At 41.6% G+C, this 72,089-nt stretch overlaps 1 protein-coding gene across 1 annotated transcript; it reads left to right on the top strand.

Moving 5' to 3' along the window:
- The first annotated feature begins 28,383 nt into the window (after positions 1 to 28,383).
- LOC147441202 (uncharacterized) lies at positions 28,384 to 39,596 on the top strand. The gene is made up of 12 exons (XM_086483403.1): positions 28,384 to 28,421; positions 29,903 to 30,002; positions 30,268 to 30,487; positions 32,623 to 32,771; positions 33,409 to 33,469; positions 33,663 to 33,822; positions 33,940 to 34,045; positions 37,023 to 37,130; positions 37,217 to 37,357; positions 37,426 to 37,517; positions 38,018 to 38,184; positions 38,329 to 39,596. The coding sequence occupies exons 1-12, from the start codon at positions 28,384 to 28,386 to the stop codon at positions 39,018 to 39,020; spliced, it is 2,034 nt and encodes a 677-aa protein (XP_086339529.1). The 3' UTR covers positions 39,021 to 39,596.
- Positions 39,597 to 72,089: the final 32,493 nt, after the last annotated feature.

The raw sequence follows: 72,089 nt of genomic DNA, 5'->3' as shown, positions 1-72,089 counted from the left end.
GTGGGATGTAGATCTCGAGCAATGTAAATTCGGGTGCCCAAGTTTACTTACCCCCCCTCCCCCCCCCCAAAAAAAAAACCCTTCATTTGCAGCTCCACCAAATGTCCACTATTTTGTGCTTCAATGATATCCCCATTAACGCATGGCCTTGCCGGGATTAACTTATACATCTTCCATTTGCCCTTCCATCACTTGGCAACTAGTTTGTTGTTATACCTCTTCTCCACAATTATCAAGCTGGTCTTTGTTTGACCAAGAACTTCATCCTTATTGGAGGGTGAAAGCATGTTATTTACACAAAAAAGTTCTCTTTGGACAATGCTAATTAGCACAATTTTGAAGTATGCTAGCTTGCACAATAACACGAGTTAGATCTCCCAGATCTATGTTGTATTGAAACTTGAAACAAGGAATCCAAATGTACAAACTTAGATATTTTTAAGAAAAAATTTATGAGAAGCCCAAGTTTTTCAAATCATGCTAAGTTGAATATGATGAATTGCCAAAAAAGTGTGCCACGTTAACATGCTTTCACCATAGAGTATACATTTCTCCTAAACTTTAAGGAGTGTTTTCTCATCAAATGGTTCAAAAGCAACAAACAGAAGATCCTCATTCCAAAATGAACTAGATGAGTGTGTGCAAAAAACCATGTGTCAAAAATCCACGCCTCACAGAGAGCTTTATAGCTTGTGTCCTCTTCCAAATAGAGTATACATTTTTCCTAAACTTTATGGAGTGTTTTCTCATCAAATGGTTCAAATGAAACACAAAAAAGGTCCTCATTTCAAAATGGACTAGATGAGTGTGTGCAAAAAACCATGTTTATGCCTCACAGAGAGCCTTATAGCTTGTGTTCTACTCCAAATAGAGAGCATAGTCCTTGTAATTTGTCTCAACCTCAAACCTCTTCTATTTGATACCATTGAGGGTCAAGAGGACTATCACAAGGAGCACTTTCTAATGACCAATCAAACCGCATCCCAGAAACCGTTCTCTTGGCAAGGTCTTGATCTTAGATTGTGATCTTGAGGACAAAGCCATGCAAAACATCTTTGCCAAATCCAAAAACCAAAATAAGTTTTGAATTAAGAATCTTTGGAAGAATGGGTGCTAGAATACTTGCTTCCAATCATGAGCTTGACTTTTGGTTCAAAGCTTCGTGTCGTCACATCCTTTACTACTAGTTTCCTTGCCTAAATCACCATCACATACAAGTACTACATTTTCTCCACCAAACCCTACTTTTTGTGCTTTTGTGAAGATGCCTCATTTGGAATAGATATTGACCAATGTGTTCTTTAAGTAAATGAGCTGACAACTATGCCAAATCTTAGCATGTATCCTATTGACTTTGTACAACTCCTTCTTTGGTTGAGCTCATGATTTTACTTAGTCATAAAAGAAAAGCTCGTTGCTTATGACTCATTTTTAGTTTGAACATACTCCTAAAGCAAGACAACATCGTCTAAAAATTGTTCAAATGCAATAAAAGATCCATGAGCTAGCAAGTTTGCATCTTGATTCTCCTTCATAGGGATGTGATAGAGCTACACTTCGGCCAAAATTTTTATAAAAGTTAGAAAATTTGGTCTTTAGCCTTTTATTCTTGCAAGCCCAAATACTTATTTCCCAATGAGAAGAGCATCACCTTTTACCATAAGTCGTTGTATCTTTTGGGCTGGGCACATCTTCAACCCACTAAGTAGAACATCGTACTTTGCTTCGTTGTTGCTTGTCGATCCTTTTAGAGTCACTTGTTCCTCCACTACTTCTCCTTTTGGGCTCACCAAAACACGTGCCCCCCCCCCTTCCTTCTCGCTTTACCTGTAATATTCTGAAAAGCACCATCAAAGAATAGTGTATGCATTTTAAAGAACTTTGGGTGTTGGTGGAGGAAATGAATTATCATTGGGGACTTTATTGATCTTCTCAAGCATTTGACAGGTAAGAATGTCTGCCAACTGGGCTCTCACACTCTCTTCTACCTTAAAGGTGTACTCATATCCTAGCAGTGTCCTTAACCACTTTGTAATCCTTGGACTTAGTGTCATTTGTGATGACACCCACCAAGGCAACAAGTTCTCTATACTAATGATAACAAATGGCTTAGGCAAGAGATAATATCTAAATTTTCTCACTGCAAAAATGAGTGCAAGCATCATTATCTCATCATCATTATACTCTTTTTTGGTGATGTTTGTTATCCTACTAACAAAGTACACTGACCACATTCTACTACTATGTGAAGATCCTATTGTTTCCATGCCAACACTTGGATTTAAAATGGTTTGTAAGAGTGAAAGGCTAAAATCCAATTTTTCTATCATTTGGAACCTCTCTCACTTCAATGTAACCTTTGACAAATAAACTAGAATATTTCTATAACATTTGTTTGTACTCTCTGCTTTTGTCCTGTGTGAGTGTTTTGGATAGCATATTCTCTATCATCTCATCATTATGTCCTTGCGATTGATTTTGTGGCTGCACTCCTTCCATCATTTGATTAAGAGGTTTGAGTTTAACTCCCATCACTTCTATAGAGGACTCTTCTTCAATGGTGAGGGTCACTCTCTTCTTCTTCTAAGGTTGTGGTTGTGAGTTCCTCTTCAATCTTAGTTGGCATTGACTCCCCTTGTAGGTCTTCTTGGAGTTTCTCCTTCATGTTGTGATTCTTCTATGGTTGTCATTTTTGCATATGAGTCTCCCTGTTTTCAATCCTACAAGGTTCACATGTGCAATAGCCATGGCCGACCAAGGAAAATGGGATATCCATTACCCTTGACTGTTAGGACTGGGTCCTACAAATGTCTCAGACAAGAGAGCATGGTTTGAAGGTCAGTGGCATGCTGAACAACCCATGGTCTCTCATTGGTATCAGAGTTGTTAGGTTAGAAATCTCTTTTTGGGAGTTTTACATGCATGCAAGTTGTGGAGCAAGCATCAGTGGAGAAGAGGGAAAACCTTCAAGCTCTCACGTATGCAGGCATCTTAGGACACACACAATGGTATATTGTTGACCTGCATCGTTTGGAGCAATGTAGAGCTTGTTGGATGTGCGCTACCGTGGGTGTAACTTTTTGTTTCTACATTGCGGTGGGACGAGCTTTTCATGTGGTTCTCCCTTCTCCACTGTGAGCATGCATGTTGTCGCACCATTGCCAATTTTGGGAGAGCCTTGTGTTCACCCCCAAAGCCCCCCCCCCCCAAAAGGGCAACCAAAAAAAAAATCGAGAGTTGATTTTGGGTGGCCAAGGGCCTGTTGCCCCATACTAGGCAAAACAAGATTCACTACTGGTGATCAACTTCATCACCCTCATGTTCAAAAACAAATCTTCGCCTTGGTGGTAGTTGATTTCATAACTTGATGATCAAAAGGCAATCAAGGCAAAGAATGATGATTCTTTCCATGAGAAGGAAAGAAAGGCAAGGAACCACTATTCTTCTCACGATTGATTGTGATATACACAATCATATCTTGAAATTTGGCATGAAGTTTGGCTTTGGGAACATGCTTATGGCTTTCATCTCAGATTCGTCTCTTTGTGTCAAGCACGTTAAGAATGTTGAAGCTAATATAGCGTCTCATTGCTTTCGCAAGGTATTAAGTCAAGCACACTCATCAAGCAAGGTCTTGATCTTGGCATCAACAATATTTGGACGAACATCGACAAAGAAGTTTGGCATCGTATTTTCCGTCGACGATCCTAGAATTTGACCCTGACAAAGTAGTCGGCATAGGAATTTGATTTGGAAAGGCCAATCAAATTCCATAACTTGTCTTTTCTCAGCTCTAAAGATTTGCAAGCGAGTCTTTATAAGGTATGCATCTTAGTTTATGCGAGTTTCTGGATTTTGAAGCCTATTTTCGTAAGTTGGTAGTATGTGTCTATTTTTACTATCGACAAATCAAGTGGATGCACTTATAGAATTGTTAACCTCGTTTATGACAAAGGAGGCACCAAACACTATGCTCTTAGTTACCCAAGGGGCACCATTATTATACATTCAACAAGTCCAAATGTGAGATACCTAGGACAATAGATAGTCCATCAGGAAAGTGCAACCCTCATGGACATTTTGATCTTATTCCCAATCTTGTTACTTTGTAATTTGTGGGGCTTTTATGCCAATCTTCCTTTAAGTATTTTTCTCTGAGGCTTCCTTCGACACCTCTAAATTCATACATTTTATGTGCAAGCACATGCATAAACTTAGGAAAATTTCATTTTTCAAATGATCTACCTTATTCAATCTCTAACATGAACCATTTGACATACCTGTAAGGCTCTTAAATACAAGTTTTTCTTTCAAGAAGGTCATTTTCTTGATAGTTATTTCATGTTTGTTTTGCTTAAGCAATAATGCAAGCCATAATAAACCGTTGAGAAGTCTCACAAAAAGATGGGTAGTTGTGATGATCATGCAACTTTTGCAATCTCCACTTTGAATCTTATAGCTCTTGTTTGATCCAAACCTCGGAGAGACAAAAAACAAGTTGAGGGCATTGTTTTTAAAACCCTTCTTGCCATCTTTTTCGTGGAATACCATTTGTGAAAAGTGTGTACCATGTTTGACAAATCTTTGCTACTTTTAGCCTCAACAAGGAAATGCCTTGGCCCATTTCATACTTCAAGGAGATCCATTGCAATAGTGCTTCTTCTTCTTTCTTTGTCATCATTGTTGCTGGTCCCCTCTTGCTCCTTTGTGAATGCCCCTCCTTCCAATGCACTATTGTACATTTGCTCATGCAAAATTGCATAGAGCATTTGTGTAAAAGCAGGACTTGTTCTCGGGCAAGAAGAGCCTTAACCATGTCCACTTAGTCCAAAAGAGTGTTGCACACTTTTTTAGTTTTGTTGATCGTGCAAGTGCGTCTTCAAACTATGGAGGGGGCTGTTGCCATTGCACTTGATTGATTGGTTTGGGAAATGTGGGCTTTGCTCGAACAACAAGAGGAGGGTTGTGTCTTGTCTACTAGGCAAAAATTCTTCAGTCCTTGCCACAATGAGGTTGCCTAGAAGAAAGGAAAATAGCTCTACATTGGTATATTGATGAATACTTACCTTTAGTTTTTCTAGAATAAGGGAAAATAGCTCTATATTGGTCTATTGCTGCATACTTACCTTTGGTTTTTCTACTTGTTCTTGTATTACTTACCATTTCTTAGATTCAAACAAGTTTGTGTGAGCTTATTTGCTAATGACACATCCAGACCTAGATACATAAAGCTTTTTAGACTAAAACAATGCTCTTTGGAAAAGTTGAGAAGATGATGGTTGTCAAGTTTCAAACTATAAAAGTAAGTTACTTTGGATGTTAAAAATTTAGCCTTCTATGCTTTCAAGTGAGCGTACTCCTTAGCTTTTTTTTTTTTTGGAGGCGGGGGAGAGTCCTTTTGTGGGCTTGCACTTTGCTAGAGACCCTATGGGTGATGACATTATCTCGAGGGTTGCAACAAAGAACCTTTTTTGCAATGAATAGATGGCAGTATGTGCACTCATCCACCATAGCATGCATGCACATCCATCATGTTTGAACATGAGTTGAGAGGTACACAAGAAATCGGCGAGTTGAGGGTGTCTTTCCAACAAACACGCTTTATACTCCCAAGGTGCCACAATACCAATAGCTAATAGCATGCATTGCTTATTGACCAAAGGGTTGGACTCATACACTATTTGGAATACCTGTCTACATTGCGTGTTGACCATAACCTTGAGAACTGGATAATAAACTATTATGAACAAACAAGGTTCATGCGCTTTTGCAGGTTCTTGTGATTGTGTTTGTTGCTATTATATGGCTAGCTATGGGAGTACTAAAACAATTATAAGTAGGTATTGTATGAGAGAGATGACATAAACTTCTGTGTTGATGACATAAACTTCTGAAGTTTTGATTAGTGAAGGGCGTGGCATGTGCCTGTGCGTGCATACATGAAGGGGAAGAAGAAGAGGAGAAGCAATTGGGAGAAACAACACACAGTGATAAGTCACTATGTGTTTCCTTTATTGAATATACAATTGAAGAGTAAATCAAGTTAGTGAATTAGCGTGTAAAGGGTGTTTGTCCACGAGTAGGCGAACACTTGCCTTTACCCCAACAATCTCCCACTTAAAGGCCACTGTGGCCATAAGTGGCTATAACTAAAGCTAGTAGTGTGTACAATCATGAAGCACCATAGCTTCACCATTGTACAATTGTGCTCACCCTATACCCATTAAATTGATGCAATGTGAAAACCACTCTATAACCGAGCTTCACCCTTGTACAATTATGCTCACCCTATACCCATTAAATTGATGCAATGTGAAAACCACTCCATAACCAAGATCATCTACTAAGTTGTCATCATTGTGGACCTTGACAAGCTCCAATCGCTTATCCGCCAATGCATCCTTAATGAGATTATATCTCACCTCAATGTATTTTGACTTGGAGTGAAACACAAGATTTATTACCAAAGCAATAGCACTCTGGCTATCACAATGAAAATTTAAACCCTACTAAATATCTAGATCTCCCACTAAACACAACCATATGGCTCCCTTGCTTGCATCTTACACTGCAACGCACTCAGCCTATGTAGCGGAAGAAGACATCTAATCTCTTTGAGAAATGGCTTGTTGTGGAAATATTAAAACGTAGCCACATGTAGATCTCCTATTGTCTTTGCAACCCGCAAAATTTACATTTCTGTAGCCAATAATAGATGCATTGTTGTTATCAAAGCGTAAACACTTTGTTGTTGTACCCTTCAAGTAGATGAGGATGTGTTTCAATGCTATTTGATGTTGCTTGCTAGGATTATCCATATACCAACTACCACTCCCACTATAAATGGAATGTTTGGCCTCGTAGCTACCATAGCATAAATAAGACTAATTACAGTTGAAGGATATGGAATGCTTTCCATTTCTACTCTCATAGCAATTGACTTGCGAGAATCTTCCTTGATTAATTTCAAATATGATGGAAGTGGGGTACTCACTGCCTTTCCCCTTGCATATTAAAATGATGCAAGAACTTGTGGATATAATTTTTTTGAGATAAACCAAGTGAAGGGGATCGGGGAGCACCACAGACGGAGAGTGAGAGAGAGAGAAGGAGACACACACACACAGATATGGGTGGGGAGACTCAATGAGTGGCAGCCCCCTATACACTTATGCTATGTATAAGGTATACAAGTCAGTGGGCGCCCAGACTCTGGGCGGCCGGGCAAGGCACAGACGCCTATACCCCAACAACCTCCCACTTAAAGACGACTGTGCCTTTAAGCAAGAGAACCTAGTCTAAAGACTACAAAAGGCGAGAGAAAACCGCTCTCAACCGATGCCCACTGGCTGGCTGTGATCGTGTGCATCCGGCTGTCCTGCTCCCGTGTAAGTCCATACACCACCAGACGTACCGCACACGTACTGCAAGTATGTACGCAATACCTGCATATCTCCCTCGTGCACTATGCCATCATCACTCAACAAACGATTGAAAACCCCAACTGCAAATGCTCCCACTGCAGCTGCGATATCCGGTCTCAAGATCAACATCTCATACATGAGACCACCGAATGCCGATGCAATGCTAGCGGGCCTTGCTAGCTCTACGGAGCATGCATCAACATATATATCCCTGGCAATAGGCATCTCTGACTGACAAGGCGTGTCAGCCACATGCATCTCCTGACTGTCCGCAAAAGACGCATCAGCCTGTCGTGCAACCTCAGAGCAAACCAACTGCTCTAGGTGTCTGCTGGAAGACATATCCTACACAACTATATCCCCATGCTCACTGTCGAGCATAGAAAGTAATGACTGCATAATCGCTGACATCTCAGCCTCCTCTGCAATCATCCACTGTAAACATGACCACTCAATCTGCTGTGACTCACTAGAGCTCTCATGCTCTAACTCCGTATGCATAGACTCTTACACAACGTCCTCCTGTCGTGACTCACTAGAGCAAGACCACTCTACCTGTCTATCTTGCATAGAAGTATCTCGCACAACTGACTCTCTGCTTTGCTCAGTCACTAGCAAAGCATGCATGTCTAACTCTGTCACCTCTCTGTGTGACTGCTCAAGTCGTGTCCCAACTGTGTGCACAACGAGCTCACTACTCTGCACTCCATGCAAAGTACCCTGCAACCCATGAGCAAAAGAGACTCGCCTGCTCTCTCGCTCTCTACCTGGCTGCGTGATCACAGAGACAACATCGTCTCTCCCATGATCCACATGCAATGGGTAACCTGTACCACTCCTGGCACCTCTCGCAATCACTAGCGAACCCAAATGCATCACAAAATCTCGCTCTCGTAGCAAAATCTAACATCCACAATCTCTAAGCTGACCAATCGAGATCAAACTCACTGTCAAATCTGGTAAATAGCGCACATGTCGTAACAAGTAAGATGCACCACTTGGTAATGATAGTCTCACATCTCCTGCACCTGCTATCGCATGCACCGATCCATCGGTCAAACGTACACTGCCAAGCATCCCGCTAGAATAGCTACAAAACCATTCACGATGCGACGTGACATGAAACATAGCATCTGCGTCTAGCAACCACTGCAAAGGGAGTGCACTATCCACATGTATAACATCTCGTGCATAGCTCGAGGTAAAAGTGACATCCCCGTCACTAGTATACTCCGACACTACATCTGCCTCAACTGTCAAAGCAACTGAGTCCATGGCATCACTACATACATCTCTGAGACTGCCGTGTCTGCTACGATGTAGCATCTGACGAAAACAGCGCCGTCTAACGTGTCCAGAATGACCACAATACCAACATGTCACCTGTCGGCGTGCTCGTGAATGTACATGTCTCACACGAGTCCGTGATGACTCAGATCTATCATACATATCATGTAATCTGCGCGCAAAGTGCTCTCAAAGTAGTCTCATACATAACAAGAGCATATACAGATTCCGCAAGGTGCAAAGAGAGCGTAGATAGTGCCATCTCCTCTAACTCCTGCCACCGATCGTCAGACATGTTTGAAGGTCTACCTGCATCACCACTCAATGGTCGATGCAACCCTCGTTGTGTCAATGCATCAAGCATACACTCTCTCCATGTTGCAAAGTCTGACCCATCAAACATGCACATTTCGGAGAGATCATAATCTGAGCAATCACCTGTCTCTGCCATGAGCACAATGTAGCAAATTAGAAAGCAAAACCACCTCACCAACAACACCTGGAAACTGTCTACAAATATGGCCAAAAACACAATGTAAAACCTGTGAGACACACTCCAAAATAGAGCTCCCGCAATGTCAATACAAGCCTCGCCTGCTCTAGTATCACACTGCAATCAAACGCACTACTTACAAGACGCATTCATGACGACCATAACCTTGTGCATAATCTTCACCGAATCAGCCCTGAAATTCAGCCCAAAATTACAAAATTCTCAACCCTCTTGCATGGCCAAAAACAGTCCGTAATTCAGCCCCACACTACCAACCGTAGCGCATAAAGAATTAGCCCAAAACTTCTCCAAGAAGTTATGACTTGTTCGGTCTGAAGATCACCTGCACACACGCCGTCATAGAGCATACATCTGTGAGCTAATCACCAAGCCCACACTGTGCGGTATCGATGCATACACACGCACAAATCTCCCACCTGCAGAGAACACCACACGCAAATGCTTAGTGCAACCCGCAATCTCTACCTAGATCGCATAAATGATACGCATAAAACTCCTGGGAAAATTTCGCCAGAGTCTCGTCAATAAAACGGCCACAAAATCAGTAACCAAACTGACTGCATGCTCAAAACCATGAGCAACCAAAGCGCATCAAACCGCACTCCAAATGCATGCACCAATCTCCACACTTTGCATACATCATTGTAAACACCTGCAAAGCTAGTACACAAATATCTGCTCTACCTGTGACTGCCAAAAAACATGCTCGAGGCATACATTGCCGAGCTCAAAATGCAATCACATTAGTCTCCCTGAGCATCAAACCACATAAGGCATACATCGTATCCTCCCACCTGTGAGGAAACTTGCAGCAAATATCACTCTCACATCTGAGAGCAAACCATGTGTGGAATCCTCGACACACAATAAACAACTGCTGCAGCAAAAAAATTCAGCATTCAGAATTTTAAAATTCTGATATGACGAGTGCGTCCGGAGCGTGCCAAAACCCCAAGGTAGACTCCTGGATCACATGTATCCGAGTCCGGGTGTGAAAGCTATGCCAAAAACCTCCGTTTCGACCCAAAAACGCAACATCAACTGCCAAAAGAGGGCTGAAAATGCAGCTCCTCAACCGTAGCTCGAATGAGGTTTCTGATGGCTCGAATGACTTCGAAAGGGGGGTAAAACGTCAAGACATCTGAAGGAAACGCTCTCGGAAAGCTGAATTTGCCGATGCCGAAGTCAAAACCCTGTTTGCACCCTTGAAAGTGCGCGCGCGCGGACGCGATTTCGGGAATGAAACTGGCTCTCCGCTGTTGTCGTGACTGTGCATACACGCGCTCCCTCCGCACCTACGCTCCGATACCAATTGAAGAGGATCGGGGAGCACCACAGACGGAGAGTGTGAGAGAGAGAAGGAGACACACACACGCAGATATGGGTGGGGAGACTCAATGAGTGGCAGCCCCCTATACACTTATGCTATGTATAAGGTATACAAGTCAGTGGGCACCCAGACTCTGGGCGGCCGGGCAAGGCACAGACGCCTATACCCCAACATCAAGAATTCCCTTTTCGTTGTCATTGTCAGACTTCTTGCTGTCTTGAGACTATTTCTTGTCTCTTTGCCATGCATGCCAATCTTTTTTTAGATGTGCTTTCTTAATAGCACTCAACATTGCATAAAGAACCTCTAGATTTGCTTTGATAATTCTCACGATCCTTACTTTTGACACAATTATGAGTGTGACCTCTTTGAACTTTGCCATTGGCAATATATGCATAAAATTGCTTTGAAAACTCCATAGACTTCCTGTGTATCTCTCCACACTGAGTAGATTATAAACTACAAAATCTTAGGTCAACTTGCCCTCAGATGTAGAGTTGCTAATTGCTATCAAAAATATGTCCCATGAAGAGGGTAGAGAGAACAATAAGAAGAAAGATTGCACTCTGTTGTCAAACTCTAGTCCTTGTGATTTCAATTGACTAAAAAGAACATTGAACGCATTAAAGAACCACAATGAGAAGTACATCACCCTCACGCTTTACATACAATGTTCTTTTTGTTGGACTATTACGAAAGCCTCGTTTAACCAAATGAGTGTCAGCTTTCTCATACCAAGCACGAGGATATTGCTTCAACCCATACAAAGCCTTCTTACATTTGCACACTTTGTCCTCTTGTCCTTTTATGACAAAACCGCGAGGCTGCGTTACATAAACTTCCTCAAATATGTCACCATTCAAGAAAGCAATAACAATGTTTGATTGATGTACATCCCAACCAAAATGAGATGCCAATGCACATAGAAAAAGCACAGTAGTCATACAACAAGTGGGAGCAAAAGTCTCTTCATAATCTATGCCTTTTTGTTGTGCATAACCCTTTGCAACAAGTCGAGCCTTATGGCGATCGATCTCACCATCCGGCTTGCATTTCAACTTGTAAACCCACTTCGTACCAATGGCCTTTTTTCCAGGAGGCAAATCACATAAAGTCCATGTGTCATTTTCTATAAATGCATCATATTCTGATTGTATGGCAGCCATCTAATTTTTTGAATTTTGTGCTTCAGCAAAAGACAGAGGCTCCTCAACATCATGTAAGCTAGACACAGCCAAAGCATAACAATCTGATGCATAAGATGCATGGCGAGAGCCTGAACAAGTACGACTAGACAAAGGTGCATCCAATTTACTGTCACGCAAAGTGTGCACCAGCCATTTTGGCATACCTCTAGCCTGCTCATTTTCAGTCCTTTCCTCATCAAGTACATCATGTACATCTGCATCAGTAATAGGCTGATCTATAACATTTTCAGAAACCCCCATAGGCTGTACATTTGCCTCATGAGTAATAGGCTATACATTTGCCTCAAGTACATGACAGCAAGGGCTGAACAGAATCTTCCACAAACACTACATCCTGTGAAACTAGAATACGCTTTGTTTGCGGATGATATAACTTGTAACCTTTGCTTTCATCACTATAACCAACAAAAATACATTTGACAGCCTTATCATCCAATTTTTTGCGCTGTGTTTGTGGCACCAAAGCATATGCCAAACAGCCAAAAACACGCATGTGCTCAATAGAAGGCTTTCTATCATGCCATGCTTCACATGGAGTAATAGACTGCACACATGATGGCCTCAAGCCAAAAAGAATGCGGCAAAGCTTGACTTTTGACCATACATCGTGCCATTTCCATCAGTGACTTGTTTTTCCTCTCAGCAACATCATTTTGCTGAGGTGTATACGGCACTGTACTCTGGTGTTTTATCCCATGACTAGCCAGAAATGCATTAAATTCATATGACATATACTCCCCCCCTCGATCGGAACGCAGGGTGCCCATAATACATTTTGAGACCTTTTCAGCCATGGCCAAAAATTGTTTGAAGCACATAAGAACTTCGGACTTTGCTTTAAGCGGAAATACCCATGTATGCCTCGAGTAATCATCAATGAAAGTCACGAAGTAAAGGTAATTGCCCAAGGACGGAGTTTGCATGGGCCCAGAAACACCACTATGCACAAGCTGCAACCTGCATGTGGACCGAACTGAACTATCCTTTGGAAACTTAGATCGCTGCATCTTACCCAAAATACAGCCTTCACAAACACGTTTGACAGGTGCTTCAAGAGGTGGCAAAGAAGCAACCATATCAGATTTCTGCAAATGCAGCAAAATAGCAAAATACAGATCACCAAAACGTGCATGCCAAAAATTTGCATCTGAAATAGCCCTTGAATATGTAGCAGCATTTGCAAAATTTTGTCCACACTTGTCATACAAAGTGAGCTTATACAGCCCACGACACAAAAGGCCAGATGCAACAATTTCATCACCAAAAGTGAGATCATGAACTGTACATCTGTCATCCACAAATTTGACTACAAGTCCAAGTCTAGCAAGTGCGGATACAAACAAGAGATTCTTCTTGATCCCAGGTACATAAACTGCATCAACAAGTGTGAAGGAATTGCCATTTGCAGCAGTAAGCACAATCTTTCCAACTCCCTGAACCGGATAAGAGGCATTGTTGGCACAAGTGACTGAATTCCCATGAGGAATAGACTCAAGAGAGGTAAACAATTCACTATGTGAGGTAATGTGCTTTGTAGCACCACTGTCGAAATACCACACATGTGAATCTGTAGCAACAACTGACAACCATACATCATGTGAAGGAGTACGAGTGGAAGTGCGACGCGAGAGAGTGCGAGAAGAAGAGCACGACGATATGGTGAACTCGCTCTACTGTAATGTGTAGAGCATGGTGAGTTCTTATTAGGTTTTTACAAAAGAATATGTGTACATACCTGGCGGCCCGCCCACTTACCTGGGCGACCACATTGGGCTTTATACTCCAACAACCTCACAGTTAAAGTCCAATGTGGTACTTTAAGTGTGAGAGAAGCTACTATACAAGCTAATATACAAGAGATGTAGAGAAGTGATGTACTACCCTACACCTAACTGCTTGCGAAAATGCGCAAAGCTCTCTGAGGGAAGTCCTTTTGTAAGTAGATCAGCAGGATTTTCTGTGGTGTGAACTTTGACAAGCTGAAGTTGCTTATCCTCGAGCATTTCCATGATGAAATGATACTTCACATCCACATGCTTTGTCTTTGAGTGATAAACTGGATTGCGAGCCAATTGTATAGCACTTTGACTATCACAATATAGCACAGGCATCTCTTCTTTGATTCCCAAATCTATTACTAGTCGATTAAGCCAAATTGATTCTTTGCATGCCTCTGATGCTGCAACATATTCAGCCTCTGTAGTAGACTGACTAACACAATCTTGTAATCTAGAACGCCATGATACTGCTCCACCAGCCAATGTAAAGACATACCCTGACGTAGACCTTCGGTTGTCTAAGTCACCTGCATAATCTGAGTCTGTAAAACCCTTTACACTTAGCTCCTGACTCCCATAGCATAAGTGCATACTCTTTGTAGCTTTCAGGTATCTCAATATTCCTTTCATTGCCTCCTAATGTTTCTTGCCTGGGTTTGACATGTATTGACTTACTACTCCCACTGCAAATGCAATGTCTAGGCGAGTAGCAATCATTGCATACATCAAACTACCCACTGCAGAAGCATATGGAATCTTATCCATTTCAGCCTGTTCTTCTTCAGACACAGGACAATCTTGTTTGCTAAGTTTCACATATGGTGGCAATGGAACACTCAATGCCTTTCCCTTCTCCATATTTCTTCCAAGTGCTTGCCAGCAATCAACATGTCATCCACATACAAAATAAGGATCAGCCAACTGCCATCTTTAGCCTTCTTTGTATATAGACAGTGATCGAACTCAGTACGTTTGTAGCCTTGAGAAAGCATAAACTTGTGGAACTTATGGTACCATGCCCTCGGTGATTGTTTTAAGCCATAAAGACTCTTTAACAACTGGCATACCAAATATTCCTTGCCTTTCTCAACAAACCCTTCTGGCTGCTGCATGTAAATTTCCACATCTAAATCACCATGCAAGAACGCTGTCTTGACATCCATTTGGTGCAACACCAAATCTAATATGGCAACCAATATAAGAAAGCATCTCAATGTAGTCATCTTGACCACCAGAGAGAAGACTTCATCAAAGTCAATGCCTTGTTCTTGCTTAAAGCCCTTGGCAACAAGCCTTGCTTTGTACTTTGGCTGACTATCATGAGCGGTGATCTTATACCTGTAAACCCATTTACAAGGTAGAGCCTTTTTGCCCTGTGGTAATTTAACTAGCTTCCATGTCTGGTTTTTATGCAGAGCTGTCATCTCTGACTGCATGGCCAATTGCCAATTCCCCGAGTCCTTCATTTGCACTGCTTCCTTGTAACATGAAGGCTCATTGCAATCAGTCAACATGACATAGTTCATAGATGGAACAAACCTTTCAGGAGGTCGCGTGATACGTCCACATCTACACAATAGGTGGCTCAGGCTCAGCCACAACCTGTGGTTCCACTCTATCCTGTCCTTGCTCCTCTTGAGCCCTAACATTTTGTCTTGCACGTGTAGGTCCATCTTCTTGGAAGACAACTCTTATAATCTCCTCAAGCCTCTCTAGTTTAGAATGATATTTGGCTTCATTAAAGTGAACATCATTGCTGCGGATAACCTTTCTGGATTCGGGATCCCAAAGTATGTACCCCATCTCACCAGAATTACCATAGCCTAGAAAGATGCACTTTCTACTCTTTGGCTCAAGTTTGTTCCTAAATTCCTTTGGAACATGAGTATATGCCTCACATCCAACGACTCTGAGATGCTTGTATGAGGGCATTTTTCCTGACCATACCATCACTGCCACTGAATCCTTCTGCAAAACCTTGCTAGGAGATCTATTTATAAGATGAACAGCTGTTGATACAGCTTCAGCCCAAAACCCATTTGGCAGTTGTGCATTAGACAACATACTTCTGACCTTCTCTTGTATGGTCCTATTCATCCTCTCAGCAACACCATTTTGAGGAGGATTGTAAGGAGCAGTAAGTTCACGTTTTATACCTTTTGACTCACAAAAGTCCTGAAAGGCCTTTGAAACATACTCTCCACCATTGTCAGTGCGTAAGCATTTAAGCTTCTTGCCACTCTGATTCTCCACAAGTGTCACAAACGTTTTGAAAACACTAAACACTTCATCCTTGTGCTTGAGAAAGTAAACCCATACTTTCCTCGAGTAATCATCTATAAATGTCATAAAGTAAGAAGCTCTCCCTAGAGATAGGTTAGGCATAGGTCCACACAAATCACAATGAACAAGTGCCAACTGTGTATCTCTTCTACAACTTCTATGCTTATGTGGCTGCTGTGTTTGCTTACCATACGGACAATGTTCACAGAATTCAAAATCATTAAATGACAAGCGAGGCAAATAACCAGAACGAGAAAAGATTTCCATTCCCTTCTTAGACATATGTCCTAACCCCGCTATGCCACAAAGAAACGTTCGGCTGCTCGGTTACATTGATTACATTTTTAGAGACATTTGATACATAAATCATGTAAGGTCCTCCAGACTTTAATCCATGTGCTACTCTCATAGAACCCTTGGATATCTTCCACATGTTCTGTCCAAAAGTGGTGACGTAGCCAACATCATCAAGTAAACCTGTGTTGATCAAGCTCTTTGTAATTGCGGGAACATGTCTCACATTCTTCAGCGTGAAAGAAGAGCCATTCTGAAACTTCAATTGAACATCTCCAACACCTAAGATCTCACATGTCTGCCCATTGCCTAGCCGAACATGATCTTTAGTGGTCACATAAGAAGTAAACCACTCCTTGTTTGAAGACACATGAAGTGATGCCCCTGAGTCTATAATCCAGTCACTCAGTGCATTTCCATCAGATGCTGTAAGAAGAGCTGAGTCCATTGTATTCTTCAAGAAGTAGATGTCTCCTGACACTAGACTGTCATCCTCTCCAACAGTGTTTGTCACATTTATTTCTTGAATCTTCACTGAGGACTTGTTCTTCTCACCATGGTCTTCAGCTTTCTCTTTTCCTTTTTCTGCTTTCCATTCTCTGTGGTCTCTTTTCATGTGACCCTTCTTGCCACAATGGTAGCATTCTATGTCACTCTTGCCTTTAGCACTGCGGGACTTGCTACGAGACTGATTCCTCTTTCCACCTTTGTACTTTTCTTTGGTCCTTCCCTTGACAACTAAGGCTGTTCCTTTGCCTTTGTCCATTGTCTTTCTGTTGGTTTCTTCAGTAAGCAGAATGCCTTCTACACCTGCTATGGTCAAACCATCTGGAGGTGTAGAATTACTCAAAGTTGTGTGAAAAGTGTCCCAACTTTCCGGCAATGTGATCAACAGGAACATAGCTCTAACAGGTTCATCAAACTTGACACCTTGAGCTGACAACTGACTGTAGATGGTGTTGAATTTTTTCAGATGATTGGATATAGGTGTCCCTTCTTTCATCTTCAAGTCAACAAGCTTCTTAAGCCAGTATACCTGTGAAGCTGCACTCTGCTTCTCATAAAGATCACTCAGCTTTGTCCATGCTTCATAAGCCGACATCTCGTCTGCTACATTGAAGTAAACGCTTTCTGCCAAAGTCAGCATAATGGTAGAAAGTGCCAATTCATCCATTTCGCTCCATTCATCTTCGTCCATATCTTCTGGTTTTATCCCCTTGAGCTATAGGTTTTATCTGCTTCTTTTGTACTAACACGTGCCAAATCTGCTTCTTCCACAATGGGAAATTGGTTCCATCCAGCTTCTTGATATTGTAAAGAGCAGTGTCCTGTGATCCAGCCATAGCTACACTTCACAGTAGTTTACTTTCCTGGGAAAAATTCAGCAGAGTTTCCCCTGTAAACTGACCTCTGAACCAATATCAACCTGTCAAATGAACCAAGAAAGCTTCAAATTCTGCATAAATTTCGGCAGAGTCTCCTTTGTAAAATGGCTCTGGTGTACTCAAAAAACAGACCAAAAAAAGCTCAAAAAACCACTGTCTCTCTAACACTGTAAGCTGTGGGTAAACCTGTCCTCCACCTGTACTGTCTCTCGCTGTCTTGTCACTGTTGTGTAAGCATAGACTGCGACAATGCCTCAACGGCAGTAAAGCAAAGATGCAATCCCAACTGTCTAACTCACAGTCAATACATCCTAGCTGCCTATCAGGGTGCTCGAGGGATCGCTCCAAGACCTGTATCACCGAAAGGATCTCAACATTCGAGAATCCCCCAGCTCAATAAAACCTCACTCGACCCTCAACAAAGGCTGCAGTAAATCTGACAGTACATAGACTTCCCACAAAGTCATTCATCCACAAATTTACCACTGTATGCTGTAACCGCTGCGGCGGTTGTTTGCTACGTGACTCACAGCCAGCAAACCCTCAACAGACATACATCATCTCTGACAATACATCCCATGTGGAAGTACCTGCAATGTCAGGATGAAATCTGGAATATCAAGCAGCAAAGACAAGCTACTTGATGAACTAGTGGATGTCGCCTACAATCTGTGTAGATGCGCCCATGTCGTATGTGACACGCCTCCAAGAACTGTGAGCCGTCCTTCGATGTGTAGATAGCCACAAATCAGCACTCTGGGAGTGCCGATATCCTCAGCACCTGCAGTCGTAGGCCGAAACCCCAAATTTGCAGAGTCGGATATGCACCCGCCGAGACCACATAGTCGAAAATGGCCTGCGCAGAACTTTGTCGAAGCCGAACGGTGGCCGAGATGACCTCATAATGAAATTCTGAGAACACCAAGCCCTTTGGGCTTGCCAACAAGTATTGGGGCTGTGTCTCCGCCTGTCGAATCTCACTCCAATCTGAGCAGGTGACTCTGGCTACCTGGAAATGCTGCCCCGAACCTCGATCTGAGCTCTGATACTAGTTGAAGGAGTACGAGCGGAAGTGCGACGCGAGAGAGAGTGCGAGAAGAAGAGCACGACGATATGGTGAACTCGCTCTACTGTAATGTGTAGAGCATAGTGAGTTCTTATTAGGTTTTTACAAAAGAATATGTGTACATACCTGGCGGCCCGCCCACTTACCTGGGCGACCACATTGGGCTTAATACCCCAACATCATGGACAACAGAATTGTGAGTGCACTCTGTGCTAAAAGCCCATTCTGCATCAACATCAGCAACACAGTCTCCTTTCACAGAAGACTCAACAATGGCTGCATTTGTAGTGGAACCAGCATTTGCAATGGAACCACCCTCTTTGTTTTTAGCCTCTTTGGCCTTCAACTTAGGACACGACTTGATCAAGTGATCATTAGCTTTACAATAATGGAAACGCATCTTCTTTTTGCCCTTATCACCAGAATTTCCAGACGGAATTGCTGCCCGCAGAGGCATTAGGAACAGAAGTTTTGCCACTCGCAGCAGAACCATAAGAAGTGGCTGCATTGTTGTTACCACCCTTTCTTTGAGAAGCAATAAAATCCTGTTCAATTGCACGCTGCCTAGTTCTGTTTTTTTTGGAAAGTGACTCTTGGAACAGCAATGTGCATAATGCATCAAACTTGACAACTTCAGGATTTCCTTGGGTCATCAGTCTCCAAGTACTAGCAAAAGTCTGGTAGGAATCCGGTAAGGCATCAAGAACAGCTTGCACAAGGGAACTATCTGAAATTACTTCACCTGCAGAAATAAGTTGCTCATTGATATCCTTGACACCAGCAAGGAAAGTGTCCATATCATCTTCCTCATGCATAATCTTCGACTCCAGCTCTTTACGCAGCAAAGCAATTTTAGCCTCATTGCGGCTTGCATAAAGACCTGCTAGAATATCCCAAGTCTGTTTTGCAAATTTTGCTAAACGAATGTGAGGAACAATGGTGCGCTTCACAGACAACGCAATCAATGCATGAGCCTGCGCATCCTTTACATCCTAGCGAGCTTGTTCAGCCGTAGGCAAAACAACTCTAGTAGCAGCAATCCTTGCAGCAAGACCTGATACATCCTCAACATTGCCTACATACTCAGAACCAGGACGTACATCAATGCCCTGCACAATGTTCCAGACGCCCTTTGACACAAGAATATGTTGCATCATATAAGCCCACATAGGGTTGTTGTCCCCATCCAACCTGTCCTCAACAGCAAACATCTTGAACACATCTGTGTTGTTGTTAGCCATGGTAAATGCTGCACCTAATGTGAAAAGTGCCCGAAAATAGGAGAAACGGAGCGGGAACAACACGTTCTATATAGCACAAACCGTAGAAGACTATGAGGCACCTGTTATGCAGAAAACGACACTGATCTGCACAAAATGACGAAATAGCCTATGCAGTACTGCCTGTAGTGGATACGGAGGCCGAATTGAGCCCGAATGAAAAATCTGAGCAGACTGAGCTCTACCAGTTCACTCGAAATATTTGTCGACCTACGAACACTTGCCAAAGCTCACTGAAATTAGAGAAAGTGAGCAGGCGTGTGCTGGAGCAGCTGGCGACTAAGCCCGGGAGGACGCAACCTGCTTTGATACCAATTGTTGGAATTAGGGTTGCAGAGAAACACACACAGCTTGGAGAAGACGAAGGAAGTTCAAGGCACACAATAGAGAGTGTGTTACTTAGTATGCAATGGAAAGATAGATAGCCCTAGAGTGATGGGCGTATATACAATGCTCGGGGGAAAAAACCTCCTAAAGAGGGAAAAAATGCCCCGGCGGTCCTAGCATGTTCACACACATCACTACCACATGTATATGGTAACATCTGCAATAGACATACATAGTTGGCAAAATTTTGGCAGAGTCTCCTCTGAATTGGAGCGAAAAACTCAACAATAAATCGCAATGGAGACAACAACGAATGCCCAAATGGCAAATTCGGGAATGTACTCGTCCAAAATCACTTCACAAAGTCATACACAGACCCAAACCGCTCTAGCCGGAGTATCATTCAACAACACCACAAATGACATACATATGTGAGTGAAAATTGATGCCAAAATGTGTCAATAAATGAACAATGTGTCAGAAAATCATAGCATACACAACCTGTGTAAAAGTGGGAGTCAAAACTTGACCATTAAAAAATTAGAGAGCACATTGTGGATACACATAAACCATGACGAGAATTTGGGAAAAATCCGACAAAGTTTTCCCTGAAAACTGAGCAAAAACTCAAGTACAATCTCTACTATAGACCATAACAGTACTCAATGTCAATGAGTAGGAATGCCAAAATGGCTCCACATTTTCGCATACAATGGTAATCCGCACTCAACATACATCAACGGAGTGACCACGTATAAGCAAGCACCAAAAGAGTTGCAATCCGAAGACTTGATCAATGCGAAAACAATGCTCTCAAGAGAGCTCACCGGCACTTGAAAGTGCTCGTCAAAATGCATTACAATAGGCATCAACCATGTGCCATCGTCATATGCAAACCATCCGCAAAGACCATGAATCCAAGCACAAAATCGCTGCCAAAGTATCCTGTGAAAACCTGTGAAGGAAGCTCCACATGTGTGCTTCAAAAACCGTGTCTCTCAAGAGACCGCTTCGATGGTGTGTAAACGCCTCCGTACTTCGTTGCCAAATCTACCAAAAACCCTCGAACCACAAGCTCTACACAAGCGAAAATTGCATCTTTAGCTCAGAATTTATGCACCTAACTTTGAGCACCTGCCATGCTTCCAAAAGTGCATCAAACTCGCACACTATGCGAAAACAGAAAACTTGCAATTTCTATATACAATCAGCTTGAGATGAATATCAGCAAAACGGTGAGAAATTTGCAAAAAATTTCTTTTGAAAAGTTGTAGACCACGTCGAACGGATGGGCAATCGAGGCAGAATATTCAAATATATCTTCTACAAGGAGAAATACGAATCTGAAAATAGTGTTGTTGCGTACACAGTTTTATGGACAGCACCTTCACTTACACACAATCCTTCGCACTATCTTCTAAGCTTCCACAAGAGCATACATCACTCTCAACTAAGCTCACAAGCTCCCATTGCATTCTCACAAAGATTCCAAGCTTTCTTGATCTCTCCACCGTCAAGAGCCAGCGAGCGATCGCGTCGAAACTTTCAAAGCCTTCGTGCTCTCTGCGATTACCATGCGCTCTGATACCAATTGTGAGCGCGCGAATGCGGTGTGTGTGCGAAGAATGAGAATGAGAATGTGTGTGTGTGTGTGTGTGTGTGTGAGAGAGAGAGAGAGAGAGAGAGAGAGAGAGAGAGAGAGAGAGAGAGAGAGAGAGAGAGAGAGAGAGAGAGAGAGAGAGAACACATGATGTGAGTGGAGCTCCCAAATCTCACTATATGAGCACAGTGTGAGAATAAGTGAGAGCTCCTTATTCTTTGTATGTATAAAGAATAAGGAGAGAAATGTGGGCGACCGAACACTGGCCGACGGACATGGGCAAAGCACGATGAGGCACACCGTCTTTACCTAACAACTTGCTTCTCCTCTCCCTCTCTCTCTCGGCTGCTCTGCACCCGCCCTCGCGTCCACCCGCAGCCAAAGGCCTCTCTCTCCCCCCCCCCCCTCCTTGCTCGCGCTGTTCTGCACCGCCCCTACTCGCGGCCGCTCTGCACCCACCCTCGCGCTCTCTGCAACCCACTCCCCGAAACCCTAACCTTTGCTTCCCCCCCCCCCCCCCCCCCCCCCCCCCCCCCCGCGTAGAGAGAGAATGCCCCCTTTTGCACGAGTGTAGAGAGATGAGGGAGTTGCAGCATAGAGAGAGAGTGGTCTTTTCCTAACGTAGAGAGAGAAAGAATTTTAGGCGTAGAGAGAGAGAGAGAGAGTGGATGGATTTGAGGGGTAGAGAGAGAATGCGTAGAGAGAGAGAATAGGTATGCTCGCCTAGAGAGAGAAAAAATAAATAAAAAAAGAGACCGCGACTCTTCCTCTCTCTGGTATCCCCTCTCCCCTCCCCCCCCCCGTTTGTCGTGGCCTCTCAATCATGAGAAAGCCGAATAGCAAGGATGACCCGGTGGAAGATGCCATCCAAAAATGCAAAGAAGAACTGAGCGAGTCCATCTGCAAGATCAACCGCCACCTCTTAGGTACTATTAACGGCCTCGACGCATGCGTGGCAGCACAGGAAAGAACGATACGTACACTCGAAGATCGCGTGAAGGCCCAAGATGAGGAAATCGCACTACTCAAGAAAGAGCTTGCAGAAGTGTGATCGCAGAATGTCCTCGAAGAGGGAGAACTTCAACCCTCTGTCATTGAAGAGCTTAACACGATCAAGGAACAAGTACGGGCCATCAAAGAAGGTGGGGAGCAACAAAAAAAATGACGACCTCGTGGGTGGATGTCATCACAAAGACCCAACAGAAAGCAGAAAAGGCCGAAAATGGATCGAGATTGTCAAGAAAGGGAAAGGCAAGGAAATAACTCCCACCCCCACACCAACCATCATCAACCTGACACTTGAAGAGGAGCAAAGGAGACGTGTGCGGGCCTTACACGTAAGGGTATGTGGCCTCAGAGACCAAGATAATGTAGACAAAGAGGTGAAAGAACTCATGACCTTGGTGGGGGTCAACGAGCAGACGCATACAAGGGCTTGGAGAGTGGGCACTAAGAAAAGTGGGAGCAACGGAGAAACCTCGAAGGAAAGGGCACTCATTCTCTGCTTCCCCTCCATGGAAGCGAAGAAAGACTTCTTGAAGAAGAGAGCGACTCTAAAGAAGACGGGCGTCGATTGCGTTTTACAGGGATGGAAAGGTGGTGATATTGGAGCGACGCCCCGCATGACGGTGCGAGACCTATGGGACCACACTAAAGACGGCTACCTGGAATTTTAACGGGTCACTCCGTCTTGATGTAGGGGCCTTTGAGGATAGCTTTATGGGGAGAGACATCATTTTCTACTCTGAGACGCATCAAGCACCGGGACAATCCATGCCACAGGTTAGCGGATATAGATGGGAGACAGCCTGCAGACAAGAGACCAGATCGGAGCATCGAGGACGGGGCTCAGGGGGAGTGGCAGTTCTATTTAGAGAGGAACTGCAGCCAATGATATATATAGCACGCAAGGATGAACAGGCTCGGTACATGTGGGTGAGGCTCAGGGCAGAGACGGGTAGATACCTCTACATTGATATTTTTTACTTTCCTCCTAGTACGTCAATATATACATCACCTAGAGGACAATCCCCCTTTGCTATTTTGGATAATGACATATGGGAGTTTTCTAAGGATGGTGACATTATCATACTAGGGGATTTCAATGCTAGGACTGCCCACCACCAGACAATATTTTATGATACTTCCGAAGAGATGCTCAGGGAGCTGGACGTCACAGAGATGGGTCTATCCAGACTATCACAAGATGAGGAATACACTGAGTATGGTAGATACTTGATAGATATGGGAACCACACACAGATTGGCCATTGTGAATGGCCTACAAAGATTTTCGACAGCTGGAGGTTTTACTTGTTTTCCACACCAACATGGTGCAAGCACAGTGGATTATGTTATGGCCCAGCCAGGTCTCATCCCATTCTTTCAAGATTTCATGGTGGGCACTAGGCCAGTTGGAGTAGCAGTTGATCATGCTATCATATCTTTCACCCTGACCTGTCAATTCAGCACAGATCCATTAGGTGGGGTCCCCATACACACTCGATATACCTTCATGAGGGAGACGGATTCTGTGTATATGGATGAGATATACAGGCAGCTATGCACCCGGGAGCCGGGACGGCCACTAGATGAACTCACTCAGATTTTGACAGAGACGCTCCATGATGCACCATCAGAGGCATACCCCCACAGCCAGCCCACACGGAGACGATCTAGGAACATGCCTCAGAACAGTTGGTATGATGAGGAGTGCAAAGAGACGAGGATCAAACTACAGAGGGAAGTGCTCACGGGTTTTACCACACATCGACAATCACGGATTATCTTTCGCCGCCTAGTGCGACAAAAGAAAAGGGCCTATCTATCTCACCTAGAGTGGGATCTATATTAGCTATTTATAAGTCAGGACTCAGGCGAAGCATGGAGGCTATTCCACGAGCATTCACCACCACCTGTGGTCACCTCCACTGAGACATGGGGGGAATATGCCACATCTCTCTACACAGCATCAGGGCAACCACCTCTGCCGGACGACATGCCCAGAGACATGTTCTTTCTTTACTGCTGAGAGGGTAAGGAAAGCCATTGACAGGATGAAGAAAAGGAGAGCGCATGATCATGATGGTCTGGTAGCAGAGCACTTCATCCATGCCAGGGATATGCTTGCAGAGCTCCTGGCTATGATGTTTAATCGAGCCATGTATGAAGGCTTCCCGGAGACCTGGAGTATGTCTACGATTGTGCCTATTTTCAAGTCAGGAGATCCCATGATTCCCGCGAATTATCGCACCATCATGGTTGGCCACACATTAGCTAGGTTGTATGCATCCGTCCTTGAGCAGGAGATGAGTAGATGGGCAGAGCGAGAGGGAATAAGAGCACCAAGGCAAGCAGGTTTCAGGAGAGGTTTCTCCACTCTTGACCAAATTCTGACACTCATAGCTATTATTGAGGAGGGTAGACACCATGGCAAGAGAATCTATTGTAGCTTTGTGGATTTCCGCAAAGCTTTTGACATAGTGCCGAGAGCCTGACTTATACACAGACTACAGGACATGGGTGTGCCTACAGAGCTGATATGGGGTATTCTGGCTCTATACAGGACAGTGATGGGACGGGTATGCACCACTGAGGGAATGTCTGACATGGTCCACTCCACTATTGGAGTAAAGCAGGGATGCCCACTATCCCCAACTCTTTTTGGGATGTATGTGGATGAGTTTTCAGACTATGTAGAACGGCAGGGAGACAAGGGGGCTCAGCTAGCAGGGACATGGATTCTGTCGTTACTATATGCTGATGATATTGTGCTGATTTCGGACTCCCCAGAGGGGATGCAACGTCATTTTGATGCTCTGCATACATTTGCTCGTGACAATGGATTGTCGGTCAATCTGGGAAAAACCAAGGTTATGGTGTTCAACACCACACCACAGTGGGTCAGGAGGTCGGCACCCACATTTATGTATGGCCAGGAGACTGTGGAGTACACAGATGCATATACCTATCTTGGGGTAGTATTTAGTGGACCGGTGTTTTCACTAAGGAGAGCATCAGAGACTAGACTGACGAGAGCATATGCAGCTTTGGGAGGACTGGAGAGGATGTGTTCGTAGGTTCAGTTTCAGGAACTGCGAACAAAGCTATGGCTCTTTGACACTCTAGTGACTCCAGCTACGCTCTATGGAGTTCAGGTATGGGGACCCTTAGTAGACCACCATGGGAGAGCTGGTAATACAAATGGATGGAGATGTATGGAGAGGCAGGTCTCTATGATCGCTCGGATGATTCGGGTTAAGGCCTCAGTACCACATGAGATTATCCGAGCCGAGCTAGCCGTCCCCCCCTCGTGGTGGAGGCTCTGACGAGATCAATTTCCTTTATGCACGGTTTATGGGATGTCCCCAGAGACAGATACGCTCGGCTTGCCCTGGAGTCATCTCGACGACTAGCTCTACAAGGCGATAGAGCATGTTGGTATGGACAGATGGCATCATGGTTCCAGTCGTATGGTCTCAATATGGATAGATTACCTCCGCTTCAATACTCCTTGGATGCACCCTCCTTGTCTCTTACACGGATAGAGATCACCAGGCTCATACGTCAGCATCTGATTCAACTAAATACCAAGAGCACATGGATACATCCAACACAAGAGTTGGGCACGAAGATGGCCTTCTATAGAGAGCATCTTCTCCAACTCACGGAGGACGGCTTTGTGACTAGGCCACCATACACTTATCTCATGGGATAAGATGCGCTATTGGACATATACGCACATCCTCACATCAGCTCCATATCGAGATTGGCCGATTCTGAGGGGTGCCGGCAGGAGCCAGGATATGTCACCTATGTAACTTAGATCCAGAGGCAGAAGTGCACTACACATGCCACTGCCCGGCATACTATGAGATACGCGAACGCTTCCACTGCTTGTTCAGAGAAGGGTTCGGAACTTTTTCTAGAGTCATGAGATACAAGGATTAGAAGTGTCTCGGATTGTTATTGCTAGAGCTGCGCAGACTTAGGGAGAGCTTGCTGAGGACATCAGGGGAAAGACAGTCTCAGAGACGAATCACAGAGTTCTTTACACCAGACAGAGGAGAGCAAACAGAGCAGTCATTACATCCTACTCATACTAGAGGTACACTGCTTGACAGAGCCACTGAACTTGGCAGATCCAGACGTCCACGACCTCGGGGGGTCTCCCACTACCGACGAAGGTTGCAACAGAAGATATAGATCACTCTAGCTCGACATGCAAGACGCCCAACCAGAGTTCTGACCATGGAGGAAGTCGATGAGATCCGACAATGACCGATGAGAGATTTCATCTGAACCCACAAACCCCCCCTCCCCCCCCCCCGCTCATATGTCAGCATCTGATTCAACTAAATACCAAGAGCACATGGATACAGCTAACACAGGAGTTGGGCACGAAGATGGACTTCTATAGAGAGCATCTTCTCCAACTCACGGAGGACGGCTTTGTGACTAGGCCACCATACACTTATCTCATGGGATAAGATGCGCTATTGGACAGATACGCACATCCTCACATCAGCTCCAGATCGAGATTGGCCGATTCTGAGGGGTGCCGGCAGGAGCCAGGATATGTCACCTATGTAACTTAGAGCTAGAGGCAGAACTGCACTACACATGCCACTGCCCGGCATACTATGAGATACGCGAACGCTTCCACTGCTTGTTCAGAGAAGGGTTCGGACCTTTTTCTAGAGTCATGAGATACAAGGATTAGAAGTGTCTCGGATTGTTCCTGCTAGAGCTGCGCAGACTTAGGGAGAGCTTGCTGAGGACATCAGGGGAAAGACAGTCTTAGAGACGAATCACAGAGTTCTTTACACCAGACAGAGGAGAGCAAACGGAGCAGTCATTACATCCTACTCATACTAGAGGTACACTGCTTGACAGAGCCACTGAACTTGGCAGATCCAGACGTCCACGACCTCGGGGGGTCTCCCACTACCGACGAAGGTTGCAACAGAAGATATAGATCACTCTAGCTCGACATGCAAGACGCCCAACCAGAGTTCTGACCATGGAGGAAGTCGATGAGATCCGACAATGACCAATGAGAGATTTCATCTGAACCCACAAACCCCCCCTCCCCCCCGCCTTATTCCCTTTCTCCTTAGTGCCTTAGTGTTTTAGTGTTAGTTCTTTGTAACTTGGTAATTTTCGTACTCAGACATGGTATCAGATTCACCAATTGTAACTTTTTGGTCTCATAGGTCATTTTAGCCTTTTGAAGACGTTAATATAACATTTCATTTCATTTCATTTCTACAAGAATCTATTTTCCTCTAGGCCACATTTGTCCCTTGTAGAGTGAGTTTTGTGGCCATCTTTAAATTATGTATCTTTGGGTTCTTGGCCATTGGATGTTGTGGCTAGCATGTAAGCCCTTCAAAGGATTGCATTGTAAATGAAAGGTTCAAATAAAGATTATAATTTTGCAGATCAAGAATGGGACTGATCGCATGTAAGCCCGCACATGGTTATAGATGTAAATGAAAAGTTTAAGTAAGATTCATAAGTTTGAACCTTTGAAGTTACGAAAAAGTCTGGCAGGGTAGAAAATGAAATGATTGATAGTAGTAATCGCTCTCCAAAATAACATCAAAATGGATGAATCGGATATGTACTCTCATAACAATGACAAGTTTGCTTATTTTACCAATAATGAAATATTTATCAACATAACATTGGTAGTATATTAACTTCTTACCTATTTGTATTTTACAAAAGGCATACATGAGAGGCATCAATTTTGATGGGTGGGTTCTCTTGTACCTCTACTTATCTAGCAATAGGAAAACTCAGGTTGATAAAATAAACTTCAGAATTTTAGTTAGGAAAAAATGTAAAAGCAACTCTATGACCATGCCCTTTGGGTAGGCCAAAAAGAAGTGGACAAGAGAACACAAGCAATGGTGGTGTGTTTGGCAAACTTTTGCATAGTTTGAGCACTTTGAAAGGCACTCCTTGTCCCAAAATAATTTGGAAGTTTGACTTTGTTTACCTAGTGCTAGGGAGGTTGCTAACAAGAGCAAGGATCTCCATCTAATTGTAACAATATCATTTGAAGCCCCACACAAGCTATGAAGTGACTTGCTTGTTAGCCTGTTTTAATACATAGAGGATAGAGGATGAGCTTAGAGCTCAAAGAAAACTCACACAATCAAAATAAAATAAAAGGGTGACCGACTCTTGGAGGAGATATAAAGAACGAGATAGACGTAGTGTGCCTTGAACTCACAAGCGTAAAATCCAATTCCACTGATGTCCATAAATTCTCCAATAAAGACTTCAATTTTTTTTTATTCTCTTCTCATCATGAGAACATCAAACAATTTCTTACTAAGAATTTGTATTAAAATATAATCGGTATACCAACTGAGATGATGAGAGCCAGGTCTCCCTTTGCATTGATTTGTTTAGCAGTAACAAACACTCCATCAAAGAAATCCAATCAGGTGGCTTCCCTTTCAACTATAATTTTAGTAGCGCTACTATTTCAAAATAAATTAAGCAAGTACTCTTACATGCATTGGTTGGCCCTCTGTAGGGAATTGTTCTTTACAACTTTTTAACGACTTAGTCAAAAGAGCATTGCTTGTTTTGAGTAGCAAGAAAACTAAGTACTCTTGAAAGGGGATTCTCATGCTACCATTGCCCTGTTGAAGCTTTTCTCTGCAAAAGTTGAGGATCAACTATGTCGCTTGTACCTTTATTGAAAACTGGAAAACTGGCCTAGGCTTGAGCCAACTTTGCCAAAACGAGGTAAAGTTAACTTTGGCAAGGCTTCATTTTCACTTTCTTTGAAGGACTACAGGGATCGTGCTTTTAAGCTATGTTGGCATTGCCTTTCGAGAGGAAGGCAAGACTATGCCGAGATATTTTGAGCTCATGAACACCGGGCTCAAAAATGGCAATTCATGTGGGCCACATTTTGCACACTCCTTGTTGAATGAGCCTTCAAACAAATATACGGGACTTTGTATTGGTTTAAAAAAAGATCACAAACATTGTTAATCCTCGGGTGAGGTCGGCTCTAAGTTGAATCCTCTTGAAATGTTATGAAATACATAGAACAGGGCTCTTGCTGATAAAGTTAAAATACACTACACGAGGGTGAGAAAGTGAAATACTGGTTTTCCGGTGGCAATTACACACGAGGAAGTGGAAGCTCCCCATCTCTGCGTGCAGATCAGAATTCCACCTGCATTTCTCAATATTCAAGGTATCGTACATGCATATCTTACTAATCTCGTTAAACGCAGCAAATTATTGTCGTTTCTTTCGTTTCTTGAAGCTGCAAGGAAGCCCACTTTTCTGTGTCACATTGAGTGCAATGGAAGCTTACTTACAATGCGATTAGCTTCTCGCACTCTGTGATAAAATTAGGCTATAATCAAAGCTCGTTAAAAATGAGCTTTGCACCATTCTGTGAAATGGGTAATTTGGAATCTTGCATTCTTCAACTGAAGCTCACCACATTCTTGCAGTTTGGAGATCTTCAGAAAATGGACATCACTCGAGGAACCACGAGGAAGCGAAGCCCATCTTTCTCTAAATCATTGCCAGGACTAAAATCCAAACTTGTACCATCGTGGCCATTGCTTCATAAGATGTGGAGAGTTGGTGTTATGTACTTCAAGTCGGAATGCAAACGCCGTGCTTGCCTCCTTCTGGCTCTCGTCTTTATTTTGTGTGCACTTTGTGCAGGTATTTTCTTTACCCGTAGAAGTGTCATTGACTTATTCTGAGGTTGTATTAGAATTCAAAGTCATGGCAGGTATATAACGGTCTCAAGCTGCACCCACTATTGGGCACTGATGACATTAGTGGGAAGGGTTTTAGTATTCAGTCAATGCAATGCATGATGAAGCTGATGATATAGCTTTTGTGGACGACAACAATTTCTCATTTTATAATGGTGAATTTGGGCTTATCCTGGATTCATCTAGGTATACATTTACTTCTAAAGCCGCACCTCTATTTCTAGACGTGTACAGCAAAAATTAAAATGGTTTCAGTCAGCTGGTTTTTCTTTTTATTTCAAAAAAACGAACAAAATTTGTTGCCATGATACACAAAGTGGACTTCTCAACAAGGTCCTTTCTGGTGTTAGATTGGCCAGAGAATCTCCTTTCTCGCATGTTTTTATTAAAGCATAGGACTAATGTGAATAGAAGATCTTTATTTTCTGTATGAGGATGATCTAGAAAAAGAGGAAGATATGATTGTTTACAGTAATAGTTGGTTGCGCACACACACCCCACTCCTAGATTAGTGACCCCTAAATTTACCGAGACACAAGCAAGACAGATTTATTGTGAAGGCTTATTACCTGGAGACAGATAGAAGAACATTGAATTTTTCTTCTCCAGTTTATTACCCTTCTAATCTTTCTAATCAAAAGTGTCCCATGTTCTATTGATTAAGGGGACGGGGATTTTTTTTTCGGGGGTGGGGGCGGGGATCAATCCTTCTATCAGATTCTCTCACCCTACCTCTTAGTAATTCCAAGTTATTCAAGTACAGTTTCAGTCGTTGTGCAGTCTTTCTTTGCAAATATTATGTTGTATTATCTTCATCCTTTCTGTTGTGGTACATTAACTGCCTATCGTGATTCATGCTTTAAAGGAATAAGTAAATTGTGGACAAAACTCTATGGTGCATGTTTCCAATGAATTGGTCTAACGGTAAGGCTCATCCTACGGGTTGTGGGTTCAAATCCCCCGTTGGCTTCCCTCTAGAGGGACATCTTGTGCTCACCTGGTGTTCATGTTGATAGTGCTCTTGCCCTTGAACACTAGAGTGCATCCTCCTCCTGGGGTAAATCACCCGGAGGAGGTTCCTAGCTTGTTGCTACAAGTTCTCTCCGTTGTTCCCAGTACATGTGGTGCATCAATTAGGTGGCCATGGTGATGCCCATGCGTGGCTCTTGCCCGATGGTACGCGGCCCTTGCCCGACCATGTTTCATGGCTAATATTTGGAAGGGATAAGCACCTCCCCCTGCGGGCCCTCTGGTGTGTTGTTAAAAAAAAAAACTCTATGGTGTACACCATAATAAATCAGTGCCAACTTTTATCAAGTCTGCAAATTAGCCAGGATTATACCCTTTGCGTCTAAGGCTTGGCCTTGTCTTGATGTTTATGTTTGAGAGGGATGCTTATGATATTGCCTAAGTTTTCTGAACAAAATTCGGGGCGCGGTACCCTTCCATTGCAATTTTCCATGGTTATCTTATCTTGCTGCGTTCTACTACCTAAGGGAGGATGTTAGTGAAGTAAATGGTAGCGAACACCAACATAATATACTTCATTAGTGGCCACTAATGTTTCCTAGGGTGGTGGTCACTCTCAAGTGCAAGTTCCTTTGTGATCTCGTGTGCTTATTTTCTTAAGAGTCACAAATATGGACAGTGGCTGCTTGACCGGGAGGGTTTTGATGTTTGCTTATGAATATGTTGGCATAGAAAATAGTTCACTGCAAATATTGTGGTGTGAAATGGAAGAGGATGAACTTCTGTTCTGTGAATTTATAGTGCACATAATTTGAGTGCTTATTTAAGGAGAGGATCTTTGAGATTTTCTTTTACAGTTTAACACAAAAGCTTGGTTACAAGAGTTTTTTTGGCCCCTTTTTTGTGAAGTTTTAATTACAATGGATGTGTATACGTGTTTGATTATCCCAAAAGAATTGGGTTTCCTTTTGTAAAGTTTGATTCAAAAGCTGCATGTGGTTGCTTTGGATAAGCAATGGATGTGTAGATGTGCTTGATTTATGCCCAAAAGAATTGGGTTTCCTTATGTGAAGTTTGATTCGAACGTTGAATGTGTTTGCCTTGGACTAGGAATGTTCGTGCTTCTTTCATACGTGCAAAGGGACTTTTCCACTGCATTATCCAAAAAGGACGTAAAAGGCTTTCATCGGGCTGCTTGGATGTTTGTTTTGATGGTGGTCGTAGCAGCTCCACTGTTTGCAGTTTATGAGTACATGCAGGTAATAATTTTCCTCTTTCTTCATGATGTCAAGGAAGTCTCCTTGTTGAGAATGAATAATGTTTTATGCATAAATATTATAAACCGTCCTTATCTGCTCAAAGATAGTCTTTTGTGTAGAATGTCATTCCACTTGCTTCTTTGAAGGCATTTGTGCTAACCAGGACTCCTTTGAAGACATTTGTGCTGACCTGCATCAGTATCTGCAAAACCTTTGTACCCTGTGCATAGTTTTCACACACATGAGAAAAGTCAAATTACACTAATATATTTATTTTTTTGACACGGACAGACCAAAGTATATCTGCAAAAGATTGACATTTCACTTTGTGGTAATCACATATTGCATTTGGAAAGCTTTTTTTGGCGAAATCACAATCTACAAGTGGTCAATTCTGTGTGCATAGGCCAATATAGTTGACCAGACTCAGGTAAAATCAGCTCCTTGGTCCCTTTAGACTTCTCAATGCCATAAGAAACTACTCATGGACAGACTTATTATGCTAAGAAAGTCTTTGCACCCACATTGTCCTTGAGCGAAGCAAAACTTGTCACTGATGCATAGGCTTGCAAGTAGGTTCATATTGTGCATCTAGACCACCGTGTTTTGATTAGTAACTGATTATTGGTTCCTGCAGGGTCTTCTTGGTTTGGAATGGAGGATTTGGCTGACAGACTTGTTACTTGCAGACTATTTCAGTACGTCTCTTCTTATATCATGTTTTGTTTTTCCAAATAAATATGAATTGTGTTGGAGAAAAACCCAGTGTGCAAGTAGCAGCGAACGATCAGAGTTCAAATTTGCTCAATTGATCTCAAAGTCATGTTCATGCTTGAAATTCTCTCAAATAATTTTAGTATATGAGGGGTGACTAATTCCAAATTCTGCCAGCTGATAGAGCATATTTTGACATGAAGATGGATGGCAAACTAGACAATCCAGATCAACGCATATGTGAGGATGTTGCAAGCTTTGTAGGAAATGCTGTTGATATCATCACGCTCACAAGTGGAAAGGTTCTCAAAATTTTTGCCTTTACAGGTGTATTATGGTAATTGTTTAGCTTTTCATATCAACCATTTATATGACTTCTGTGGCTTTTGGTGCAACCTCTTTGTTGATTTTTATTTCTCAGTTCTGTTGTTTGTTCCATATTGCAACAATGCAGGTCCATTTCTCCGCAACTTGTCTTCTTCTTGTTCTTCTACTCATGCATAGGGACCTACCTTACGGTTCGTTTTTTTGGTGAAAAGACTATGCAGCTGAAGCTCCAGGCAAGGTTCTTTTCTGCCTTTTCTGATTTTTATCAACTTTCAATTGGTACAAATTACGAAGGGGCAGCTTCACTGAAAATAAGCTTTTTGGTACTTGTATTGTGGCGTACCCAAATGTAGAGCAAGATTGAGACCAAATGAGCGTACCTTCCTCTTGTCAGGCACCTCCTTATATTACCAATAGAGACTGCATGCCAAGAACTGAGTGTCCTCCCACACTAGGTGGTCGGACACCTACACCACACCTCCCTCCTTAGGGAGAAAAAGATGAACATCTTTTTACAAGTTTTGGGCTGAGAATGGAATGAGAGGCTGGGACCAACTCCAACGCCTCATATGGGGGGAGTGGTCATACAACGGCTTAGGGGCTAAGGGGCTGAGCTTGGGGGACTAGATTCGTCATGATGCCTATCATCATCAAGGCATGGAACTCATACATCTCGCTCATGCAAACATTAGGTCGCTATCCCAATGTAATGGACAAGACGAGGAAGGACAAACTGTGGGCTAATTTTTGCGACATACATCCATCTCCATAAAGGGGTTCGGTGTGATCTAATAAGACAAAGACTAGGAAAAAACTACTACAGAGAAAGAGACCTTAAAACTTAAACTGAATCATGGAGCTTGACTGCTACTTATGCAAATGAAAAGACAAGGCACCTCTGCACCAAAGATGCAGCAACTCCTATGTCTGTGAACAACCGCATGAATATGGTTCTTGATTTTGTACTTCTTCTAGAACTCGACACGTGTGAGCGAACACCATTGAGCATGCAGCAAATGCCAATGACTAACATTTGAGAGCAAAAGCAAGACTTGAGAGCGGTTATCAATGGCCTGATCGGGCATGCCATTGAGGCTCGGGCAGCACCTTGAACTGCGCCCCTCAGTAGTATCTTCACTGGCACCGTCAGCTCACTAGGAAAATCTGATTTAGGAAGATCAACTGCCACGTTGACAGCATGTAGAAGATAGGGTGGCGGGTAGCAAGGAAAATCGGTAGCAATGGATGACGCTGCAGTTACGACAGATCTCTGGCAGGTCCTCCAGTTGGGTGTGAGAAGAGCGGCAACCAGCTGGGTGCAACTAGTTGTTCACTGGCACTGATTTGACAAGCGGCAAGCAGGATACCATGCAATTAACTGCAGTGTAGGCTAGCTGAGGACCGAGGTGCTTGCATCATTGAGAGGTCCCGAAGCCGATGCAGTACTGCAAGTTGGGGGAGAGGGGTGCTTTAATCTGGGAGGGAGTTGGGCGAGGCAGGCGACAACGATGGCACCCTTCAGGAGCTTGTTGGTTGTTCTGCTGCACGTAGCGATGGTTCAACTGGCCGCAGCAGCGAGCGAGGCTAGGTGGTCGATCACGGCCATGCGACAGTGTATGGCGATAATTCGGCACCATCGAATAACAGGAGAGAATGCAGGTGTCGGCAGCAGGAGTTGGGGCTGCGTCAAAGAAGGGTGTGAGCACTAGGGGCCAAGGGCACCAAATGAGGCCTCTGTGCATATAGGATGGCAGCGGTAGCCCTTCTCTAAGCAACACTCTCTCTCTCTCTCTCTCTCTCTCTCTCTCTCTCTCTCTCTCTCTCTCTCTCTCTCTCGCTCTCTCTCTCTCTCTCTACCCAGTGTCAAGCAGGAATGCCATCGGCGCTGTCGTAGGGATTCCCCAAGAAAATAAAGAAAAGGTTTCTAACCAACCCTTGCCCGTCAACTCCACCAATGTGGCGTACCCAAATGTAGAGCAAGATTGAGACCAAATGAGCGTACCTTCCTCTTGTCAGGCACCTCCTTATATTACCAATAGAGACTGCATGCCAAGAACTGAGTGTCCTCCCACACTAGGTGGTCGGACACCTACACCACAGTATCAAGAGAGCTCCCGTGCATATTAAGAATGTTGATGGTTACTACATAGGGAACTATTTCACCAAGATGAAGTATCTACATAGGGAAATGTTGGATTGTTACTACACAGGGAACTTTCGCCCCAAGATGAGGTTTATATATGCAGAGAATTTTTAAGTTTTTCCGCTTGAGTTTTGTTTAATTTGCACCTTTTTTACTGTGAACTACCTATATTGGTAGTCTCAGACAAATGGAGGGAATGGGAAAGGAGGGATAAACAAATGTGGGCTGTTGACAAAAAGGAAGGAGAAAAGAGTTCTCTGGTCATGCAAGGAGAGAAGGATCGCATGCGGGTTGTGCAGGGCATAAAAAACTGAGGGATTGCAAATGCCATAGGTCATAAATAGCCACAGACCCAAGTAATAGCAGGTTGGGTATATTCTTATTTAGGGCTTCTCCAGAATTGCTTCTGATGTGAAGCGGAATCATGATGTTTTGTTTGGTAAAAGACCACTTTCAGCCAATTAGTCTCCTGAGCTTTGAGGCTCGAGTTGTGTTAAGTCTACTTCAGGACTTTTTGACTGGGTTATTTTACACAGGAGAGGAAGTTGTGAGCTTTTCTTGATTTAGTTGTGTCAGATGCACGTCCACAAATACTCTTATACACACTCCACATTCCGCTATCCAGTCATAAAGCATGGACCTCACAGGTGTATGCTCAGCCATTGTTAAGTGGGGAACAAAGTATGATATCTAGTTCTATAGCCACGACTCAGCATGCATGACTATGGTGGGAATTTGAAGTATCATATTACAGGTGATGGAATTGATGATCATGTTGTTACTTACGTATCAGTATCATAACTTCATAACCATTAAAATGAAGTAGGGTATGTACATGGATGCATTGAGGCCATGGACATCGATTTTCCTGTGTTTGTACCTGGTTGGTCTGACCCTGATAATTAGATGTCTTAAGAGGACCTTTTAAGATTCATCCCAAGTAGCCAACGGTAATTTGAAAAGTAGTTGCTATAAATTGCAGCACAGACTATCACCAAATCCTTCATGAACTATAGCCAAGAAGTTTTTTTTATGAACTACCCCTGCCTGTTCCTTTTGTACATCAGGGTTTGCAAATGGAAGCAGATTTTCGGTATTCTCTTGTGAGGATTCGTGATAATGCAGAGTCTATTGCCTTTTATCGTGGGGAAAAACATGAAGTTAGTTCAATTCAGGTATGTTCTATGTGCTGGCATGCTGCATGTGTGAATGGTGGTTTGTTGGAGTTGGCAATAACATCTTGCTTTGGTCTGCTTCACAGGGTTTTTTCTCCATTCTAGTAGGAAATACTCGGGAGCTTTTGGTATGGTGGCGGCATCTTGCACTGTTCAGCAATGCATACGAGTATGCAGTTATCATAATTCCAAGTTTGATCATAGCTCCTCGATATTTTGCTGGAGAGGTAATTGGCTTAGCTTTCGTTTTGTTTGCGGTTGTGAAGGATAGCAGCTTATCACATCAATACATCAGGTGGAGTTTGGTGTCATCTCGCAAACAGGGTTTGCATTCAAGAGCATATTGACTGCCTTGTCCATGATCGTGCTGAAGTTTGATAGATTCAGGTAGGCATTCTTCTTGCACAGGGTGATAGAATGGTAGTCATGCTGAATCGATATTTGTAGTCATCATGGGATGGTGCTGTTGTTTATAGTCCCCCCAAGACTGTGGCCTCCCTATGCTCACTTTACCGAGGAGTTTCCTGTCAAAGAGGCAAAGCAGTTGCGGGCCCCCAAAGTCTTTGGGGGCAACCCCATTATCATAAGGATTTGATAGCTGTGGAAATCTAGTTTTGGGTTTTTGTGGGAAGTGCTTTACTTCTTGCATAAAGGCGAAAGATTCCTGGCCATTTTGGATGTAATTTTACACTTAAGGATGTCTTTAAATATTGCTATGTTGCTTGTCTTTGCATTCCTGCATCTCTATGGAGACATCTTCTTTGCTGGCAATCCGTGCATTTTTCTTGCTTAGTAGTGTCATGTTTGTGAAGTATGCGAAGTGGTGTTCAGTTCCTGCATCACCCCAAGTCTTCTTTGCTGACAGTGGCTGTTTTCTTTGCTAAAAGTGGCCTTGCAGCACAAACAGAGCGTTTGGATGGTTTACTTGAAGCTTTGTTGGAACACGGCAGCATCCGGCTTGCAGCACAACGTAATAAGAGGCAGTCTGCAGTTGTCGAATTGGATAGCTATAATGGTGTCACTTCACCTTTGTTACAGGATGCAATAACTCCTGGTAATTTGATGCATTTGTGCAAAATATGACACGCTTTCCTTGCATTGGTGTATCTAGGATCATGTCATATCAGCAACATTGGAAGTGTGCAGAAGGGTGTAAAGCATCATTGTAATGGAGTGTCATTTCTTCCTTTTTTGACAGGCCTTATAGAAAGGGAGGTTGGACCTGGGCTTGTCGTAAAAGACTTGAGTCTATACACTCCAAACTTGAGGACCTTGTTGATAAAGAATCTGAATTTGAATCTTGGGTCGGACGAGTCTTTACTGATCATGGGTGCGTCAGGATGTGGCAAGTCGTCATTTTTACGAGCTGTTGCAGGCCTTTGGAACCGTGGGGAGGGATTGATTCAAGGGCCCACTCAGAGGGATACGTTCTTTCTCCCGCAAAAGCCATATATGCCGCTTGGAACCTTGCGAGAGCAGTTGCTTTTCCCATCTGCTGAGCTCGTAGCGGGGATTCTGGATGAGGAGAGGTTAATCACGCAGCTTGAACAAGTGGCACTGGGTGATCTCTTATTGAAAGTTGGGGGTTTGAATGCTGAGTGTGATTGGGGGGGAATCTTGAGCGCAGGTGAGCAGCAGCGGCTTGCATTTGCACGGTTGTTCCTGCATGAGCCCATCATGGCTTTCTTAGACGAGGCCACGAGTGCGCTTGATATTGCTAACGAGGCCAGGCTATATGAAATGTTAAAGCAGAGGATTCCCAGCTACATATCTGTTGGGCACAGAAGCTCTCTAGTGAAGTTCCACACATATGTGTTGAAGTTGGATAGCGGCGATCAGTGGATGTTGTACACCAGAAAGCACTATGAGAGTTTGCTCGCACCGTCGTAAGAGGAGGCAAGGATGCTGCACAGGCTTCTTCAATACAGAGCCCTTTAAAATCATATTTTTCCCAAGGCTGCACTTCACAACCTTTGAGATGGTCTCTCTTCTTCCAGTTGAGGCGGTGGCATCAGAGGTTTACTCCTGCTTTAGAGCAGGGAAGAAGAGGAGAAATTTAACATAGTAGGAACGATCCCAAGAAGAAGCAGCAGAAGAGACCTCAAAGATTTCATGGCGAGTCTTGAACTCAAAGCCATGAGAGGTGTTTTGATCCTTCATTTGTCGTAGTCACAACTATATTCATCACCTGCCAAGATCTTTCCATGCATTTTCAAAATTGGTGGGACTTTTAATCTTCCTTCAATCATTTTGAAAGGTTGTCTTACTTGTTAGAACTATGGGTAACATTGTTGTATGTACCTTTTACAAGGGGCAGATACATTTTTTTATGGTTGCATTGATCCACTTCCGTTACATCTAGTACAGGCTTTTGGCAAGATTGTTGATTGTGTATAGGCTACATCTAATTCGAGAACTACAAAAATTTCATTGGTCTTGATAGAAAGGGAGAAAGATGTCGGTTAAACCATGCCAAAACTCAAAAAAGCATATTGTTTTGAGTCATGAAAAACTCGTATGTTTTTAATGCCTCAATGTTTATAATACCTTGCATAGTCACTGCAGCATGCTTAGGATATTTGTGCAATTTTTGCGGTTGTCATTTGTGAGCATTATGGTATGACCGATCTTTATGTAAGGGTTTTAGAATCAGACCATCTATAGAACCTCGTTCCCAAAGCATAGCTCGCTTTTTTTTTTAAAATCAATTATTGTGCTTCCTAGTTAGTCTCTTGGATTCTTTGGCATGATTTGCCTTCTCTCTTTGTCATTGAAATGCAACCTTCTATGCAAGTAATTGAAGTTGTTTTTGCTCTTCTTCAATCCTTCTATTCCTTGGCTTTTGCAATCTCATCGTTCTTAACATTCTTGGGTTGCATGGTTTCAATGTATGCAAAAATGTAAGTATCAAGTTGTTTGTATAGTCCATGAATGCTTTGTGAGGTGCTTGTCTCACAAAATCCTCTAACATTGGCACACATAGAAGGTCAATGATTCGAGTTTTCTCTTCAATAGGTTGGTCCATTTCCAACATTAGGTGCTCAAAGATGGTTTTCCATTCTCATTGCCACATGCCCATGCTTTATTTTCTTTTTGATGCACACCTTTTGAGTGCCCTTGTTGGTTATCTTGCCAACACACTCATTGATGAGATGGTTTTTGTGCTTGTTGATGTTCCTCTAGATGTCATTGATGCCTCTATTGATGAAATGGTTGCTCCAATGTTGCTATATCTTTAGAGGAAATTTAGAATAGAGATTTTGTTAAAGGTTGATGTTTCTAGCCAAGTATTTGTTATCATGTAGATTAGTACTTGCTAGAAAAATCCCTTCTTGCACCAATTGCATCAGATTTATTTGATGTGTTGACTGACTTTGTGGAGATGACAAATTTTGTGACATGTATTCCTTTGAGCTCTCCTTGTATTTATTCTCCATTGAGTGCAAAACAAGATAGCTTCGTCCTCTATATCTCCATCCATTTTAGTGCTTAACACTTGAGATTAGTTTCATCTATTTCATGACAGAAGTCCTTGGAAATATTTATGTGATTGCATGAAATGCCTTCAAATTTGATTGCGAAGTGATTATGGCCAGGTTCTTGTGGCACAAAATCAAAACTTTATGTTTTCTTTTGTTAAAGACAATTGTAAAGAGCATGCCACCATAGTTGCAAGCTCTTTGTTGCTAGCTTGAGTAGAAGCTATCCTTTACTATCAGGCAGCCTTGTCATTGGGGATTTTTATTTTTCAATGATCAAAAGATAGAAACATCCAAGGACTGAAGCTTGTGTGCTATATGTGAGGGCAACGTGATGATGTCTACACCTACATCATGTGATCTTGTCATGACCTCTAAGGACACATGATTTCCATGTCCATCAAGGATTTAAATATGTGTGTTATGAAAGCCCATGTCTAGCATGATAGCATTTTGGAAGTAATACAACCATGCTTGGAAAAGCTCATTGGTCATCTATGCCTTCTTTTGCATTGCCATTGCTACCCCTCCTTCACAATCTTGTATGTAGTTACCATTGAATTTTTGACTATCTTTAAATATATAGTTAGAAGGAATGGCTTGCCGTGTGACGTTAATGCAACATAATAATGTCATCCATTCTTGTGCATCACAAATGATGCCATACAAAGCCTTTGTTCCCTTCTTTGTAAGGATTCTCATATTTTTATCACTTGAGCCTTGAAATCCAACCTCATATGCATTCCATATGGGGGTTACCTTCAAGTTTTCAACCTGTGTCTTTTTCCTTCGATTTTTTCAAAGAATGGGTGACAATACATGCACTCATCCACAACAACATGCACGGCCACCATGTTTGAGAACGAGCTGAGAGATACACAAGAACTCCATGAGTTGAGAGTGTCTTTCCAACAAACACACTTTACACTCATAGGGTGCCATGGAACCCATAGCTAATAGCATGCATTGGTTGTCGACCAAAGCCCTTGACTCATAAACTATTTGAAAAACCTGTCTACACCATGCATTGATCACGACCTTAAATTGTATTATAGATTACTTGGAACAAAACAAGGCTTGTGCATTTTTATAGGTAATTTTACATGGCTTTTGCTACAGCTTCATGGTTGGATATGGGAGTACTAGAATAATTATAAGCAGGCAATGTACGAGGGAGATGACATAAACTTTTGTATTGTGGAGTAGGATAAGTTTTAATTAGTTGTGTAGTACTGCCTTGTTGTATGCAAGTGTGGGAGTTCTTTGTGTAATTGGAACCGTGGTTAAATAAGATGGCTTGCTTCGTCACAATTGGGTAAGGTAAGGAAGATACAAGCATATTCTAACCGATGGTTTTTGGTGGTTGTAAATGCAATTTTGTTTATTTTTTTGTTGTTCATGCTTGCTTGATCTGTGCACATATGCATCATGATTCTAAAGCGGCCTTGCTCTTTTTTTTTGCAAGTGTGGAGCTAAATTTAAAGATATGAAGGGAAATGTTCCACATTTGCTCCACGTTTCAAATTTTACCTATATTTGGAACACAATGACGTTTTTTTTTCAATGCAACATGATTGTATCTAAAATTTATCTTTATATATAGGGATTCATACTTTTATTGGCTCCATTACCCTACATGCCTGGTCCTACCTGCATAAAATTGTTGTTGCTGGAGTAGCCTGAGTGACATCTTTGCTTCTTCTACATGCTACAACAAATGTTGGCTTCACATGCACCTTTAGAGAGAAGTGGGAAAGTAAGGGAACATGGAGTAAAGGAGGCAATAAAGGCATGGCCCGTATTTAGAGAAAATCTTTAGATACAATCATGTTTCATTGAAACAAAAGGTCAAATTTGAAACATGGAGCAACTACAAAAAGTGTCCATGTCTTCAAATTTATCTCCACACCTACAAAACAGAAGAAGCAAGCCACCTCAATACTATGACACATACGTGCACAAATCAAGTGAGAAAAACAAAAACAAATTCAAAATATTTTGCATTTACAACCAACAACAGACATCATTTATACCACACACGTATCTTACCTACTTTACCCTATGATTAGTCATGCCAGTGTATACAATCAGGGTTGCACTTCCAAAAATAACTTCCACACTTGCATACACCAAGGTAGTACCTACACAGCCTATTAAAACTTCTTCTACCCACAACACAAAAGTTTATGTCATCTTCCTCATATAGTGCTTGCTTATAATATTTCTAGTACTCCCATATTTATCCATGTAACCACAACAAAAACCATGTACAATAACCTACAAAACGGCATAAACCTTGCTTTTTCCTAGACAATCTATTATTCGATTCAAGGTTGTGATTAACATTCGGCATTGACCAAGGTATTTTCCAGATAGTCTATGAGTCGAGGGATTTGGTCAACAAGCAATGCATGCTATAAAATATGAATTATGGGGTGCCCCACGAGTAAGTGTGTTTGCTAGAAAGCACCCTCAGATCGTCGGCTCATTTTGCATCTCTCAGCTCATGCACAAACATGGTGGTTGTGCATGTTGTTATTGACAAGTGCATGTCTTGTCACCTGTTCTTTGCAAAAATCCAAGGAAAAAGGTACCTATTGCAACCACCAAGGTAACCCTATCACTCGTAGGGTCTAGCAAGTGAAGCACAACCCCACAAAAGGGCTATCCTCCACCTCTTAAAACAAGTTTTTTGGTTAGGATTATGCTCACTTACTTGGTTTAAAAAACCACTAAATTTTTGACATCCAAAGTAAGTTTCTTTTATAGCTTGACCATCATCTTCCCGAATTTTCCAAAGAGCATTGATTGAATCTAAAAAGCTTTATGTATCTTAGGTCTAGATGTGTCTTGACCATCATCTTCCCGAATTTTCCAAAGAGCATTGATTGAATCTAAAAAGCTTTATGTATCTTAGGTCTAGATGTGTCATAAAACATAAGTTATCCTATAAGTATAGGTAAAATACACTTTTTTGAATTTAGGAAGGGCAAGGAATAAGAAAAACCAAAATAAGTATACATCAACAAACCAATTTTGAACCATTTTGCCTTCTTCTAGGAAACCTCATGGTGGAAAGGACAAAAGGATTTTTGGCAAGCAGACAAGATGCAACCCTCCACATTTTGCAAACCAAGAAATCAAGTGCTCACAAAGGAGGAAGATGAGACCAACAACAATGCTCATAATGGAAGAAGAAGAAGCACTAGTGCTATGGACCTTCTTGACATGTAAATCAAGTCATGGGGTGTTGGATGTAAGGCTAAAAGCAGTGGATCTTTGTCAAACATGGCACACACTTTTCACAAATGGTATTCCAAGAAGAAGTTGGTGGGAAGGGTTTTGAAGACAACACCCTCAACTTGTTCTCTTTGTCTATGAGAGCTTGCATCAAACAAGAGCTATAAGAATCAAATTGGAGATTGTCAATACTCTTCACAAAAATATGCAAAAGTTGTACGATCAACACAATTACCCACCTTCAAACATATGGAATCCATATGAGACTAGATTTCAAGACTCAAGGGATAAAAGTATGAGAATCCTCACATGTTGTGTGTGGTATCACTTGTGATCAACAAGAATGGATGCCAATATTATGTTGATTCAATGCGACAGAGCATGCCATTCCTTCTTACTATTATATTTAAAGGTAGACAAATCAATGGTAACTACATACGAGATTGTGAAGAAGGGGTAGCAATGGCAATGCAAAAGAAGGAATGGATGAGCAATGATTTTTTTCTAAGAATGGTTAAACCACGTCCAAAATGCTATCATGAGAGACATGGACATGGAAGTCATGTCTCCTTGGTGGTCATGGAAAGAGCACATGATGCAGGTATAGACATCATCACTTTTCTTGCACGTACATCATATAAGCTTCAATACTTGGATGTGTCCATCTTTGGATCATCGAAGAAAAATTTCCGCAATGAGAGGGTTGCTAACAGCAAAGGATAGCTTCTACTCAAGCTAACAAGAAAGAGCTTGCAGCTATCATGGTAGCCTCTTTACAATTGTCTTTAACAAAATAAAACATAAAGTCAATCTTTTATGCCATAAGAATGTGGCCACTTGATCCCTTTGCATTTAGATATGAAGGCATGCAATACAATAACATGCATATTAAGGAGTCTAGTCATCAAACAGATGAAAACATATCTCAAGTGACAAGCATTCCACTTGTTGGAGATACGAAGGATGAATCCATCATGGGTGCTAACTTGTTGGAAATACAGAGGATGAATCCATCATAGGTGCTAACTAGATTGCTAATAAAACACATTTTCTTGAGTGCTTTCTCCTTTCCCTTTCTTATAAAATGGGCTACACACGTCATGAGTTTTCTATTTTTGTCCTATCATGCCTATGGAATGCATCATCAAAGATAGACCACTTATCTCTCTTCCTTTTCCCTACAAGCGCTCTCTCTCTCTCTCTCTCTCTCTCTCTCTCTCTCTCTCTCTCTCTCTCTCTCTCTCTCTCTCTCTCTCTCTCTCTCTCTCTCTCTCTCTCTCTCTCTCTCTCTCTCTCTCGCATTTAATCAAACCCAAATTGTGATCTGCTACTACAACATCATGATAACAAATATTTTCATTTTTGTAAACCTAGCATAAACCGCCCCATCATCCCAAACCAAGCGTCGGCCCTTGGCCGTGGGAGGGGTGGCCCTTGGCACCCTTCGGGTGTCCCAAATTATAAAATGTGAAAAGGACAGCCATCAGCAATGGTGGCGGCACACAGGGCCAACGAGCAAGGGAGGAAAGAGATGGCATCTTCTGTGGGCCTCAACTTAGGGTGCTATAGAGTCAAGATAAAATCCTCACCTCCTTGCGACCATGATGAGCCCAAGACCCCTCAAAGTGGTGTTGGTCGACCCCCATGAGCATGTGTGTGCAAGCCCGTTCTTCTGTTGCTTGTTGCCTTGAACTCCCCATGGCCAGCCTCATGAGAGAGAGAGAGAGAGAGAGAGAGAGAGTTGGAGAGAGAGTTTATGCATCCAACCTCATGCAGAATCCATGACCTCCCCAACCTTTCCCTCTCCCCCAAGACTCGAAACCGCTTTGAGAATAGTGTAAAGAACTAAGGACAACCACAAGCCCTTCTCCACCCAACCGTGCTATATATAGGCCCTTGGCCCTAGCTATATATAGACCCTATATAGTATGTGTATTTTGGCCCTTGACATGGCCCTTGTCGTGACATTGTCTACCTTATTGTCATTTATGATCTTTTTTATATGTATTTGGGTTTGAGTTTGTATTTTTATATGTATTTGGGTTTGAGTTTTTACTCCCCATACGAAGGAGACTTTGCCAAAAAAAAATTGCGAGTCTACCTATGTGTTTTTTGACTCTTTGAGCACCGCTTTGGCTTGGGCTTTTGCTCGTGTTACAAAGGAGGTTCTACCAAAATTTTGTGAGGTTTTCTCATCATATTTCGTAGCTTTCTCTCCATAGTGCTCAAGTCTTGCACGCATGGCAGAAGGATCTTTACAATGTTAGAAAGTTTGATCGCACAAGTTTCTCTATGTGGAAAGAGAAAATCCAAAATGTGTTAATCCAAAAGGGTCAATCCAAGCCAATTTTTGAGCACCAAGAAGTGTTAGGAAATAGGACGTAGCTAAGTAGATATTATAGTAATTTACTTAATGGAGAGAGATTATTTTCACACATGAGAGATTATAGAGGAGAAGGAGAGAGAGAGAGAGAGAGAGAGAGAGAGAGAGAGAGAGAGAGAGAGAGAGAGAGAGAGAGCACGATATATGTGGCTCACCCAATGTGGGCTACGTCCACGGGAAAGCAGTCACTCAATGGCTTTAGTAGTTCAAACTAAAAGTAGGTTACAAAGGGATTATACCCTTGATGGAGCTCCCATCTTGCTTCACTCTCACCACCTCACATACACCTTGCTTCATCAACTTCACAATGCACCACAATGCCTTTCGTGTGTAGAAGAAGCCTCCTTTTATAGGCCAAAAGGGTTTGTCGTCTCTCATGAGAGACAATCGTGTGTAGCCGCCCTTGTGTAGACAAGTCCGAGTTGAATTCTCCCATGCACCCATATGTGGCCACCCTTGAGAACACAAGTCCACCCAGAAATCGGCCACCGACCAAAGACTTTCCCCCACCGACCAACTGGTCAACTGATTGGCCGTCTTTTGATCAGTTTTTGCCTACTGTCCGGCCATAATATTCCAACAAAAAGGGAATATTCTGATGGGCGTGAATTTTTGGTTTTTTGGCATGTGATTTTTCTTGGAGGATGACTTCTCCTCATAATGGGGGCCTTACAAATATTCATTTTTGAGACTAAAAGTTACAAGGGGTAAATTAGGCTCCATACTTAACAAGAGGCGATGGCTATACAAATGCACAATGGAAGATTCTTGATACCAAAGTTGTCCATTATACATTTACACCTTGCCAAAGTCTACGTATTTCACCATAATGGGTGAAGCTACAACTAAATATTTATGGGACAAGCTATGCAATACATATGAGACAAAAATGTGAGTAATAAAGTGTACTTTATGAAGAGCCTCTTTGACCTTTTTATGAAAGAAGGTGACATAATTTTCAAGGTCTACGCAGGCCATTTTCGACTACGTGGTCTCGACGAGTGCATATCCGACTCTGCAAATTTGGCGTTTTCGGCCTACGACTGCAGGTGTTGAGGATATCGACACTCCCAGAGTGTTGATTTGTGGCTGTCTACACATCGAAGGACGGCTCACAGTTCTTGGAGGCGTGTCACATACGACACGGGCGCATCTACACACAGACTGTAGGCGACATCCACTAGTTCATCAGGTAGCTTGTGTTTACTGCTTGATATTCCAGATTTCATCCTGACATTGCAGGTACTTCCACATGGGATGTATTGTCAGAGATGATGTATGTTTGTTGAGGGTTTGCTGGCTGTGAGTCACGCAACAAACAACCGCCGCAGCGGTTACAGCATACAATTGGAAATTTGTGGATGTATGACTTTGTGGGAAGTCTTTGTACTGCCAGATTTACTGCAGCCTTTGTTGAGGGTCGAGTGAGGTTTTATTGAGCTGGGGGATTCTCGAATGTTGAGATCCTTTCGGTGATACAGGTCTTGGAGCGATCCCTCGAGCACCCTTAGATAGGCAGCTAGGATGTATTGACTGTGAGTTAGACAGTTGGGATTGCATCTTTGCTTTACTGCCGTTGAGGCATTGTCATAGTCTATGCTTACAGGACAGTGACAGACAGTACAGGTGCAGGACAGGTTTACCCGCAGCTTACAGTGTCAGAGAGACAGTGTTTTTTGAGCTGTTTTTAGTACACCAGAGCCATTTTACAAAGAAGACTCTACCAAAATTTTTGCAGAATCTGAAGCTTTCTTGGTTCATTTGATAGGTTGATATTGGTTCAGAGGTTAGTTTACAGGGGAAACTCTACCGAATTTTTCCCAGGAAAGTAAACTATTATGAAGCGTAGCTATGGCTGGATCACAGGACACTGCTTTTTACAATATCAAGAAGCTGGATGGAACCAATTTCCCATTGTGGAAGAAGCAGATTTGGCACGTGTTGGTACAAAAGAAGCAGATAAAACCTATAAAGCTCAAGGGGATAAAACCAGAAGATATGGACGAAGATGCATGGAGCGAAATGGATGAATTGGCACTTTCTACCATTATGCTGACTCTGGCAGAATGCGTTTACTTCAATGTAGCAGACGAGATGTCGGCTTATCAAGCATGGTTAAAGCTCAGTGATCTTTATGAGAAGCAGAGTGCAGCTTCACAGGTATACTGGCTTAAGAAGCTTGTTGACTTGAAGATGAAAGAAGGGACACCTATATCCAATCATCTGAAAAAATTCAACACCATCTACAGTCAGTTGTCAGCTCAAGGTGTCAAGTTTGATGAACCTGTTAGAGCTATGTTTCTGTTGATCACATTGCCGGAAAGTTGGGACACTTTTCGCACAACTTTGAGTAATTCTACACCTCCAGATGGTTTGACCATAGCAGGTGTAGAAGGCATTCTGCTTACTGAAGAAACCAACAGAAAGACAATGGACAAAGGCAAAGGAACAGCCTTAGTTGTCAAGGGAAGGACCAAAGAAAAGTACAAAGGTGGAAAGAGGAATTAGTCTCGTAGAAAGTCCCGCAGTGCTAAAGGCAAGAGTGACATAGAATGCTACCATTGTGGCAAGAAGGGTCACATGAAAAGAGACCGCAGAGAATGGAAAGCAGAAAAAGGCAAAGAGAAAGCTGAAGACCATGGTGAAAAGAACAAGTCCTCAGTGAAGATTCAAGAAATAAATGTGACAAACACTGTTGGAGAGGATGACAGTCTAGTGTCAGGAGACATCTACTTCTTGAAGAATACAATGGACTCAGCTCTTCTTACAGCATCTGATGGAAATGCACTGAGTGACTGGATTATAGACTCAGGGGCATCACTTCATGTGTCTCCAAACAAGGATTGGTTTACTTCTTATGTGACCACTAAAGATCATGTTCGGCTAGGCAATGGGAAGACATGTGAGATCTTAGGTGTTGGAGATGTTCAATTGAAGTTTCAGAATGGCTCTTCTTTCACGTTGAAGAATGTGAGACATGTTCCCGCAATTACAAAGAGCTTGATCAGCACAGGTTTACTTGATGATGCTGGCTACGTCACCACTTTTGGACAGAACATGTGGAAGATATCCAAGGGTTCTATGACAGTAGCACATGGAGTAAAGTCTGGAGGACTTTACATGATTTATGTATCAAATGTCTCTAAAAATGTAATCAATGTAACCGAGCAACCGAACGTTTCTTTGTGGCATAGCCGGTTAGGACATATGTCCAAGAAGGGAATGGAAATCTTGTCTCGTTCTGGTTATTTACCTGGCTTTTCATTTAATGATTTTGAATTTTGTGAACATTGTCTGTATGGTAAGCAAACACAGCAGCCACATAAGGATAGAATCAGTAGAAGAGATACACAGTTGGCACTTGTTCATTGTGATTTGTGTGGACCTATGCCTAACCTATCTCTAGGGGGAGCTTCTTACTTTATGACATTTATAGATGATTACTCGAGGAAAGTATGGGTTTACTTTCTCAAGCACAAGGATGAATCAGAGTGGCAAGAAGCTTAAATGCTTATGCACTGACAATGGTGGAGAGTATGTTTCAAAGGCCTTTCAGGACTTTTGTGAGTCAAAAGGTATAAAACGTGAACTTACTGCTCCTTACAATCCTCCTCAAAATGGTGTTGCTGAGAGGATGAATAGGACCATACAAGAGAAGGTCAGAAGTATGTTGTCTAATGCACAGCTGCCAAATGGGTTTTGGGCTAAAGCTGTATCAACAGCTGTTCATCTTGTAAATAGATCTCCTAGCAAGGTTTTGCAGAAGAATTCAGTGCCAGAGATGGTATGGTCAGGCAAAATGCCCTCATACAAGCATCTCACAGTCTTTGGCTGTGAGGCATATACTCACATTCCAAAGGAATTTAGGAACAAACTTGAGCCAAAGAGTAGAAAGTGCATCTTTCTAGGCTATGGTAATTCTGGTGAGATGGGGTACAGACTTTGGGATCCCGAATCCAGAAAGGTTGTCCGCAGCAATGATGTTCACTTTAATGAATCCAAATATCATTCTAAACCAGAGAGGTTTGAGGAGATTAGAAGAGTTGTCTTCCAAGAAGATGGACCTGCACGTGCAAGACAAAATGGTAGGGCTCAAGAGGAGCAAGGACAGGATAGAGTGGAACCACAGGTTGTGGTTGAGCCTGAGCCACCTATTGTGCGTAGATCTGGACGTGTCAAGTGACCTCCTGATAGGTTTGTTCCATCTATGAACTATGTCATGTTGACTGATTGCAATGAGCCTTCATGTTACAAGGAAGCAGTGCAAATGAAGGACTCCGGGAATTGGCAATTGGCCATGCAGTTAGAGATGACAGCTCTGCATAAAAACCAGACATGGAAGCTAGTTAAATTACCACGGGTCAAAAAGGCTCTACCCTATAAATGGGTTTACAGGTATAAGATCACCGCTCATGATAGTCAGCCAAAGTACAAAGCAAGGCTTGTTGCCAAGGGCTTTAAGCAAGAACAAGGCATTGACTTTGATGAAGTCTTCTCTCCGGTGGTAAAGATGACTACATTGAGATGCTTTCTTGCATTGGTTGCCATATTAGATTTGGTGTTGCACCAAATGGATGTCAAGACAGCGTTCTTGCATGGTGATTTAGATGTGGAAATTTACATGCAGCAGCCAGAAGGGTTTGTTGAGAAAGGCAAGGAAGATTGGGTATGCCAGTTGTTAAAGAGTCTTTATGGCTTAAAACAATCACCGAGGGCATGGTACCATAAATTCCACAAGTTTATGCTTTCTCAAGGCTACAAACGTAGTGAGTTCGATCACTGTCTATATACAAAGAAGGCTAAGGATGGCAGTTGGCTGATCCTTATTTTGTATGTGGATGACATGTTGATTGCTGGCAAGCACTTGGAAGAAATTTCAGCTTTGAAGTCAAAGATGGCAAAATCGTTTGACATGAAAGACATGGGTGAGGCAAGTCATATACTTGGTATGCGCATTGAGAGAGACAAATCAAAGAAGTTGATTTGGTTATCTCAAACAGAGTATGTTGACAAGGTTTTGCAACGTTTCAATATGGAGAAGGGAAAGGCATTGAGTGTTCCATTGCCACCATATGTGAAACTTAGCAAACAAGATTTTCCTGTGTCTGAGGAAAAACAGGCTGAAATGGATAAGATTCCATATGCGTCTGCAGTGGGTAGTTTGATGTATGCAATGATTGCTACTCGCCCAGACATTGCATTTGCAGTGGGAGTAGTAAGTCGATACATGTCAAACCCAGGCAAGAAACATTGGGAGGCAGTGAAAGGAATATTGAGATACCTGAAATCTACAAAGAGTATGCGTATATGCTATGGGGGTCAAGAGCTAAGTGTAAAGGGTTTTACAGACTCAGATTATGCAGGTGACTTAGACAACCGAAGGTCTATGTCAGGGTATGTCTTTACATTGGCTGGTGGAGCAGTATCATGGCGTTCTAGATTACAAGATTGTGTTACTTAGTCTACTACAGAGGCTGAATATGTTGCAGCATCAGAGGCATGCAAAGAATCAATTTGGCTTAATCGACTAGTAACATATTTGGGAATCAAAGAAGAGATGCCTATGTTATATTGTGATAGTCAAAGTGCTATAAAATTGGATCGGAATCCAGTTTATCACTCAAAGACAAAGCATGTGGATGTGAAGTATCATTTCATCACGGAAATGCTCGAGGATAAGCAACTTCAGCTTGTCAAAGTTCACACCACAGAAAATCCTGCTGATCTACTTACAAAAGGACTTCCCTCAGAGAGCTTTGCGCATTTTCGCAAGCAGTTAGGTGTAGGGTAGTACATCACTTCTCTACATCTCTTGTATATTAGCTTGTATAGTAGCTTCTCTCACACTTAAAGTACCACATTGGACTTTAACTGGGAGGTTGTTGGGGTATAAAGCCCAATGTGGTCGCCCAGGTAAGTGGGCGGGCCGCTAGGTATGTACACATATTCTTTTGTAAAAACCTAATAAGAACTCACGATGCTCTACACATTACAGTAGAGCGATTTCACCATATCGTCGTGCTCTTCTTCTCACACTCTCTCTCGCATCGCATTTCCGCTCGTACTCCTTCATATCGACATGGGTGTTTCCAATTATATGAACTTTCTCATCTATAACATTGTCCTATATGCACTAATCTCATATGGCCTTGTTCTTAGCCCATCTCTACCTCTTACAAGAGCTAAAATGTGACCGCATTAAAGTACAACCTTTTGTTCTAGAGGAGAATTAACATCTAGCCTCAGAAGCAAAGTGGATCCCTGTACAACGTAATTTTAAGTCTTTATTTAAATCAATTGATAATATAATCTTTAAACATTGTCTCCTTCAAAGTATTATAATAATTTGTGGTTAATGATACCAGCTTGATGGCTTCACATATATGATTATTTCAAGAAATATAAATAAAAATAAATTATGTATAATCATTGGATCCCTTCAGAAGTGTCACTTTTCTCCTTAGGAAAAACATATTTTGATACAATATCACAAAATTATTTCCATCAATAGGTTGTAAATGATAATGATTGCATTCTCAATTAAAAGAAAATGACTTCTCTAGCAAAAATTATTTTGTGTAGCAGACCCTCCATGCCACTCTCATCAGTACCACAAGCTTCGCCAACTATCCTATTAGATTGTACTCAATACCATCCAATCATTCTTATCAATGATCAATGTTGAGCATGATATATAAACTCAAACTAAATTAAACAAAAAAAGATTCTTTCCCTCTACGGGGATGGTTACGGAGCGAGCTCAATGGAGCGATCTTTTTTTTCTCCTTCCCATCCCACCACCACTACCTCCCATTGCCGTCCCTTAGCACCCATCACCAATACCACCCTAGCCCACCAGTGGTGGTTAGTGGTGCTATCTTACTACCACCATGTGCCGCCCCTACTCGTACCACCATCGCCCATTGCCTCCCCTCCCTCTAGTGAAATAGCCAAGGACATCCTCTCTCTCTCTCTCTCTCTCTCTCTCTCTCTCTCTCTCTCTCTCTCTCCTCCCCCCCCCCCCCCCTGGATAATTTACTACATTGTTAAAATTCTCTTCTTCTCTCTCTCTCTCTCTCTCTCTCTCTCTCTCTCTCTCTCTCTCTCTCTCTCTCTCTCTCTCTCTCTCTCTCTCAAAAAACCCAAGGGATTAGAGATTTTGCTAGTGCCTTGGGGCTTTTTAATAATCAAACCCCCTCGCGCCTCCCCCTCTCTCCCTCTCATGATCCCTTCAACCCGTTTCCTCTCCTGCCCCCTTCTGTGTGTGTGTGTGTGTGTGTGTGTGTGTGTGTGTGTGTGTGTGTGTGTGTGTGTGTGTGTGTGTGTGTGTGACAAACCCTCCCCTCCCCCATCTCCCTCTCATGATTCCTTCAACCCGGTTCCTCTCCTGTCCCCTCTCTCTCTCTCTCTCTCTCTCTCTCTCTCTCTCTCTCTCTCTCTCTCTCTCTCTCTCTCTCTCTCTCTCTCCTCTCTTTGGTCCCCCACCTCTTTCTCTCCGTTCGTCCCTCTATCTGGCCCTTCCCCTTCTATGTGTGTGTGTGTGTTTGTGTGTGTGTGTGAAACCCTCCCCTCCCCCTTCTCTCTCTCTCTCTCTCTCTCTCTCTCTCTCTCTCTCTCTCTCTCTCTCTCTCTCATGGTTGGTTTTCACAAGCATAACCTTTGTTTTGGATTCATTCACAATCAGCCCACTATGCAAGCGAAAGTTCAGAGAGAGAGAGAGAGAGAGAGAGAGAGAGAGAGAGAGAGAGAGAGAGAGAGAGAGAGAGAGAGAGAGAGAGAGAGAGAGAGAGAGAGAGAGAGAGGGGGGGGGGGGGGAGGGAGGGGAAGAAGTAAGTGAGAAAGAGGTATGAAAGCAGTGAGAGGAAGAGAAGTTAGAGAGAGAGAGAGAGAGAGAGAGAGAGAGAGAGAGAGAGAGAGAGAGAGAGAGAGAGAGAGAGAGAGAGAGAGGGAGGAAGCAAAAGAAGTTAGTGAAAAAGAGGTGTGGAGGTAGTGAAAGGAAGAGAGAGCAAGAGAGTGGAGAGCAAAGGATAGAGAGGATGAGAGCGGATAGGTGGAGGTGGTGGAAGAGGAAAGGGTGGAGGAGGAGTGGGTGGCTTAACTAGCCAAGGAGGGCGGCAATAGTGATGGCCAAGGAGATGGTGGAGGAGAAGAGCTAGTGGGTTTGCTGGCCAATGAGGGCCGCAATGGTGGTGCAGTGGTGGCCCTCCCTCCAAAAAAAATCTCGCTTTGCCAAGCTTGCTCCATATCCTAACTCGTTTCCATGGGAGTGGCAATAGGTTTGCAATCCTCAAGTCCAAACTTACATAGGAATGTCTCTATGTAATTTTTTTGACACAAGGCAATACCAATATCACACTGCTTAAACTGTATACCCAAGTAATGATGCAGCAACCCCAAATCTTTCATCTTGAAAGTAGCATTCAAATCAGACTTAAATTCAGCAATATGTCTGTCATTTGGTCTATTGATCAACAAATCATCTACCTAGAGAACCACAATGAGAAGTACATCACCCTCACGCATTACATACAATGTGCTTTTTGTTGGACTGTTTACGAAAGCCTCGTTTGACCAAATGAGTGTTAGCTTCTCATACCAAGCACGAGGAGATTGCACCAACCCATACAAAGCTTTCTTACATCTGCACACTTTATCCTCTTGTCTTTTCCTGGAAAAACCACAAGGCTGCGTTACATAAACTTCCTCAAATATGTCACCATTCAAGAAAGCAGTAACAATGTTAGATTGATGTACATTCCACAACATGCCAATGCACATAGAAAACACACAGTAGTCATACAACAAGAGGGAGAAAAAGTCTCTTCATAATCTATGCCTTTTTGTTGTGCAAAACCTTTTGCAACAAGTCAAGCCTTATGGCGATCAATCTCACCATCCGGCTTGCATTTCAACTTGTAAACCCACTTTGTACCAATGGACTTTTGGCCAGGAGGGCAAATCACATTAAGTTAATGTGTCATTTTCTATAAGTGCGTCATATTCTAATTGCATGTTAGCCATCTAATTTTTTGAATAATGTGCTTCATCAAAAGACAGAGGTTCCTCAACATTATGTAAGCTAGACATAGCCAAAGCATAACAATTTGATGCATAAGATGCACGGTGACAACCTGAATGAGTATGATTAAACAATGGTGCATCCAATTTACTGTCACGCAAAGTATGCACCAGCCATTTAGGCATACCTCTAGCTTGCTCATTCTTAGCCCTTTCCTCATCAAGTACATCGTGTACATCTACATCAGTAATAATAGGCTGAACTGTATCATTTTCAGAAACCCACATAGGCTGTACATTTTCCTCATTGGAATGTACATTTGAACTTCCACCAAAGAAAAGAGGTAACAAAGTGTAAATGTCATGTGAGTTGACGTCACTGTCTCTAGTACATGACAAGGTCTAAACATAATCTTCCATAAACACAACATCACGTAGGCTGTACATTTGTCTCATTGGAATTTACATTTGAAATTCCACCAATGAAAAGAGGCAACAAAGTGTCATAAATGTTTTGTGAGCTGACATTACTGTCTCTAGTACATGACAGCAAGGGCTGAATAGAATCTTCCCGTGAGACCAAGATACGCTTTGTTTGCGGATGATACAAAATGTAACCTTTGCTTTCAGCACTATAACCAACAAAAACAAATTTGATAGCCTTATCATCCATTTGTTTGCACTATATTTGTGGCACCAAAGCATATGCCAAACAGCCAAAAACATGCATGTACTCAATAGAAGGCTTTCTATCATGCCATGTTGCATATGGAGTAATAGACCGCAAAGCTTTCGTAGGACACCTGTTAAGTACATAAGTGGCACACATGATGACCTCAAGCCAAAACGAGTGCCGTAAGTGACCTGTTTTTCCTCTTAGCAACACCATTTTTCTGAGGCGTATAAGGCAATGTACATGTGTGTTTTATCCCACGACTAGCCAGAAATGCATTAAATTCATGACGCATATACTCCCCCCCTCGATCGGAACAGAGGGCGCCCATAGTACATTTCGAGACACTTTCAGCCATAGCCAAAAATTGTTTGAAGCACATAAATACTTCTAACTTTGCTTTAAGCGGAAATGCCCATGCATACCTGGAGTAATCATCAATGAAAGTAACGAAGTTAAGGTAATTGCCTAAGGACAGAGTTTGCATGGGCCCATAAACATCACTTTGCACAAGCTGCAACCTGCATGTGGCCCTAACTGAACCATCCTTTGAAACTTCGAACGCTGCATCCTACCCAAAATACAGCCTTCACAAACATGTTTGACAGGTGCTTCAAGAGGCGGCAAAGAAGCAACCATTTCAGATTTTTGTAAACGCAGGAAACTGGCAAAATTCAGATGTTAAAAACGTGCATGCCAAATTTTTGCATTTGAAATAGCCTTAGATACACAATTGCATTTGCAAAATTTTGCCCATACTTGTCATACAAAGTGAGCTTATACAGCCCATGGCATAATATGCTAGATGGAACAACTTCATCACCAAAACTGAGATCGTGCACTGTACATCTGTCATCCACAAATTTGACTACAAGTCCAAGTCTAGCAAGTGCAGATACAGACAAAAGATTCTTCTTGATCCCAAGTACATAAAGTGCATCAAGAAGTGTGAAAGAACTGCCATTTTCAGCAATAAGCACAATATTTCCAACTCCCTGAACCGGATAAGAGGCATTGTTGGCACAAGTAACTGAATTCCCATGAGGGACAGATTCAAGAGAGGTGAACAAATCACGATGTGAGGTAATGTGCTTTGTGGCACCACTGTCAAAATACCACACATGTGAGTCTGCAATAGCTAACATGCATGCATCATGGATAGCAGGATTATAAGTGGACTCTGCACTAAAAGCCCATTCTGCATCAACATCAGCATCACAGTCTCCTTTCATCGAAGACTCAACAATAGCTGCATTTGTAGTGGAGCAAACATTAGTAGTGGTACCAACCTCTTTCTTCTTAGCCTCTTTTGCCTTCAACTTAGGACACTGCTTGATCAAGCGATTGTTAGCGTTACAATAATGGCAACGCATCTTCTTTTTGCCCTTATCACCAAAATTTCCACTTGCTTCCAGCAGAAGCATTAGAAACAAGTGATTTACCACTTGCAGAAGAAGCATGAGAAGTGGCTACATTGTTGCTACCACCTTTTCTTTGAGCAACAATAAAGGCCTTCTCAACTACATGTTGTCTAGTCCTTCTTTTTTTTGGAAAGTGACTCTTGCAACAACAATGTACACAATGCATCAAACATGACAACTTCCAGATTTCCTTGGGTCATAAGTCTCCAGGTACTAGCAAAAGTCTGGTAAGAATCTAGTAAGGCATCAAGAACAGTCTGCACAAGAGAACTATGTGAAATGACTTCACCTGTAAAAATAAGTTGCTCATTGATATCCTTGACACCAGCAAGGAAAGTGTCCATATCATCTTCCTCATGCATAATCTTTGACTCCAGTGTTGAAGATGATGAAACAGGAAACAGAAGGAAGATAGCAACTCAGAGTGGGAGGAAGATGGAGAAGGAGAAGACACAAAGCTTGCGTACGAGATCTCTGTAGTCTATCTCTCTGTATTAGAATAATAGAGTATTTACAAACTCAGAGCTACAAAGCTTATATGAGACCCTAAGAGATAAGGTGTCCTTTCACACCAGATGTCCAGGGGGGGTAGCAGATCATCATGTGTATGAGAGTAAGCCCAAAGCTTTTTGGAAAGCTTCAAACTTTTCTCGTGATAACGCCTTCGTAAATAGATCTGCAATGTTATCCTGTGTAGGACAGTAAGTTAGTGTGATCTCCCCTGCATGTAGCCTTTCCCTGACATAGTGGTAGTGAACCTCTATGTGCTTTGTTCTTGCATGAAATACTGGATTCCTTGCAACTGCCATAGCACTCTGACTGTCAGTGAAAATGGTAGTGGGTGCCTGTTGACACTCACAAAGATCTGCCAATAACCTGTGTATCCATACACAATCAACTGTTGCCGTGAAAGCTGCCATGTACTCAGCTTCACAAGTTGATGTAGCCACTGTGGGTTGCTTCTTGCTTATCCAAGATATACATGCATTTCCCAAGAAAAAACAAATCCCACTTGTGGAATGTCGTGTGTTAAAATCACCAGCTCAATCTGAATCGCTGTAACCAAGAAGCTTCATAGAACTGTGCTTTCCATACATATCCCCCCTTGGAAAGAACATGGAAAGATTAGGGGTACCTGAAAGGTAACGAAGTATGTGCTTCACAGCTTGCCAATGATGCATACCTGGGATGTGCATAAATCGGCTTGCTTGTGAAACCCCAAATTGAATGTCTGGACGAGTGTTGCCTGCCAAATATATCAAGCAACCAACCGCCGTTGCATAAGTATGTACATCAAAAGGTTCTCCAGCATCGTGCATGCTCAACTTTGATCCAGTTTGTATGGGTGTAGAGATTGGTTTACAATTTTGCATACCAAACTTGTCCAAAATTTTATGCAAATTATTTTCCTGCAACATGTATATGCCATCCTCTGATTGCACAAACTGAATACCCAAGTAATAATGTAGCAAACCAAGATCAGTCATCTCAAAGGTTTTTCTCAAAGCATCTTTAAACGCTTCAATTTCATCTGCAGTATTGCCTGTAAGAAGCATATCATCCACATAAAGTATTAGCATAATGAGAACTCTACCTCTCTTTTTGACATACAAAGTAATTTATGTTGGACTATTCTGAAATCCCTGGCCAATCAAATAAGTATGTATCTTCTCATACCATGCTCTTGGAGCCTGTTTGAGACCATACAAAGCTTTACGCAATCTACATACCTTTTGCTCTTGACCTTTTACAACAAAACCACTTGGTTGACTTACATAAATTTCTTCCTGCAAATCACCATTCAAAAAAGCAGTTTTGATATCCAACTGATGCATTTTCCAACCATGATGAGCAGCAATTGCAACTAGTGATCTAATTGTGGACGCACGAGAAGTAGGAGCAAAGGTTTCATCATAATCTATGCCTTTCTGTTGCGCATAGCCTTTTGCCACAAGCCTTGCTTTGTACCTGTCAACAGTACCATCTTGTTTCCTTTTTACCTTAAAAACCCACTTTGTACCAATAGGCTTTTTACCTGTAGGCAAGTCCACTAGATCCCATGTATGATTCTTATGAATAGAATCAATTTCTTGCTGCATAGCATCTTTCCACTGAACACACTCTAAAGCTTGTTCAAATGAATCAGGCTCATTTGCATCACAAAGAGTGCTAAAGCAAGCCAAATCTACTTGCTCTCTGCCAAAAGTAGTACCAGCACGTGTTTTTCGTGGCAACGGTGCATCCAACTTGCTATCCTGAAAAGTTTTTTGAACCCATTTAGGCAAGGTTCTTTCTTCCCTGAGAACTTCTTGCTCTTCATGCACAATTTCCTCTACATCATGAGGTGTCACATGTTGATCAAAAGATTGATCAAGATTATCAACCTGTTGTGATTCTTGATTCTCCACAAAAGAAGGAAGCAAACCTTCAAATACATCATGTGTCTGCATATGAGGTACATCAAAAGCAACCAAAGGTTGAGCAGTAGTTTCTGCAAAAATTACATCACGACTTTCAAAAATCTTGTTTGTAGCAGGATTGTAAAGTCTATAACCTTTACTTCCACTACTGTACCCCACAAATATACATTTGATTTCCTTATCATCAAGCTTCCCACGTAACTGCTGAGGGATGTGAGCATAAGCAAGACAACCAAAAACACGAAGATAACTGACTGAAGGTTTTCTGTCATACCAAGCTTAATATGGAGTAATGTATTCAAGGCACGAGTAGGACACCTGTTCAAAACATGTGCTGCACAAGTAACTGCCTCCATCCATAGCTTATGAGGCAAACTCTTAGCCTTGAGCATACATCTAGCCATCTCCATTAAAGACCTGTTCTTCCTTTCTGCAACACCATTGTGTTGTGGTGTGTATGGCATAGTGCATTGGTGTTTAATGCCTTTCTTTCCCAAAAAATCCTTAAATGCACCTGACATGTATTCACCTCCTCGATCGGTACGAAGAGTCTGTACATTGCAACCTGTTTCATTTTCAACCATGGCGACATAATGTTGAAAAACTGCAAACACATTTGACTTTGCTTTGAGTGGATACACCCAACAAAACCTGGAAAAGTCATCAATGAAGGTCACAAAATAAAGGCTGTTTCCTATAGATGGCGTCCTCATAGGACCATATACATCACTGTGTACAAGCTGCAACTTTCGTGTCCCTATAACTGAACCATCCTGCGAAAATGCAAATCTGTGCATCTTTCCAAGAACGTAACCTTCACATACATGTCTTGGTGGCATCTCCAATAAAGACAAATCATGCACCATATTATGACGTTGTAAAGTCATCAAACTTCCATAAATAACATGCCCAAATCTAGCATGCCACAACTCAACATCCTGCATGGCCTGAGTCTTTGTTTCTGCAATACATACCTGAATCTGCTTTTCATAACGATCTAGCACAAATAGTCCATTTTCCAGCGTACCTGTAGTGATAAGAGAATAACCATTCTCTCGATCTCGTACAACACATTTGTCATCCTCAAAAATGACCCGAAGACCATTTTTTGCAAGAGAGGATACAGACAACAAATTCTTTTTCATCCCTGGAACATATAAGACATCTGGCAAGCATAAATCTGAACCATCTAAAATGGTAATCAAAATCTTACCAACGCCTTTGATTGGATAAGAAGCATTATTTGCACATGTCACCTTCTTTCCTGCTGGAGCAGCATCCAATGAACAAAACAAATCCTTCCTTGAAGTAATATGCCTGGATGCACCACTATCAAATTACCAAATCATTTGTGTCTCGTCAACACTGTAAGCAAAAAAATCTGAATATACTAAGAAAGCATAAGAATCCTGCACAAAGTTTGCAAACTCTTCTCTAGCTGTAGAAGAATCACCAGAAGCTGAAACAACCAAACTTGACTCTTTCTTCTTTTCTTTATCAATTCGATTTTTACACTCACTAATGTAGTGACCAGGTTTCTTGCAGTAGTGACATTTACCTTTCTTCTTGGACTTGTCGGAATCACCTTTAGACTTCTTTGAAGACTGACTTGGAGTGATGAGCACTCTCTTTACCCTTGTTTTTGTTCTGTACAACAAGAGCATGATCCATACCATCCACCTGTAAAGACTTGTTCTTACGTGATTGATCCTCCTGCAATAGCAAAGCCACTAACTCTTCAAAATGAAGAGGCTCAGGATTAGCTCGCAAAGACAGAGTCAAAGAAGTCTGAAAAGTCAAATAAGATAGTGGTAGTGAATTGAGTGTTTTGGAAACCAAGTCCTTCTTTGGAATCACTTCATCAATGCTAAGCAATTGCTCTTTAAGATCCCTGATTTTTGTAAGATGCTCGACAATATTGTCACCTTCGTCCATCTGTATTTTGTCAAGTTGTTTCTTCAAAAACTCTATTTTGGCAGTGTTTCTTCCTCCAAATATAGCTTGCAGAGTGTTCCAAGCATCCTCAGAAGTTCTGCAAGATCTGATATGTGGTGTGATTGTCCTCTTTATGGTTAAGGCAATCACAGCCATAGCTTGTGCATCTTTAGTATCCCATCTCTTTTGCTCTGGAGTGACTTGTGAGGGTCCTGCACCAACAGCTGCACCACGACCAGGCGTGGCAGGTGCAATGCTACCTGGACGAACTTCATCTCCAGATACATAATCCCACAATCCTTTACCAACCAAAACATTTTTGGCCATAAAAGACCAAAGAGAATAGTTGGTACCATCCAATTTGTCTTCGGATGTAAACGCACCAAAAATCTCTTTCTCCGTAGATTGAGCCATACTGTGGATGCAGAAAAGAGAGCAAAAGAACCTCCAAGAGATTCACAAATCTCCTCTCAAATGCAAGCAAAACTCTACACAAAATCTCAGCACAAAGCTAAGACAAGCTGCTCCCAAAAGAACTGTTTACCTGAAGAAAATCTGTCAAAAAGCACACCCTCTTGATCTAAACACCTCCGAAAAGTAACTTCTGCTACGCTGCTTAGAACAAAATTTTGAGGGCTCGAACAACTTCAAAAGGGGGATAAAACCCCAGGTCACTTCCTCAGAATACCCCCGGAACGTCGAGGATGCTCCCACGAGCAAATTTTTCGAAAACTGCATGAAAACTGCGATTGCGCGCACGGATGCGAAAACGTAAGTAGAGGCTCTGGAAATCACGTTGCTCTGATACCAATTGTTGAAGATGATGAAACAGGAAACAGAAGGAAGATAGCAACTCAAAGTGGGAGGAAGATGGAGAAGGAGAAGACACAGAGCTTGCGTACGAGATCTCTGTAGTCTATCTCTCTGTATTAGAATAATAGAATATTTACAAACTCAGAGCTACAAAGCTTATATGAGACCCTAAGAGATAAGGTGTCCTTTCACACCAGATGTCCAGGGAGAAAAACCCAGTGGGAGAAAAGTGCCCCTGGTGAAGCGCGTATACACACTAACACTACTACATGTCTACATCCAGCACTTTACATTGTCGAGAAATTTGCGGTCTTGCCAGGAAAGCATCGGGCTTTTGGCTGTGAGAGTTTGTGAGAGAACTCCAAAAACTATATGAAGGAGTTAAACCATAGATGCCATGAAGTCTAAGATTTGGAAGGAAGTGCAATCAAAGAAGCCCCACTCTTTCTCTCTTGCACTCACACACACACACAAAGAAAGAACACAAAAGAGAATATCAAAATAACACAAAGATGAAAACATCAAGGCTATGGTTATATCATATCATGGGTAATATGAAAGGGTTAATAGATGAGTTAACGGCGTTCAATCTTTGAGAACCAAACAGGCTACGAATTGTTCTTTGGAATTGTAGTTTTGTGCTTACCATAATATATATGTTTTGTTTAGTGATTGGGATTCATTGTGTGTACAAATCCTCCTGGTTCATAGCAAGATAACTACACTTACATCAAAAGAAAAGTTATAGTCTATAAGGGGTAGTATGATGGGGTCCGGTAAAAGAAGTATTTCATTGAGCCTTTCTGGGCCAAAGAGAAACACTATAAGTTGTTGAAAGTGTATTTTACGGCTAATCCGTATGTTAATTGCAATAGATCACACATGGTGGAAGTGATAGAAATTCACATCATGTGCATTATTCATCTAGGATAACTCTAGTATGTGTAAAATTTAGATATGAGAGAAGTGAAGAGAAGAGAAGTTTCCCTCCCAAGCCCTATTTTTGCCCGTGGGCAATAAGGATACTTCGGAGAGAGATGTACCTATAGGCAAGGAGACCCTAGAATTTGTAGAGAGAATAAATTTCTAAGAGTAATAGAGATAGATTTGGTTAGAGAGGGAGATGAAACTAGAGATATATGTTGGATTAGAGATAGAAAAGAAAACAACAAGAAATCAACAAAATATCAAAGTAGAACACAACTTACTTGACAAACCCTTCGGGAGTTATTTACCACTTTTTATGGAGAGAGAAGAAGAGGGAAGACTTCAAGCTTTGATTGATGCACCAAGTTCAAGTCCTTCTTTGATTAGAGATTATTTTCCAAGGATAGCTTACAAGATTGGCTAGTCTTCCTCTAGGAGTAAGTGTAAGCTTAGGCTTATGTTTATGGCTAAGTACAATTAAGCATTACTATTCTCACTCCCTCATGAATTCATCTCATGGATGGTTTACAAGGAAGAAGATTCCCCTTTTATAGGTGAAGGGAACCCTCAAGGGTTACACAAGAAAGAGAAGAGCCAGTGTGAACATGAACTGAAAAAGTTTGAAATGGGTTGTCCCTGCATGATGTGGGCAGCCAGCCACCATTTTGATCATAGATCCTCAACCGTAGCTCCAAATAAAGAAATAAAAATAATGGCAAAAAATTCAGCTTAATAGCTATGACTCCCATTTTATATACTTTTTCCAATTCAGATTGGAACCTTGTGTAAAAAATTCATCAAAATAGGGTACATTTTTGGTAGCAAAAGTATTCTTGTGGTCCCCTTAGCATAAACTTTCATTTGATATCAATGGACACCTCATGCAATATGAAAGCATGACATTGCTCCTTGACAAAGTTTTATAATTATGCTTGTAATAATGCATTAAAATAGGTGTATCGTTGAAAATCATGCAAGCTAGTGTCCCACTAGGATTTGATTCCTTCCTAGTAGCTATTAAAAAGAAATATAAGAAAAATATAAAAAATACATAGAATATATATATATATATATATATATATATATATATTGGAAGTTACCCTAGAAAGAGGATCTAGCTAGGGTGTGAGATAATAATGAGATAGCAGAAATAAAAAATGAATGCTTTTTGCCCCAAGTTAAACAATCAGAGTTATGGACGCTTTTTCCCATAGTACTTTCTAATGGTAAAGTAAGAATATGTTACCCTTGTGATAAATAATAGGATGAGATAGAAAGCTTTTTATTATACTTAGATATGCATATATACATTATAGAAAATATATGTATGTATCTGAAAAGTTGCAAGATAGATCTTGTAGCATTCGTTCCCGTTAAGTACGTGTCACATCATGACATCCACCCCCTCTAAACGTGCACATCCTCTGGTATGTGCCAGATTTGATCTTTGCAAGATCAATCCTCTTATAGGTCTTTCATGATTTCCTCTTTATTGATAGCTCCCAACGCTTCATCTTCACCTGTTTTTTGCTCTTCCTCCTCCTCAATATCTTCTGGATCACTGTCTTCTCTTCTCCTAAACAATTTGATCCTTTTTTCTGCAATGGGAATCTTTACTTCTGTACCATCTAGTTCAGACAAGCTATAAGTAGCATTTTCATGCACATGCTTTACAACATACGATCCAAACCATCTTTTTGAGAACTTATGCATGACTGTATGTTGGTTATCAAGGCTACTATCATACACTAAAACCTAGTCACCTTTGTCAATTGCTTTGATTCTGAGCCGATGTTGCTTATCAAAGTAGTCATTATTTTTCAACCTTGCATTTTTGAGTCGTTCTTTTGCAGCCTCAATATCTCCAGGTCTTCTCTCTAGTTGACTTATGCGCAATGCAAGGAGAGATCTTCTCTGCTAATCCCCTCTTGCCAAGGTAGTACATTCCAATAGGCATCACTGGCTTTTGACCATACATTAGCTCCACCGGCATATAGCTAGTTATTGAGCTATGTGTTGTACGATCAGCCCATAAAGCATATGGTAATAGTTTTGGCCACTCACCAACTCTTCATTCGCAAGCCTTGGACAAAGCTTTGATGATAGGAGGATGCCCTCTTTCACTCTTTCCATTGCCTTCAGGGTTGTAAGTTATAGTAAGAGAAAGCTTGATTCCTAATCTGGAAAAGAACTCCCTTGCTTCCTTGGCATCCAGCTCACCTCTGTCTGTAGTGATATTTCCATAACGGCAAATCACCCCCTCATCAAGAAGGAATTTGCAAACAGCTTCTGTGGTTTTTGCTCTTAATGCTCGCCCTTCAACCTGGTTAGTCAGTCCTCTCGTGAAAGAACCAAGTATCTCATCTGCCAGAGTCCTAAAGGCATTGTGATTAGATCCACAACCCATTATAGTGCATGGCTAGTGGATATGTGGGGTGTAATCCATCACGATGTTGGACATTTGAATACATTTGACAAGTTACACACGACTCTACAAATTGAAATACATCTTTATACACACCCTTCCACCAGTATTTTTCTTTCACTTGGAGAAGGTTGCCCACACACCCCTGTGTCTAGGCCATAGACTCTCATGAAACTCTTGCATGAGCTTTACTTGAATCTCTTTTTTACATATAACCCTTTGTGGTGTGACACCCTTTTGTTTAGGATGCTTCCACAAGTAACCATCCCTCAAAAAGTACCCATATGCTTTCCTGCATATCCTCCTGAATTCTTGTTCAGACCAATCATCCTGTTTTGTTAGAGTACTCAAGTAGCTCCAATAAGAAGCCAATCACCTTCATAAAGATCTTTCAAGAACAATTCAAGTGGATTAGTCATGGAAACATTGTTACCTTTGACATGAGAGATAAAATGGAACTTTGTGCCCACATCATCTCTCTAATCAATCATCTGTGACTCATCTTCATACCTTGCTCTTGATAGCATATATGCCACTGTATTGTCTTTGCAAGACCTATTTATGAATTTTGAAAATTATTCAAGTCCCATTTCTTATAACTCTATTAAAAAACTTAGTATCTTTGTGTAGTTTGAGCTATCATCTATTGACGGTTACACTCTATGTTTCATACACCTCTTAACACATATCTATAGGGATATGTGTATTTAAATACATACTTATATGCATCAACTACAATGACATCAAAAGCATGAGGGAAGCATGGAACTAAACTCAACTTGCATTATACAACATTATTCATGTAGAAAAAGTTCTTTGAATTAGTAGCTCAAATTTGAGACATTAACGTTAAAGAATTGGCTATATCAACACTCATGAAAATAATCTACAATAATCAAAAACAAATTTTAGAATTGAAGGGACCTCAAAACAGTGTGGTGTTTAGAAACGCCAAGATAGAAAATAAAATCCAATTCACATATTTACATGGATCCAAGTATTTTACAACTCATTCGAGGAAATGATACTATGTCAAGAGGCTCAATGACTATAAATACATCATTAAACTTTGCGTTTTCTCATGTATTGCTCCAATACGTACAAGGTTTCTCTATCACAAGCTGCTTCATTTACCAACATATTGCAACTATACTCTCATTTGTCCCTTGCATAGATCCAACCAAGTAACCATGCAGTGATTGTTCTCTCCAAAAAACTTTCAAGCTCTTCTATTGATTGATTCCACATTTTTGGAAAAATCAAGTAGGTTCCGGGCATATTCCACATTACACTGTAAAGGGCCTCGTCAAAAATTAAGGTATTAATTCCATCCAAATCATCAAAAATTCTCCATGCTACATCCAAGTTCTTGAGGTATACAAATCGATATCCAATTAGAAGATCTGTCTTTTGGCATGCTGCCTGTCCTGCTATGACATTAAATTTTTGATGGTATTGTGGAAAGCATAACTCAAGAATATGACAAGTCCTTTGCAATCTATTAGTGCTCCAAATCCACACCTCAAACCATTGCATGCAAAAAACAAGGAAGTGAATGCATCTTTGCGAATCAAATGCCACACATTTGTACTCTCTTCAACGAGATGCATACGTTTTCCCCAATTTGGGCATACATCACCATGTTGCATTTGAATGGTCTTAAGTAAAACACCATTGAGTTCAAGGATCAATACTCTTCTTTGTTTTCGTATAGTATCTGAGGGTGGTGGAATCAGTTTCCTTCTAGGCCTGTGAGTCCTCAATGGCATGTGCTACCTTAATAGTAAATGCTTTGTACATTTGATATCAAATTTATATGCTTCAGAATCTCCTATTCCAAAAAAAAGGCATGATGGTCAATGGAAGATATATTATTTTTAATTAACACACTGTGCACCAACATTATTTATTTTATCCATGATATATATAGACTTAAACCTTGAGAAGACAACAAAAGAAAATATTTTTCTTCAATACACAGAAGAAATCTTGTACAAAGAGCTCCAACCACAAAGATAAAAGAGAGACTTTTTTTCCAAGGTTGAATAACATCTAGTTGATGAAATATAAAAGTGTACATATTTGATTCATGTTCAAATAATTGGACCCAACACACTGTTTTGGCCGGAATACTAGAGCCCAAAACATTGTTTTGATCAAAATCTTCTTAACACATTTCCAACACTCTAGATGTATGTGAACATTCTAGGAGATTGAGTCAACGCACACGCCAAGCCCTTACTGGTTGTTTTCTTCCACCTGCAATAACAAATATGCTAGATTAGATAACAATGTATTTTAATTTTTATATTTTTTGATAAATCTAAAGTGAGTCCTACCCATAAGCTTAAGTAGGCCTTTTGTAGCTTTGATATGTATGCTTTTGCTGCAACTCCGCTAATGAAATGACCACGACCATACCCTAAGCTAGTAGCATAAGCAATAGCATGTTGATTACTCAAATTTTTTGTTTTGTGAGACAATTTTAACAAGTTCAGCTGGTTTGAAGATAATAGTGGCACACCAAACTTGGATGCCAACATGGCTGGATCCTTGCTTAAGGAGTTTACTACTTTCTTGCCCCTACTTTCTTGAACATAACTTAACTTGTTATTGCACAATGGTAGCTGTGAAGATGCACAAGATGATCTTTCCACTTTGACTGAATTGTTGTCAAGTTCTTCCCTTAGAACTTGGACATTGAACATGCCCCATTCTTCCATAATGTCTTGAAACTTTGTAAATAGGTCATGAATTTATGTGATTGGAGATTTTCCTAGCCGATTGAGTGAAATAACAAATCGAATGTATTATTTAGATTTAAAAGGTATGGTAGAAGCTCATTGCAAAGAAGATAGTCAGGCCTCCCTTGAAAACTTTCAGGATATAAGCATTTATCTTTTGGGTTAATACATCCCTTGAAAGGGCTATCATCAATGAGCAATGTATTCTTTGTACTGCATAAATTCCTGCACTGATACCAAACCCTCAACAAAGGCTTAAACATAGCCTCAACATTAGGCTTTCCGGTCTATACACTTTTTGAAGATTATGGATGTAGTAATCTTCTTGTCCCCATACCATAAAGAAATGATATTTTTTATGTGCATGCTTTTCAAGAGTGTTCACATAAGTACAAACATTCTTTTGTAGCATGATGGACCAAATACCAACATGAAAGTACTGACATATCTCATCCAAAAATTCAAAACAACCCGGGTGAACAACAATTGTGGTGTGACCAAGGTCAATTTTGACACAATCTGTACATGGATGCCTCTTGTCTTCTTTGCTGAGTAAAACTCCATTAAGATCAAGAATGAGTGCATGTTTCTTCATGCTGAGTGCATGAGCAATATTTTCTGCATACAATACAAAAGAATGATAATAATTTAAGGTTTTGCACTTATAAATCTCAGAACAAGGGACCATATATTTGCAGCACACAATTGTAAATTGCACACGTTTATTTATGTCTCATACTCCCATACTCATCTATAATGATGTCTCATGAACGTGATTGCATTTCTCTATTGATGCGAGAATATTGAAAGACTAGTTTATCTCCATCTCTCTCAAAAGAATATAAGCTTCCAAGTGGCCTACGTTTTCGTGCATCAGGACGTAGCTCCTCAATGTTGATGTCTACTTGTGGCACACTGGATCCTTGAATTTGAATGTCAATTTCACCTGCAAAGACAATATAATAGAATTTTGTAATATCTTCCAAAAAGGGCCATATCTATAGTAATCACATTGGAAAAATAAGTACCTTTGTTTTTCTCACCAACTTCAATCCCTTGCTCCCTTTCTTGAATGCTTTGGACTTTGTTTGTATTTGGTGTCGCTTTTCCTGTCCCTTTGTCAATTTTTTCTTGTATGTCCTTGGTTGCAAGAGTTGCTTAGAGCCCTTCATTGGCTTCACCCTTCTTCTCACTACCCTCTGCATCCTCATCTCTTTGAGGCATGTTGTTAGTGTCGTGTGAAGGTTTTGGAGAATTTTGCACAACAAAATCACTTTAATGCTCTACCACCACCATCTCCTCTTCACTATTCCTAATGTCGCTTTCATGAATTTGGGTCTCTCCAATAGTAGGTAGCATATTCTCGCTCTCTTTAGTCATACCATTTGAAGTTTTTTGAGAGGTTTGTTCTACAAGATCACTTTTGTGCTCTACAAGATCACCTTTATGAAACTGGGTCTCTCCAACAATGGTGGGTAGCACTTGTGCTGCTTGAGATATCTTATCTTCGTCTTCTATTTTGTTGTCTTCATCTGAAAGATGAAAAAAGATAAATTTTTACCTATTTAGAAAATAGTCTAGTGGATTTTCAATAACGGAATCCATTTCATTTCCATCATCTAACCCAAACGTTTTATGCTAGAAAGGCTCCATTTAGCACATTAACACAAAAATGCTCACCTAGAATGATACCTAATGCTCATCTTAAGCTCCATCCTAAGGCTTAAGTCTCAAAGTTTAGGCTTTTGTTTCAAGCCTAAAACTTAAGTCTCAAAGTTTATGCTTATGTTTGAAGTTTAAAATGTAAGCCCCAAGCCCTTTTTAGTGTTTATCATTCACTATGTGAAAACCTTTTATATTATGTGCACTCAAGACCTATTTATAAAACCTCTTATCTATGAATTTTTCAAGGTATCATCCAATTTTCTTCATAATCTATAAGTATTTTGTTATTTGTAACATTATTTTGCTACAATGCTCATGAGACTGGACTCATATGGTAGTGCTACAATAACATACAAAGGCAAGGCTCAAACTTAAGATCGATCCTACAAAATGAATTTCAGTTTCTTGTTTTAAATTATGACTCTTTCTTAACATATGTAATCGCTACAATAGGATATGAAATTGTGAGCTTCACTTGGAAGTACTAGGGAGGATTCTATGACAAGGATTTTTGTCATTAAAACTCATACACACAATCACGTGATGCTCACCTAACATGCTACCTATTTCAAATTTGGAGGTGAGACTCAAAATTAAGTTCATGCCTAAGTCTTAAGTCTTAACCTTAAGCTTATGTTTCAAGTGTAAGGCTTAAGTCTCAAGCCATGTCTAGTCTCAACGCATTCACTATGTATAAAATTATTATATTGTGCACATCTAGGGCCTATTTAAAAAACCTCTTAACTATGAATTTTTCAAGGTATGATCCTTTTACTTCATGATCCGTAAGTATTGCTATTTGGAAGATTCTATTAATACAATGCTCTTGAGATTGGCCTAACATGGTAGTGCTCATGAGCTCGGTCTCACATGGTAGTGCTAAACTAACATGTGGAGGCAAGGTTCAAACTTAAGTTCGAGCCTACAAACTAAATTTCAATGCCTTGTTAGGTACAAAGACATTATGAGTTTCATGTAACATATGCAAGTGCTACACTAGGATATGGAATTTCAAATCTCACTTAGAAAAACTCAACCAGGACTTTTGTGATTGAACTTCATACACAAGTGCTTCACTAGCTCTCTTTGTTAGGCTTGAACTTAAGTTTGAGCCTCATTAGTGTTTGGTAATGCTTCATTATTGTCTCACCAAAACCAAAATTTCCTACTCTTAATACACATTTGTATGTTAGCTATGATTTGTGAATTGGCACTTTAAATAAAAAACATGTGCTTTGTGATGGCTCAAACTCAAGTTTGACCCCCCCATCATTTTTTAAATCAGCAACAATTAAATCTAATTAAAATGACATACTTTTAGATAAAGATACAAGATAGTATTAAGAAAATAGTGTTTAAAGGACCTAAAGTATCACAATTGATCAATTCAATACACTATTCTGCCTTTTTACACTTTAAGAGTCTGTTGGTACATGATAATGGCATGCGTCACTAAACCTAGTATCAAAAATACTCTAAGAAGCATTCGCACCTTTTTCATCAGCTACTACAATGTCTTGAGGGGCTCTATCATCCTCTTGTGCATCCTCATTGCCTGCATCATCATCCTCATTATCTTCAACATTTTCTTTTGCACACTCAACATCCACAACTGGACTCATTTCTCCAACATTGTCTTCCCCCCCCCCTTGATGATCAAAATTTGTAGCTTCTTGAACTTCACTATCATCCGTGTTGTCTACGTTATCATTGTCTTCATTTCCATCAACATCCTCTCCACTGCTTAGTTGCTCATCGATGTCCAGATTGTCAAGGTCTTCTTTTTTTGTATCATCCAGCTCCACTGTTTGTCTCG

The sequence above is a fragment of the Adiantum capillus-veneris genome, chromosome 15, assembly GCF_014529385.1.
Source record: "Adiantum capillus-veneris isolate H3 chromosome 15, ASM1452938v2, whole genome shotgun sequence".
Taxonomy (NCBI): domain Eukaryota; kingdom Viridiplantae; phylum Streptophyta; class Polypodiopsida; order Polypodiales; family Pteridaceae; genus Adiantum; species Adiantum capillus-veneris.
This window is presented reverse-complemented; position numbering and strand designations above follow the sequence as displayed.

Excerpts from the sequence above, each read along its gene's own strand:
- LOC147441202 (XM_086483403.1), top strand. The coding sequence starts at position 28,384 with ATGGATGAATCGGATATGTACTCTCATAACAATGACAA. Across the intron at positions 33,823-33,939 it reads GCCTTTACAGGTGTATTATG|GTCCATTTCTCCGCAACTTG; the intron begins GTAATTGTTTAG and ends GCAACAATGCAG. Across the intron at positions 34,046-37,022 it reads CTATGCAGCTGAAGCTCCAG|GGTTTGCAAATGGAAGCAGA; the intron begins GCAAGGTTCTTT and ends TTTGTACATCAG.